The 71,569-nt window shown below is 44.1% G+C and overlaps 4 protein-coding genes and 1 pseudogene across 5 annotated transcripts; 1 reads left to right on the top strand and 4 right to left on the bottom strand.

Moving 5' to 3' along the window:
- The first annotated feature begins 5,380 nt into the window (after positions 1–5,380).
- On the top strand, positions 5,381–12,652 carry LOC123447339 (pinin). 2 transcript variants are annotated; one of them, XM_045123933.1, is made up of 11 exons: positions 5,381–5,470; positions 5,581–5,688; positions 5,776–5,835; positions 5,939–6,073; positions 6,193–6,309; positions 8,205–8,276; positions 8,936–9,019; positions 9,124–9,224; positions 9,541–9,625; positions 10,717–11,114; positions 12,493–12,652. In XM_045123933.1, exons 1-10 carry the CDS (start codon positions 5,396–5,398, stop codon positions 11,095–11,097), a joined length of 1,218 nt encoding a protein of 405 aa, XP_044979868.1. In that variant the 5' UTR covers positions 5,381–5,395; the 3' UTR covers positions 11,098–11,114; positions 12,493–12,652. The 2 variants fall into 2 exon arrangements, with proteins under 2 accessions (XP_044979868.1, XP_044979867.1); XM_045123932.1 differs by lacking the exon at positions 12,493–12,652 and having other exon boundaries at positions 10,717–11,268.
- A 267-nt stretch (positions 12,653–12,919) lies between these two features.
- LOC123447338 (senescence-specific cysteine protease SAG39-like) lies at positions 12,920–14,025 on the bottom strand. The gene is made up of 2 exons (XM_045123931.1): positions 13,593–14,025; positions 12,920–13,512 (listed from the first exon to the last, which is right to left on the bottom strand). Exons 1-2 carry the CDS (start codon positions 14,023–14,025, stop codon positions 12,920–12,922), a joined length of 1,026 nt encoding a protein of 341 aa, XP_044979866.1.
- A 7,731-nt stretch (positions 14,026–21,756) lies between these two features.
- Positions 21,757–22,862, bottom strand: LOC123446315 (annotated as a pseudogene).
- Positions 22,863–23,702: 840 nt separating this feature from the next.
- LOC123451037 (carotenoid 9,10(9',10')-cleavage dioxygenase-like) lies at positions 23,703–29,055 on the bottom strand. The gene is made up of 14 exons (XM_045128053.1): positions 28,700–29,055; positions 27,216–27,286; positions 27,106–27,120; positions 26,810–26,921; positions 26,406–26,505; positions 26,239–26,301; positions 25,985–26,095; positions 25,720–25,904; positions 25,355–25,493; positions 24,902–25,019; positions 24,723–24,824; positions 24,296–24,565; positions 24,068–24,179; positions 23,703–23,932 (listed from the first exon to the last, which is right to left on the bottom strand). Exons 1-14 carry the CDS (start codon positions 28,937–28,939, stop codon positions 23,903–23,905), a joined length of 1,668 nt encoding a protein of 555 aa, XP_044983988.1. The 5' UTR covers positions 28,940–29,055; the 3' UTR covers positions 23,703–23,902.
- A 25,316-nt stretch (positions 29,056–54,371) lies between these two features.
- Positions 54,372–55,481, bottom strand: LOC123451163 (senescence-specific cysteine protease SAG39-like). The gene is made up of 2 exons (XM_045128174.1): positions 55,043–55,481; positions 54,372–54,964 (listed from the first exon to the last, which is right to left on the bottom strand). Exons 1-2 carry the CDS (start codon positions 55,479–55,481, stop codon positions 54,372–54,374), a joined length of 1,032 nt encoding a protein of 343 aa, XP_044984109.1.
- Positions 55,482–71,569: the final 16,088 nt, after the last annotated feature.

Raw genomic sequence — 71,569 nt, 5'->3', positions numbered from 1 at the left:
ACCTGTAACGCATGCATTCAATCGCCACTACTCCACCCTTGAATCAGAACGGTTGTGGAGGGCAGCGCACTCTATATAAGCCGCCCTCCCCCACTGGTAAAAGGGTTAGAAAAACATTGTACTCCATATTACACTCGGTAACAAGCTCCAAGAGCACTGAGACGTAGGGCTATTACCTCCACCGTAGAGGGGCCTGAACTCATACAACCTTGCCGTAGCTAGGACTCTGCCCATCTCATTCGTACCCTACACATCTACTGTCAGGCTTATACCCACGGCACCGGACATGGCTGGTCCAGGATGGGGTTATTGAACTGCTTCTTCTTGGGGGTGAACTGAGCCTTCCCTTTGCCCTTGAACTTGGCATTGGTTACGGCTGCGGCTTCTGCGTGCGGAGCAGTCGGAGCTTTCTGCTTCTGCTTCCGAGTGTTGCTTCCATCTCCGTCGCCGACTGTCTTGTGCTTGCCGCTTCGGATGCGGTCCTCTTCTTCGCCATTTGCGTAGCGAGCTGCTATCTCCATCATCTTGCTCATGGAGATGTCACCTGTTCGGCCGAACTTTAGGTACAGATCCCTGTACCGCACGCCTGCCTTGAAGGCGCAGACTGCTTGATGCTCGGTGACGTTCTCCACCGTGTGGTAGAGAGTTGTCCAACGCTGAATGAAGTCGCGCAGGGGCTCATTCTGCTTCTGGACGAAATGCTGGAGCTCCACGAGGCCTGCAGGGTGCTTGCACGTCCCTTTGAAGGTCTTGATGAACACTCGGGCCAGATCTGCCCAACTGTAGATGCTCGAGGGGGCCAACTGATTCAGCCACGCTCGCGCCGAGCCGTCGAGCATCAGAGGGAGGTGCTTCATGGCGACATGGTCGTCCCCTCCTCCGATCTGGACCGCCACTCGGTAGTCATCTAGCCATGTTTCCGGCTTGGACTCTCCTGTAAACTTGCTGATTCCCGTCGCCAATCGGAAGTTGGGCGGGATGTCAGCCGAGCGGATGGCTCGACTAAAACACTCGGGACCAGACACGATGGTCCTGCTTCCACTTGGACGGTCCATATCGTGACCCTCGCGGTGGGCTCGGCCCCTACGCCCTCTTGCGTCAGGCCTTGGGTCGTAAGTGTCACCGACTGAACGCCGATCATCATGATGTCGGGGCCCGTAGGGCCCACCCCGTGGAGGGGTGCGTGAACGGCGGCGATCTTCGTGATTTATGGAACGGCTGCCTCCTCTGTGCCGCTGATGGGAACCAGGGCTGTGAACCGACCGATGCGTATTCGCATGAACAGAACTATTATGAATCATGTTATGCGACTGGGAGACTACCAAATTCTGCTGCTGCGCCGTGTGCAACAGGGCTCGGATCTGCTCGATTCCCCTACCAGCCTCTGAATCAGTCGGCTGGAGGGAATCGGCTATCTTGGCAGCTGCAGCCAAGTTGAGGAGGGGTGTGCGGAACAACTCCACGTTGCTCCGCCGAGTGTGTCGACTGGCAGAACGGCGAGGCGGACGACGCGCGCCGGACGTTTCGCCGATCTCGTGCTCGTTCCGGCCAGCTTGACGGGGATCTTCATGGGAGTTGGCCATGTGTACTTCTGCTGCAGGCCCGCGACCCGTGTATTCGGAAGGAAACTCAGTCAGAACCGAGTCTGAGTGCTGGGACTGCGGGGCAACCACAACAGACTCTAGAACTGCCACTTGTGAAGACGCATTCTAGCGCGCCTGGGCGTGTTGCACCCAACGCTGAAGTCGCGGACGGCGGGACCGCTTGCTGCGGCGCGTGACGGTGGTGTAGGTCGACATCGGAGCCGATTGTTGGAGAAGAAGAATGCCGCGGGTGCCGGCACGAAAGTGCATAGCCCCACGACGGGGAAGTGCCTCGACGTCGAGAGGAGCATCCCGAAGCCACGCCGAATCGTCGATGATGAAGGAGAGAGCGCCGAAGAAGATCTGGTGACCCATGCTCGAACCCCCACCGGACGACATGACGAAAGGAAGTAGTCGCAAACTCGCCGGAAGTCGCTTAGACGCCTGCCCCACGGTGGGCGCCAACTGTCGTGGGTATAAGCCTGACAGTAGATGTGTAGGGTACGAAAAGGATGGGCAGAGCCTTAGCTACGGCGAGGTTGTATGAGTTCAGGCCCCTCTGCGGTGGAGGTAATAGCCCTACGTCTCAGTGCTCAGGGAGCTTGTTGTCGAGTGGAAATATAGAATATAATGAGTTGCTAACCCCTCTACCAGCGGGGGAGGGTGGCTTATATAGAGTGCGCTGCCCTCCACAACGGTTCCGGTACAAGGGTGGAGTAGTGGCGATTGAATGCGTACGTTACAGGTAACGTACGCCCTAAATGCTATTAAATGCACCTGGAAACGTACGACCGTTTCCCTCCAGGGGGGTTACGATGTACCGAGTGGTATCCAGTCGGTTAGCTTGATATCCTCCGAATGCTAGTCTCCGACTGGATGATCGAGGACCTGTTACCGACTGGATGATGGGGACTCCTTAATTCAGTCGGAGCTGACTAAGGGCCTTGTCCTTTGTGAGGGGTAGTCCTTGGGTAGGACCTACAGGGCAGGCCTATGACCCTACCCTAGGACTATAACCCCATCACCCTTAGTTTCCGGCTACCGGTGTTATGTTCCATAATTGAGCGCTCCTAACACGATCGGGGTTGTTATGGGGACCCCCTTGATAATTCGTTTTAGATTAAAGCTGGTCTGGCAAGGCCCAGCATTGGTACTACATTTGCCTAATCACCTAATAAAATTGCATAGGGACTTTCCGGACCCCGAGGATAATTTAATCAACCCCCGGGCCAGTGCTCCTCATGAGTGTTGGTCCAAAACAGAGCACCGTGCAGGTCCACCGCGAGGAAACTCGAGGTTTGGCACTCGTACGCTTCGCTTATCCATCGTGTCTTGAGAACGAGATACGCGACTCCTATCGGGATCGTCGACACGCCAGGCGGCCTTGCTGCATTAGTTTTACCTTTGACGAGATATCTTGTGTATCGGGATTCCGGTGATGCTTTGGGTAATCTCAGAGTTGAGGTTTTCCACTAGGGAATCCGACGAGATCGCGAGCTTCGTGATTGAGGATTTCTATGCGGCTTGTGGTAATTTGTGATGGACTAGTTGGAGCACCCCTGCAGGGTTAAATCTTTTCGGAAAGACGTGCCCGCGGTTATGTGGCAACGTGGAAGCTTTGTTTAACACTGGTTCTAGATAACTTAAAGTTAACTTAATTAAAATATGCCAACTGTGTGAGTAACCGTGACTGTCTCTTTCGTGAGTTCCTTCTCCGACTGAGGACACGGTGGGGTTATGTCTGACGTAGGTAGGTGTTCAGGATCATTCATTTGATCATCAGTAGTTCACGTCCGTTATGCGTAGATCTTCCCCCTCTTATTTCTTGTACTCGTAAGTTTAGCCACCAAATATATGCTTAGCCGCTGCAGCAACCTCACCACTTAACCATGTCTCACCCATTAAGCTTTGCTAGTCTTGATACCTTTGGAAATGAGATTGCTGAGTCCCCTGTGGCTCACAGATTACTACAACACCAGTTGCAGGTACAGGTAAAGGTTACTTGACGCGAGCGCGTTGATTGTACATTTGGAGTTGCTTTTTCTTCTTCTTCTTCATCGATCTAGGATGGGTTCCAGGCCGACAGCCTGGGATAGCAAGGATGGACGTCGTTCTTATTTTTCTCGTTTGTTTTTCGTCCGTAGTCGGACCCTGCTCTTACTCTTGATGATTATGTAATGTACTGATGTGACTCTGATGTAGCATGTGGCGAGTGTAAGCCAATTCTTTATATATATATCTCTTCTTCTCAGTACATGTACTTGTAACGATATCCATTCTTGCGACACGACGAGATGCGCTTCTATCCCTGATGAGGCCCTCGTGCCAAATTGAGGATAGGGTCGCATCTTGGGCGTGACACTAAGCCCGGCGTTATACGACGACGGCTGGGTCGACTTCCTCTCGTCAGACTACGGGAGCTCGGGGGTGGGGAGTCTCGACCCGCTTCTTCCGCACCGGCAATGGATCCATCAATGGCTTTGGCTGCGTCGTCGACGGGCCTATGGGCTTTTTTCTCAGGTGTGACGACTCCTTGGCAGTGCCGCTGGCAGGTGGTAGCCGTGGCGGCTTCGTCAACGGGGGCCTGGTCTCGACCCGGATGCTCTTGTCCGACGAGTCGGGGCAGCCCCCCCGCTTGCCTTGTGGAACACGTCCCTAGGTGGGTCGATGGCGTGCTGGCCTTGGTGGCTCCTTCTTGTCACCATGGGGGTGGGATGCCAGATCCGGCCTGATCTGGACTGCCGACGTTTTCTTGTCTGACGAGAAGGTGTGGTGCTTGGTGGCTCTGTGGTGCTGCGGGAGCGGTGGCTCTGCAAGAGGTGGGCGGGTCAGCGGAAGTGTAATGCGCGAGGGTGCTAGTGGTGTTGGGTATGCTCCAGGGCGAAAGCTTGCAGTGTCTTGCCGGTCGTCGACGTCAGTGTTTGTGGGTGTCGTTTAACCAATCTTGCTCTTCGGGTGAAAGCCTAAGGCTCGACCGGGTCGGGCGATGGCGTTGACGTGTCACTTCCCTTTTTTTTGGGGGGGGGGGCATCACCTTGAAGAGCTTTGAATCCCGTTTGCGCGCTCCACGAGACGAATGCTCACGACATTGCAATCGATAGATGCCTCTCTCGCAATGCGGATGTTTGCGCGGATTTGTGCAGAGTCAGGTTTGTTGATGGTTCTTGGTAGTCGGTCTCTTCTGACGTGTTTGAGGAGTCGTCGTGCCTCGTTTTGTCTTCTTGAACTCAAAGCTGGTGAGGATGGGCCGTTGCGGTGACGATGACACAAGACGAGCGGTCGACTCTGACGCATGCTCGACGCAATCCCAACACTTTTCTCCTGCAGTGCTGCCTGGTCACCGACGCATGTGGCTAACTATTTGACACATGGCGGTTTGCGATGAGGGTTCCTTTGGTGGTTGTCGATGTTGGAGTCGGAGTCATCCTCGCGGAGGCATGATGACGATGACGCGAAGATGCATCTTCGACAACGCTTTTCTCCTCGGAAGCGTGTGTGTTTTTATGTGGCTTGTCAGGTCGTTCGTTATGCCTTGTTTAGATTCTCTTCTACCTTTTTAAAACTACTTATAACTTTGGTCGCACCTATTGTGCATCGATCTGACCCGACGGCAACAACCGACCTGGCTGGTCAAGCGACCACGGCCCAACCGCAACGGAGACGGCACTCCCCAAGATCCAACGGCCGAGATCGCTCCCAGCCAGGCACCACATCACTCTCCTAGGCATCCAAACCCTCCCGAACGCATCCACCCCCACCCTCCCTCGCGCAGCCAAACCCTCCCTCCCCCCCTCTCTCCATCGCCGACGACGATGGCCGCCGCGGCGGAGAAGACGGCCGAGGAGATCCGCCGCGAGCTCCAAGAGCTCCAGCGCCAGCACCGCGAGGTCCCTCTCCCCCTCCCCCGCCCCCTACCCTCCCACGGCCCTTCCGTGACCGTCGACCCGTCTCCCCTGACCCGTTTGTTCGTCCTCGTGTCCTCCTCCCCCCATCGCAGATCAGCGAGCGCCTGCGCGACCCCCGAGGCCTTCGACGCGGCGCTCCCGCCGCCGGCCTCGGCCCGGGCCCCGGAGGCCCCCGCCCGCTCCGCGGCTTCGCCAGACCCGTGCGCGCCTCTCGCTTCGCGTCCCCTTCTCGTCCCTGCCTCTGCTTCCCGTGCGTGATTTTTTCTCCCCGCGTGTTTCTGATGCAGGCCCCGGAGCCGGCGGACCAGCCCGAGCCCAAGCGCCGGCTTCTGTCTGCCGTGGTTAAAGTACGATCCCTCGTTTTGTAACTTGTTTTCGTCAATCCTGTTGGGCTTTGTTGGTTTGTCAAGTACCCTAACATCTTCTCTGTGTTTGCGGCGACGTACGGAGGTGGATGGCTCTGGAACTAATGAGGATGACGCAGAGGGGCGAGGGGATGAGCCAACTGCCGCTCAAGGTGGCGAGAGGAGGGGAGCCAGTAATGGTGGGTTCAGGAGGGATGGAAGCCAGTGGGTATCCAGGAGGGTGAGTACGGGGAATGGAATTTGGAGGAGATAGTGTGTGCGCGTGCTCTTGTGTATGGGTTCCCCATACTTTTGGTACTTTTGGTGGAAGATCTCTCATATGGTATTATTTGTTTGCAGGAGCTTGATAATCAGCTGCCAGAGCCTCTCCCGAGGCCGGCTCCCAAGGAAGAGGACCAGAGCTTGGTGAGGAGGAACAAGAGAATGCTGGGGAAGCTTCTTGTTGGCACGCTAGAGGTAACAAATTCATCCAATGTATGATGAGATGATCCATGTGCTAAGAAATCGTGATGATTCCTTCGTGTTTCAGTATTTCTTGATTGCTTTGGATTGGTTTTTGTGTAATTGAACATGGTAAATTAACCCGCCGTTCGGTATTAGTAGAAGTACAAAGGGCAAGTGAGTTTTTTAATCCTCAAGGTTTTTATTTTTGTCTTTGAAGCTTCTTGTTGGCACACTAGAGGTAACAAATTCATCTGATGTATAACGAGATGATCCATGTGCTTAGAAATCGTGATAATTCCTTTTTGTTTCAGTATTTCTTGATTGCTTTGGACTGGGTATTGTGTAACTTAACATGGTAAATTAACCTGCCACTCAGTAAGAATATACTAATTTAGTAGAAGTAGAAAAGGCAAGTGAAATTTTGAATCCTCAAGGTTTTTATTTTTGTCCTGCAACTTTTGGCATGAAGCAGAAGATATTTTGCCAATCTGGCTACAACTGGGTTCTTGCTTCTTTCATCAACTTAGCAGTTTTCTCAATCAGTTTGTGGTCTTCCAACACCAAATCCTCATTTCTTTTATGCCATAACTATTGACAATTTATTAACTGGTCCGGTAAACAGATCATTCCTAGTTTTGCTTACTAGGTTAGGCATGGCTCTATTTGACTGCATAGTTTATAAACAATGTATTCAAATATCTTAGAGAACGTTAAATTCCTTATTCCCCAGATATGTTACGGGTGGTGCATTTATAACTAATTTCTGCTTGTTTCATCCAGAGTATTAACTTATTCAAGTTATTAGTACTGAACACCATTAAATCTTCAAGATCCTTCTAATCGATTTCCCGTACTTGTTTTGTCTGGTACTCTGGTTTGTGTTTCCAGAATGCTGAACTTCATTGCCCTCAAATATCAGTCTGTGCCGTGGAAAATCAGCCCCTTTAGTTTCTGGCAATCTTTTGGAATTTCCATTACTTTCAGTAACACTGTCTGCTTATAGTTTTTCCTTAATCATGTGAAGTCTGTTCATTGTTTTCCAAAAGGTGCTACTGCAAGAAATTTTCTTCATAAGCTTGTCATTTTTGTGTTTGTTGGAAGTTGCCATATGCAATTTGCTCTGCAGGAACTTTTGTATTGCACCCCTTGTTTTCAACTTTACCAATAAGTTCGTTGTACCTACTCCCAGATACACAAAATCACGAGAGCGCCCTTACTGAATGAAGAAAAGAAGTCTGCTGAATAAACTTTTAGATCACTTGTGGGCGAGGTTTCAGGGCAGATAATTCATTGTGGATTTAATGTCTACCTATAGGTGTGGCAAAGTTTCTTCTAGAGGCCTGATGTGAAGCTATGTGACCTGATATCTGCAAATACAGTGTTAAAGTCATGTCACTTTGCACTGATAATAGCAAATGCTTTGTGTTTGCAAGCTATATGGTCAATAAGCACTAGTTTGTCTGCTGGCTAAAGTTAACGAGCAGAACTACCATACATTTAATGGAAACACAACTTCTATGATTACCTAATATGAATGAACACTCTTCAAGTCAAATCAGACACCGAGAGAGGTGTAGACTATGAGTAGCTTGGCGTCGAGGGAGTTTGACATGTACTCCCTCCGTTCCGAAATATAAGTCTTTTTAGAGATTTCTCTAATGGACTACATACGGATGTATATAGACATACTTTAGAATATATATTCACTCATTTTGCTTTGTATGTAGACGTTTAGTGAAATTTCTTAAAAGACTTATATTTAGGAACGGAGGGAGTATTATGCATGCCTCATTTCGTTGAATGTGTTTAGTCCAATTTAGAGGAATGCAGCTGATTTCAGAACCCATTTTGTTCACCTTTGTGAATATTTCAGTTTATATGATTCTTCCTCATGCTTGCCAATGCAGAAATTTCAGCAAGAGAACAAAAAACTTTCCAACTCAGAGGCTTTTATGCGTAGATCAGAGGCTCAGCAGAAGGTACTTATCTATATTTATACATTTTGTTACTTGTGTTCATCATTAGCCATTCAAATAATACACAGGATGCTATGAACTAAATAGTTTATGTTATTCTCATACATGGTTCTCATATTGAAAATTGCGTGGTGTGTCTATGGGCCAGGCACTATATGGAAGGCTCTAGGCTTGTATTACAGTAATGTCAATTAACTCAGGTGGCTTGCATTTGTTTTTTGAGGTCTTAACATTAACCCTTTATCACTTCAAAGTTTTTTTTTAACTTAAATGTTTATTGTTACTTGTCTTGTGTCTAGATGTTTTCTCCCCTCTGTGTACTGTTTGCTTATTTGGTTTTACATGTGTGGTTGCATCATGTATTTTTCAAACATGGGGAAGGAGATGTGCATAGAAGATTCGAATAAATATAAAATATTTAGCATGGGTGTCAGTTGCCACTCTAGCAATTCTTGAACTATTCTTAACTGAACTTTAGAGCTGAGGGAGATCAGTGATCTTTTCCAACTTTGAGGAGTTCAATATCTTTTCCTGAGGGAACATAATTTAGTGTGTTCTCTTGGAAGTTTACATGCCTCGCAGATGATCATATTGCTTTTTTTTATATTCTCAATATTAGCTTTAACATGTCGGGACATACTGAAATGATCGGTTGAATGTAGGCTGATCAAAAGGCTCGTGAGGACAGTGAAAGATTGCGGCAGCAAGTGCGGGAGCAAGCAGCTGAGAAGCGTAGGCGTGATATGGTAATCTCCCGCTCACTTTTCTGTGACATGCATCTGTTTTAAGTCATTTTAAATTGTGTGTGTTTGTATGCCAAATGATTTAATCCTGATATGCTCTTATTTAGACGCTTCGTGCTCGAGTAGCTGCTAAGTCAGAAGAAAAGAGGTTGGAGCTATTGTACATTCAGTGGTCTGAGCATCACAAAAAGCTGTCCAGTTTCTTAAGGTAACTTCACTGCTTTACATCATTCTTCATTCTTCACTTTGACTTTGATAAATGATCAGTATCCCTTTTCCTTCCATTGTGCTGCTTATTTGCGTAGTTGGATTCTACTTGCTTTTTGATGCGCCTGTTCTTTTTTTTGTGCATGCTGCAGGTTATTTTTATTCCTGGTCCAAAAGTATCCATATTGACAATTAAATTGAGGGAAGATGCGTTTCTGATTGTACGCAAATCTTGATGTTTGATGTCTATAGGGGTTTCCATATCCACTCATTATACTATATGTTTGTTCCTTGTTTGATTCCATTTGTATTTTCAGGACAAAAGCTGAACCAGCTATTTATTACATGCCGGCTAAACCAATAGTTGATGATCCGCTTATTGTTGAGCAAAACAAGGAAAAGGTATTTTCTTATAAGTTAATAAAAAACTTCCGTTGTATCTTGAAAAAATATTAAAAGCCCCCTGCGTGGTCTGCACATGTTTGAAGGATGATTTCCCTTTCTAGTTATTCTATATCTTTTAGTACATATTTGGAAGTTGAAACACTTCAGCTATGCATGGCGTGAAAATGGCAGCAGTAAATTCAATATCGTCTTTTGCTGCTGTGCTGTTCATGTCTACCTTTTAGATTATCTACCAGTTAAACCACTAGAGTGCAGCCTTTGTATCTTGTGGTGAATACTAAGCAGATCAATGCGTTGCCAAAAAAATTCTGTTATGAAATACTTCCTCCGTCCCAAAATAAGTGCCTCAACTTTAGTACAACTTAGTAAAAAGTTGAGACACTTATTTTAGGACAGAGGGAGTATTGATGAAAACGGAAAGTACAAACACCAGTCTGGATTTGTGAGGGTTCCCTGTTCACTCAAGAACCTGGTAACTCGTGGGAATTACGATAACTCGCTTGTGGCTGGTCTTCATAGCACAGAGAGGATGTTGTGGTATTTACATATTTTTATGATAATGCTAATTACATTGCACAGTATGAAGTCACCTATAATGGTCTCAATTGCAAAATTATGCTGTAGTGCATCATCATACCATGAATTCCAAAATTTACTGGGAAACTTTCTGGCGTGTTGCCAACTTTCAGTTCATCAGTTGCACATGTGATAATTCACTTTGTTCGGGAGCAGCTTTGTGATTTCTTTTGATGAATACACATCCGAAGTGAAGGGACATGGTGGCTCATAGTGACCTTACCAGCATCTTTTTTGCCAAATGCAATAATGGATTGAGAACTTCACATAATATTGTAGTAGTCCCATTTCCAGCATCTGTTTGCATGTTTTCCTGGGGGCCACCTTTAATATTACTTGACAAAATTATTTACACCCTTATTAATTGTTGCAGCTTTAGTACAACTTCAGTGCAAAATTGTACGAAAGCTGCAAAAATTAATATGGATTGTAGGGAGTATGTTCTTTTAAATCACAAGTTGTCGTCTGATTCCGTCAATCCAGACTAACCTAACTCACATAAATTCTTGCAGGCATTTGAAGAATGGAAATCTGTGCGCAGAACGGAGCTCACACAGTTTCAAAAGCAAGTTGAGGAGCAGTATCTGTCTAACGTTGAGAGGCAGCTGGAAAGAATTCAGAATGCCCGGAATGCTCGGAGGGGGAACGTGCCTGCTAACATGCAGGAAATGGACAAGGAGCTGGACACACACAGGGCGGAGCATGGCCCCAAGGCTCGGCGGATCCCCGACGGTGGCAACGACGAGGATGATGATGTGGACGTGGACGACATGGCCGCGGAGGACGACCTGATGGATGAAGTGCTTGGCGTTAATGAGGCGATCAACGAGGACCCGACCAAGCCATCTGAAGAGGCTACCGATGTTGCCCCTGTACCCGAGGAGGCACAGTAGGCAAAGTTATTTGCAAGGTAGGCACTTACGCATTATGATTCTATATCGTTGTAGTTGCCCTCTTCTGTTGTGACTGTATTGTTGTTGGGTTTTTGTCTTTGGGAATGTTGTGAGCTGTGTTTGCTGTTGAGGCCATATCCATACTTTTCATTATTGTTATTGTCATTCGTACGTACTCTGCGTCTGCTCTTTTACGATCAAGTGTCAACCTGCGAAAACAATCATCATGCGATCAACCTGTTCTTCACCTGCGCCGTTAGCGTACAGGTGTTGCGGTACTGTTGATGACCTCTATCACTGTACGTTCAAGTTGTATGCTTTGGCAAAACCAGTTTAATCGTGCCAATAGTTCTATTTCCTTCTAGCACTGTATTTTCCTTGCTAGTTTATCTGAAAATTCTAATGAGTGGAAATGACCGCTTGCTGATCTCTTTGACTCTCCCTTTAGGAAAATGATCTCTTTGACTCTCCCTTTAGGAAAAGTGTGATGAAAGTTTCTGTTAATAATATCACCCCTTTGTTAGGTTTCCATTTTCTATACGTTAATAGCGGCACCCAAACGTGATTTTGGAAGGACGCGTATGTAGTTGGAGGACTTGCCCCTCAGTGAATAATATAATTTTCGTCATCAAATTGCCCAACCACAACATGGAACTGTGGCGGATGTCATGATCATTGCACCGCTAAATGTTAGCTTTAGGCGAGCTCTCACAGGTCCAAAATGGGTGCGGTGGACTCAATTAGTGGAATGTTTGCGTATCATCGATGTGGTTAGGTGGAGCCTCCATCCGTTTGGGTCTTCCTCTGCCAATTCATGTCTGCCGACCAGATAAATACAAACAGTCAATTGGCGTGAAACATATCTAGAAACTCAAAGGTGACATTTAAGATTAAGACCTTCATATACTACTCCCTCCGTTTCTAAATATAAGTCTTTCTACGAGTTTCACTAATGGACCACATACGGATGTATATAGACATACTTTAGAGTATAGATTCATTCATTTTGCTTCGTATGTAGACACATAGTGAAATATCTTAAAAGACTTATATTTAGGTACGGAGGGAGTAGTACTTATGATGGGGACTATTCTTACAAAAGAAAATCTCGCAAAGAGGAACTGGAAAATCAGCTAAAAGTGTTGCCATTGCAACGAATAAGAACAATAAAGATCTTGTTTTCTTCAGTGCAGTTTTGCCCCCTGTGTGATGAGTAGTTTATGCGCCTTTCGACCTTCCACCATATCTTAGTATTTCTAATATGTTTGGGAAATAGTTTTCAGGGTTATAGACAACTTATGGCAATTTGTGCTTTATGTTGGGCTCTATGGATATTGTTTTTAACAATGAGTTTTCTAATCTTTTTACTGGACACGTACTTGGTGCTTACTGCAGCACGGGAAATCGAAGGTACTCTAGACTCTAAGTGCAGCCCATTGAAGACGACAACTCAAGCTTTGTTCAACCGATATGTGATGCCTGAGTTGGAACAATCGGCGTTCCTTTCTTGATACTTATGTAATAAGTTACTTTAATAAAGACGGTTTTGTGCATTGATCGATGGAAAGGCCAGAGGTACTCCCTCATTTTCAGGAAAAAATGTGTTCAAGTGAAAAGTGGATTCAAACAAGATGGATTTTGGTGTAGACATCACCATATAACACTTAAGCTCGAGGTCATATATCTTCTGTTATGTATATTCAAGGAGCATTCATGACTTTACAAACAAGAACTAGGTAGTGTAAAGGAAGATACATACATGAATATAAAATACATATATTTATGCAATATTTGTAGAGATATAGGTGGCAATGTATATCTCCTACTCGGTGGGGTAGGAAGGCTGCATGGCCAAGCCACACATACCACTCTTGTCAGAAATATCCTTCTCCATTCTGAGGTAACCATTCTCGCCCCATGTGGTGCCCCATGAGTTCTTCAGTAGCCAATACTTAGTTCCATCACTCGTCATGCCATAGCCAATCGCCGCTATCCCATGGTCCAAATCAGTTCCACAAGAGCCGGTCATCACCCCGCCCGAGTAGTGTTGAAATATGACATCCCCTCCGTCCACAGCTACGGAGACAGGCTGGTTAGCAACGGCTTTCATAAGAGAGGATTCGTCGTTGGCCGGCACATCCTCGTAGCTCTTGATGGTTGCAACACTATCGCTTGCAATGCTAGTCTTGCACTGTCCATCTTGTGCCGTGTATGGGTAGTTGGCCTCGGTGGTGAGGCCACCATTCTTGATGATGAACTTGAAGGCGTCGTCCATCTCGCCACCTTCGCAACCCTGATCCACATCATGGACGTCGCAGTCAACCAGCTCTTGCTCCGACAACGAGATGAGCTTCCCTGTGCTCAACTTCACAATGCCTTCGGTTGCCGCCACAGCCGAAAAGGCCCAGCAACAGCCTGCAATAGTGTTGTGCTTAGCGTAATTTCAATTATATTATATGGAAACATGCTATATGCTACTACTTAAATCCACTTACCACATTGGCCTTGGTCTTTGATAGGAGTGACAGCACCCTTGGTCCTCCAGTCAACAGCTGTTGGAAGTGCATCGGCGCTGACATTGCTGTACCTGAACCCAGTTGGAGCCCTACCGCCGCTCCTTTTCAAGCCCTTGTTGGTCTTGGTCGCCCTGAACTCGTCGTTGGTGAGGTCGGTGAACTGGTTGACGCCGAGCCAAAACTTATGGTTTCCGGCGTTGAACGACGCGATGAAGGCAACGTTGGCTTTGAACACCTCGAATCGCCGTGCCTTCTCGGCGCCGTCCTTGTAAACACGGTTGTACTTCACCATCCACTGCTCGTGCCTCTCCACCATGGACGCGTCGCCAAGCTCGCGTGCTGACAGAACAGTGCTGCTGCATAAGCAGATGCAGCCTAGGATGGCAAGAAGCAAAGCCTTGGGGATGGCCATGGTCTGCTCGATCAGTGCTTAGTTACTGGTAGCTTTGGTGGTGGTGCTTTGGTCTGTCAACAATGGGTGGAATGGATGTGTTTATATAGCTGTAGTCATACATATGTACGTAGCAGATACGGTGTGGAGATCGATGGACAACAGCGTGGCGGCGAAGTTAATTACCAGTTGGAATAAACAATCTTATGGTTGTGGATGGTACATTAGCTTAGTCCAACTCTGGGCCTTGTAATCAATGGTTGCGTTCAGTAAAAAAAATACGAGCGGAAGTATGTTGCAGTTACGGAAGTATTTTAAAATAGTGAGAATAAAGGACTGACCCTAGTCCATGCCAGGTGAATAAAAAATTACAAGTATTGCAAACACGGAGGTATATATTTTAAAACTGTCCAAACAGAGCAAAGATAAAAGAGAGTTTAAAGACGCACGACGATGGCAACAATAATAACGAAATAACAAAGCAACATAACCATTTAGACCTTTCTTAGGATGGTCATCCTAGAGCATCTACAATTAGACGTCTCAAATGACCCCTCATACATCCACAGACGCGTTCGATTAATGATTGGACAAGAGATAAGTGATCCAACCGAACCTTCGTATCATCCCATATGACTGGGCTGTTCCGAACCCTTATATCCATCTTAAATATAGGAAGGATATGAGGACCCACGGATACGCCCGGGGCGCACCCGATCAATCCGTCACGTAGGACGCGACCTCATCCCGGATCATTTTTTTTCTTTTCCGTATTCATTATTTTTTCTCTTTCTTCTCCATCAATCACGTGCAAGTGACCGGATATATGCGGAAGAAAATAAGAAGTATGGCTCCGCAGACGGGCAAATAGGGGACACGCCCGATCACTGACCGGGCGCGTCCGCATGTGTTTAGCGGGTCATATTTGCTATGTCCGGCTAAGAAGTGTGGCTGTACGAACGGATAAATAGGAGACATGTCCGGTCACTAACCGGACGTGTCCGCAGGCATTTAGGGGGTCTTATTTGATATGTCGGCCGTAGTTGCTCTTACCCACCGATTTTTTTGCGCAAGGAGTACAATGTGCCTTGGTTCACAAAATCTTCAGGAAATAGAAATTATACCCTGCATATTGCTGTTGAAATTGGTTTCAATTATTTCAGTAATATCAGTGTATGAAACAGTAAGTATATGAATTAATAATATAATAATCAGAACTAAGATGCATATAAATTTATTGCATCTGATTATTGTATAGTTGTAGGATCTTTATTGAACATAAGTAGCATGAATGGTGCATGTTAAGGTTAGCCTTTTCTCATACATAGTGACATTGAGTTGGTATAGTTGCATGCCAAAAGATTTAGAGATGATGACGATCAACCATGTAGGTATATATGATATGGGGAGAAGTCAATGATGGACCAACATGTGGTAGTTCAATCGAATGTTGTCAGTGGACAACTATTTGGAGGAATATATAAGGACCTTCTCATAGTCTGTTTACATGCATGAGGTAGCAACAGGGAGCTATACTACATGTGCACCACACTCGTACACTCACAACATCGGGAATTTTTTGTTTTTGCCACTCTAGCTTCTGCTATTTTTTTTATGTCACTCTAGATTTTGACATCTTGCCACTCTTAACTTTTCACAATTATCACAATTGCCATTGTGTGGCAAAAGAAAAATAATTTCATTTCACTTTTGCCACGCTTAGCTTTTGATAATGCACTAGTAGAAAACAGGGCATTGAGCCAACAACATTTGACCCGGATTGGATATAAACCGGTTCTAAAGGGTCTGTCCGTTGGGCCCCCTCCCTGCAGCAAATGGCCGCAAGGCCTTTAGGACCGGTCTGTAACACAAACCGGTCCTAAAGGTTTTTGGACCGTTTGCTGCAGGGAGGGGGGGCCCAGTGGACAGACCCTTTAGAACCGGTTTGTATCACAAACCGGTTCTAAAGGTTTTCTCATTTTTGCAGCAACTGCAGGGCCCCGCTGTCAGACCCTTTAGCACCGGTTTTTGACACAAACCGGTCCTAAAGCCCTCCTCTCCTTCCTCCCTGAGCACCCTATATTCCACCCCATTTTTTCTAGCTCGAGCTCAACTCCATTTTTGCTCTCTCCTTCCTCTTGGGAGCTCTAATCCATCCCCATTTTTCTCCACCATTTGTCAAGATTGTTGGCACCCATCGGTCCTACGGTTAGCATCAACATTCCCTCTTCCGGCATTGCAAGTTTTGCTCGTTTTCTTGCTCATTTCATTTTTGTTGTGCTAGCTAGGTGTTTGATGAAATGCCTAAGCTAGAGAGAGTTCATCATTTGTTATGTATACATATGCAATTTGAGCTCAAATTTAATTATGATTTGTGGTTTTTTTAGTGTCGCGCGCCTTGTCCCCTTCCTCACCGCCGTCGATCGCCCCGTCACCGACACAACCTTGGTGAGCCTATTGTTTTTATTTACCAAAACAAATTTTGATTTGTATGATTTACATATTTACTTGTATATAATTTTCTTATTGTGTAAGATTTTTTTTATATGTATAGCGTCATGGTTTTGATATCCGTCCCCGTTGGCCCTCGTCCAGTCTATGATTCAGATGTGGTATATTATCTTTTGTAACTACATATATTCATTTTCTGATTATATGACAATTAATTACGCCGACCAACTTGACATAGATATTTTTATCTAGGAGGTAGTGGAACCGGAAATGCCAATCGACCCTATTGGTGAGAAGTTACACTTAGTTGAACAAGAAAATGTTGGCCTGAAAGAAAGATTGAAAAAAACTGAAGAAAGGTTGGAAAAAACTGAAAGAGAGAAGATGACCTTGGAAAAGGTTCTTGCCGGTGTCGTCGATGGTCACAAGAGCGAGATGGACGCAATGCGTCTGAAGATTAGAAAGATTAGAGAATATGCAATTAGTAAAGAGGCTTGGTATCATTATGCCGTCGGGTCAATTGTTACCTTTGTTGCGATTTTGATCGCATTTGTTGTTGTTTTTAAATGCATTAATTAGAGAGAGTTTTTATGGTTGGTTTCAGTGTGTGTTTTTATGAGAACTATATATGTATGGTCACTACGCTACTTTGGTTTTAACGTGTGATGAACTTTTTGTATTAATTAATTAATTTAGTCATGATGATTTAGCATAATGGTTTTTGATAAGTTTATATAATGCAGATGAACCGGCAATGGATGTACAGTGATCGACGTCGTCCCGAATTCCTTAATGGCATGCATAGTTTTCTCAATGTGGCTGAGAAAAACAGGCAGAATGGATTTATTTTTTGTCCATGTAAAAAATGCCAGAATAAGAGGAATTTCCCTAACTCAAGAACCATACACACCCACCTGTTGCAAGAAGGCTTCATGCCCAGTTATTTTTATTGGACCAAGCACGGAGAAAGAGGGGTTGTAATGGAAGACAATGAAGAAGAAGAGGATAATGATAACTATCCTATGTTCGGTGAACACGGTGATACTGAAATGGGGGAAGACGAGCCTGAACTTGAGGACATTGTTGATGAGTCTGATGATGATCTTCGTCAGGTCATTCGTGAAGAACAGATAAACTGCGGAAGTGAAAACGAGAGGTTGAAGTTGGAGCGCATGTTAGAAGATCACAAAAAATTGTTGTACCCAAATTGCGAAGATGGCCAGAAAAAGCTGGGCACCACCCTGGAATTGCTGCAATGGAAGGCAGAGAATGGAATATCTGACAAGGGATTTGAAAAGCTGCTGAAAATAATGAAGAAGATGCTTCCAAGAGATAACGTGCTGCCCTGCAGTACGTACGAAGCAAAGAAGGTTGTCTGCCCTCTAGGATTGGAAGTGCATAAGATACATGCATGCATCAATGACTGCATCCTCTACCGCGGTCAGCACGAGAATTTAAATGCCTGCCCGGTATGCGGTGCATTTCGGTATAAGATCAGGCGAGATGACCCTGGTGATGTTGAGGGCGACGACCGCCCCAGGAATAGGGTTCCTGCCAAGGTGATGTGGCATGCTCCTATAATACCACGGTTGAAACGTTTGTTCCGAAACAAAGAGCATTCCAAGTTGCTGCGATGGCACAAAGAAGACCGTAAGGAAGACGATATGCTGAGACAACCCGCTGATGGGTCGCAGTGGAGAAACATCGACGATAAGTACGAGGACTGGATGTGGCATGACGATATGCTTCAGTGTCCGGTCCACGCATGGGCGACGTAGGTTACGCTATTGCTGATGTGGTATATAAATATAAGCCCGAGCAGCCTCTGGTCGAAAATCCTAGTGCTCTAACAACCCAACTATGGAATTTACATGGTTGGTACTTGGAGGCCGCAAGGCAAAAGAGAGACTGTATCATGGCGGCAGTTCAGGATCAACACTACTTCGGAGAGTACGGTGTGGAGGTTGGGTTCGATGATTTTTTCCAGATGTACAATCGACGTGCCCTCGACAAAGCTATCGTCAGCTGCTACTGTTTGTAAGTGATTTATTTGTGTAATTTAATTATTTAGTTAAGCTCGCGTTCATTGCCCGTATAATTATCACTCACGAGACATTCTTTTTGTACGCTACTATGCAGAATGAAGATTCGTGAATGCAGGCTGGCAGGAATCTGGGACTTTGGGTTCATTGACCCGTATTCGTTTCATCAAGAGACAATAGAAAAGTTCAACAAGGATACACCGGATGATTTGCTAAGGTTTTTGAAGCGACAAAGTACCAAAAAAGAAATACTTTGGCCCTACGCATTCAAGTGAGTGTTACTGTCTTGTACACATTCCATTTTGCTTACCTGATGTTAAGTGTAATTGATGAGTATGCATGACTGCGTGTGTACACGTGCGCAGGTCCCACTTCATATTGTTCATCATTAGAACCGATCAAGGAGTGGTTGAAGTCCGGGACCCGTTAACCTGGGACGCTGACAAATGGAAGAGCGCGCGTCAGATGCTTCAAAGGTATATATATATCGGCCTCTTTCGTTCATCGGCCTCTTTTTCGTTCATTTCCTGATATCAAGTAAGTAATAATTAACTATTGTATTCATTTTTCTTTGTCGACCAGGGTTTGGCAAATGTTCATCAAGGAAGAACCCGGTACATGGGCAGACAAGCTCCACTTTCAGATTAACAAAGTAAGTAGTACTACGTACCCTGGTTTCAATACCATTACCATTCTCTTGATTATTATTAATTTGACTGAATTATGTTCTCGTATATAGGGCGTCCCGCAACAACCACAGGGCACTGATTATTGTGGATACTACGTTTGCGAGTACATTCACAGGATTATCAATGAGAAATCCCGTACTTCCAGAAATCTAGAGGTACGTAACCGGATCTTCATAACTTTATTTATGTTGCCATCAATTATGTTAGTTTTGTTCATAACTTAATTGTTTTCATCTACTTCTTTTAAAGCTGCAACGAAAGCGGGCGATGCTAAGACCAATCCAACGTTGCAAGGCAGTTGCAGAGGAATTGGCAGGATTTCTCCTCACGCAAGTCATAGATGAAGGCGGAGAATTTTTCCATCCTATGAACCAATAGCCAGCTCCCTTCTCTATGCAAGTATAGAGCTATATATAGGAAACGAACTTCAAATTATGTAATGATAATCGGTCCAGTACTTCGTGTTACATGTATATATGTACTTTTATTTGGTGCATCAACATTTAACCGCAAACAAGGAATCGGAGAAACACTTAACCGCAAACACGGAATTGGTGTTTCCGGATACGTGTTTCCGATTGCGTGTTCGTAAAAAACGGAACACGGACACACGGAATCGGAAACACGGAATCGGAAAGACGTAAAAGGAAATACGGAACCGGAAACACGTAAACGAAAACCCTGAAAATACGGAACACGGAAACACCGAAATACGGAATCGAAAACCCTGAAAAGAAAAGGAAAAAAAAAAGAAAAAAAAAGCATTAGGACCGGTTGGTGTTACCAACCGGTCCTAAAGGTCCTCCGCCTGCGCGCACTTTTCGGCGCCCACGTGGAGGCCTTTAGCACTGGTTTGTAAGAGACCGGTGCTAAAGTGGGGGGCCTTTAGTCCCGGATACGTAGCACCGGATGTGTATCCGGGTCCAAAGGCCCTTACCAACCGGTTCTAATACCCCTTTCTCCACTAGTGATGTATCATAATTGCCACTTTGAAATTTTTGTTTATGCCACGGAATGAAAATTGTGATAATTATCAGAAGCTAGGAGTGGCAAAATTGAAATGTCAAAATCTAGATCGGCAAAAGGAAAATTGACAAAAGTTAGAGTGGCAAAAATAAAATTCTCCCATCATCTAATCATGTTTCTTCTCCTCCGTGCTCTGCGGATCCTCTCCCTATTGCTCGGTTATACCGAAAATGTAGGTTCACTCAGTGTCCTCTCATGATAAGTTGATGCTATGAGTGCAAAGAGCTTGCATTTATGCCATACATTTCCTATTGATGCCATCCAGGTGTAAGGGTCGGGGGCTAGGGATCCTAGGCAAGGAGTGAGGGAGGTATCGAGCGAAAGCCCAACGCTTCTCGGTGCAGCCTGTCTCGGTGCCACCACCATGGACACATGTGGGTGCCATCATGGTTCTACTTCCACCCCCTGTTCATGCTCGACGAAAACCACGTCCTTTGCTAGACTCGATGATGACACATTGCATTCTTACCCTCTTGGGGGCGGCATCGTAGAGCTCATGTACCTTTGGTCACAGCTCAACGACATCTTCGGGCAATCTTGGATCTTGATGAAGCATTGTCCAAACTGCTCGTAGGAAGGGTTGAGCTCGGCAGAGGGCCCTCTCCATCGAAAATTCTACTGGAGGCGTTGCGATAATGTCCGGTGATTTCATCCGAGACGTGGGTTTGCTTTTCGTATGCTTCCCGGTGTTTTTTGTTGTGGTCGTGCTACTCAAGCGCTTCTACTCGGGGGGCTCGTAGTGCGTTTCTTGTACAGTTTTAGCCTAGTTTTCTCTCACTTGCTTTGTAAGGGGTTACCTCAACACATTGTATCATTTGGCCATCTGGGTTTATCTATAAAGTGGGACAAAATACTATTTTGTGAGCTCTCACATGTCCAAAATAGATGGGGAGGACTTAATTAGTGCAATGTTTTTTCTAGAGTGTAAAATGCATAAGAAGTCTAAAACAAATTCTTGGTGTGTCAGCTAGGTCCTATAAGTATCAAAATGCACTGGTCCAACTCAGGTTCGACCTACCCGCGTGGCGTCTTGACTAATGCAACTCCGGCCATATTTTACAGGAAAAATGCCCACAAAGGTTACATCTTCTAATTTATTTTGGTTATCATATGTGCTTTACTGCAGTGTGTGAAAATCGGAGGGTACTCTAGAATCTAGGTGCAACCACTTCGTATGTTAACAGAGTCCCGAGTTGTGCGAATTATTGCCTATTGTTGTGCCTATTTTCATATGAGTGGAATACTAGCTATGTAATAAACTTATTTAATAAGATGGACATGTGGATTGATAGATGAAATATCAAGGGTCCTCTCTTATTTAAAAAAAAATCTTATTCCAGCCAATGTGTGGATTCAAATAAGATTGATTTTAGTGTAAACATCACCATTGACAAGCTCAAAGTCATCTATCTTCTTTATATATATAGACGAAGCATTTTTATTTTACAAGAAAGAAATAATGTAGTGCACTGCAAGGTACATATATATAGATAAAAATGCATGTATTTATGTATAACTGTAGATCTACATGGCAATGTATTTCCCTACTCGGTGGGGTAGGAAGGTTGCATGGCCAAGCCACACATACCACTCTTGCCGGAAATATCCTTATCCATTCTGAGGTACCCGCTCTCGCCCCATGTCGTGCCCCATGAGTTTTTGAGCAGCCAATACTTTGTTCCGTCACTCGTCATGCCATATCCAATCGCCGCTATCCCATGGTCCAAATCAGTTCCGCACGAGCCGGTCATTACCCTGCCGAAGTAGTGTTGAAATATGACATCCGCTCCGTCCACACTACTGATACAGGCTGGTTAGCCACGACTTTCATAAGAAAAGATTCATCGTTGGTGGGTACATCCTCGTAGCCCTTGATGGTTTCCATGCTGTTGCTTGCAATGTTGGTCTTGCACTGTCCGTCTTGTGCCGTGTAGGGATAGTTGGCTTCGGAGGTGAGGCCGCCATTCTTGATGATAAACTTGAAGGCGTCGTCCATCTCACCACCCTCACAACCCTGATCAACACCATGGACATCACAATCAACTAACTCTTGTTCCAACATCGAGACAAGCTTCCCGGTGCTCAACTTTACAATGCCTCGGTTGTGGCCACAACTGAAAAGGCCCAACAACAGCCTGCAATAATAGTGTTGCACTTAATGTGATTTCAGTTACCATGGAAAAATGATATATATACATACTACTCTAAATTTTCTTACCACATTGCCCTTTCTCCTTGATAGGAGTGACATCACCCTTTGCCCTCCAATCAACGGCTGTTGGAACTGCGTCGACGCTAACATTGTGGTACTTGAACCTAGTCGGAGCCCTGCTACCACTCTTCTTGAGGCCCTTGTTGGTCTTGGTTGCCTTGAACTCGTCGTTGGTAAGGTCGGTAAACTAATTGACATCGAGCCAAAACTTGTGGTTTCCGACATTGAATGACTTGATGAAGGCAACGTGGCCTTGAACACCTCAAACCGTTGTGCTTTCTCCGTGCCGTCCTTGTAAATGCGGTTGTACTTTGCCATTCAGTGCCCGTGCCTCTCCACCATGGCCGCGTCGCCAACCTCACGAGCTGACAGAACAGTGTTACTGCATAAGCAGATGCAGCCTAGGATGACAAGTAGCAAAGCCTTGGGGATGGCCATGATGTGCTCGACTAGTGCTTTGCTTATTGGTACTTCTATTGTAAGCACTTTGGTGGTGCTTTGGCTTGTCAAGAAGGGGTGGAAGGGGTGTGTTTATGCAACGGTAGTCATGTGCATGTACGCAGCAAACACGGTCTCGGATGATGTGTGAAGATCGATTTACAACAACGCATCGGTGAAGTTAATTACCAGATAATCAATAATCTTTGTGAGCGTAGATCGTACGTTAGCTTAACCCCTAGTTTGTGCCAGGTGAACCAAATGAATAAAGGAAACACAATGATAAAAAGGAACTGCGGGACGGGCATGTATTGTAGCTAATATATTAAAACGGTCCAACAAGACCAAAGTACAAGAAAGGTCAAAGATGCACGACAGTGACGACAATAAAGCAATAAAATCATTACTTTTCTTCGAAATCAGTAGTTAAGGGTTATCCCTTGTAAAGTCACTTTTCATATTCTCTAATGCTTGGTGCTGACAAATTTCATATTCTCTAATGCTTGGTGCTGACAATTGTCTCATGTTCGAATCCTCGTGTCAAGCTGCCTCGATTTTTGCTATTTTTCTCGCCCCGTGGTACAGCTTGATGGGCCAGCCCAGTAGTGCTATCTCCTCTGCGGGGCGCCGCCAATTTGACGCAAAGAGCATCAAGTAGGGGCTCCCTGCAAAGCCATCTGGATGATTCATCCAGGTTTATCAGGGTTCTATATCAAATTTACTAGCTTGTTCGTTGTGTTGGTTGATCCAAACACCATACAAGTATTTGACTAACAATTACTCTTATTATGAATGTATATTTATGTTACTTTCCTTTATTTCTATGACATGGTAGAACATGGTACTTCCTTTATATATTTTCTTAACAAGGCAAAATACCTGCCATTTTCATTAATGAAGAAGAAGATATTTGCCCAGTTAATTGACGAAAAACCAAGTGAAACCCCTCACAACCAGCTGATCTGGCACATAGAAAGATACTGCATCACACACATCATTACAAAAAAAATCTTCATCTAATGCTTCCTTCTTATCACTCTTCACCGCTCTACTTGATGTCCTAGTTGTTCCTGGCAAAAGAACACAAACATGATTTCTTCTTTCATCAACACAAGGCAGCCACCAATTGCAAAAAGCAATATATCTCCTGGCGTTTACACAATCATAAAATAAAATAAGGAAACACATTTCAAGCTGAAAAGTACCTCGTTGACAAAGAAGGCATGGAATCCGTAAGGAACCCGATTTGGCAACTCAATAACTGCAACTGGATCACCAGACATCGTCTTCGCATCAATCACATTTACTTCAGATTTCCTGCACCCATGGTACACATAAAAAGAACAACAAAATTAATCACATTAACTTCAGATTCCATGCATCCATGTAACAGTAGCATCTTCCCTTAGTGATGTATGAAATAAAAGGAGTACCCTGTATTTTCATCGTGGACAAAGAATATCAAGTACCCATCATCTTCTTCGTGTGAAACACCAGGCTCCTTGGGCACGAAGACTGCCTCTGAACAAAATCTACTAGGCCCCAGGTAATATATGCCCCTCACATTCCCCCCAACTTCAAGCTGCTCCTTGCTGCTCTCTGGCTCGGCGTGTAGGTCGAATTTTATGATGCCGGTCATTTTCAAGATGCCACTCACCTTCACGGTGCTGTCAAGTATCGTGCAATAGATGTATTGTTGCTTTCTGCGTTTCAACAAAAGTAACTTATGAGAGGAAGTTTGATAGTTCCAGGTAGGAATCTTACTTGAAAATGTAAGGTTTGTCATGTGTTAATACTTTTTAATGGTATATGCATCATAGAAGAAAACAAACTTTAAAGTGAGATCTCGAGTATAAGTACCTGCCAGTATAACTCTCATTGATTCGAGGAAAGTCTATGGCAGAGACAGACAATTGCTTCTGCGAAGCATCACCAGTTTTCATGTTGAATCGCATCTCGTACCTGAAAGATATAAAATAAGGGCAAGCATTGGGTTGGATGGAATTAAAATAAAAGGTCGATACTGTGGGTATCCATACAGCTCATTCCCGGGGTCCTCAAGTTTGTCGCTTTGGTTACCATTCACCTGGTCCAAATCTAGGTTGTTGAGACGACACGTGATCAAAATAACTTCATCGCCCTCTTCCCATGCGTTAGCTGCGAGAAGAGATACTTCTTATTCATATTGTCATATGATTGTTTTCAGGTTGATTTTTAATAAAAGATCTCCCCCAAAACTATCTTTTTCTGTTTTGCATGCACATTGCTAAAAATCACTTGAGGAACTGATATTGTAGTTAATTCATCCTCTTGAACATGCTTATTTCAGTTTTAGTTTTAATTATGCTACACTACCACACAAATTTTTGGGAAGATAAAGAATTGCATTTACATTTTTATATACATCCTTTCCCTATCTATGTTGAATTAATGACAAATGATATAGACATATTACACATTCAGAGCCAAGAGAAATATTGGAGATGGCGTACCATTGTGGAATATGAAGCAATTGGGGAGCTCAAACCACCTGATGTTTTTTTCGTCCTTTTCATAGCGTTGGAGTATACCAAAACGAGCTTTCTTTGTAGGATCAAACTTGTAAATAAATTCACTATTCTTCACCATTTCCTTTATACAAGAACACAAAAGGGTACAATCAGACAAGATTATGAAAAGGAGTATTAACCATTTATGAACTGTTGATTCGAACATATATCAATCCCATGCAACTAAGAAAAAAAATGTTAACTATGGCATCCTTCAACATGATGATAAGACATGGTACATGGGGGAAATCTATGGAAGACATTTATTATCGATGTATTTACCATTATGTACATAAATCATCATGTACCTTTGGTCGAAAAAACATTGGCAAGTCCATAAATATGGAGTAGTTCTCTGTAATGGCGAAGTCATGCATCATTACAGATTCCGGTATTGTTATTGGCACGGGGTCAAGCATAATTCCATCCTTGGTGATGACTCGGTATGTACAATAAGGAGGTTCATGTGAGTACCCAAAGGTGAACATTTCATCTGAAAGAAGGATAAAAACATCATTCAACCCAATTTTCCTGAATGGAATTAAGAAATAGTAAGTTTTCACTGTAGTGTACCTGTAAATGGATCAACCTTCGGATGAGCGGTGAAAGGGTGTTTCAACCTTTTGTCATAATCCAACAACCCAAGAGTTTGCAAGTCTCCATCTTCAAGGATCTTAATAACATCTGAAAACAGAAATAGAAACTCATGCTCCGAATTTGGTATGTGCTCTTTATCATGCAGAGTATATGGGATTATTATGCCCACAACAATGTGCGGGTCATGATCGAGTATAGAAAGAAATTGTGCTAATAGAATGATAACTTACAAGGTTTATCTGATTCTGACAGGGCCATGAGTTTGCCATGATGGTATATAAGAGCAGTATTAGCTGTAAAAGAAGTGAGCAAATCAACAAATTGCCACTAAAATAAAATGCCCATGAAACATATGTAGATATACACCATTCAATGGCTACTTAAGGTAAATAAGTACCTGTTCCAATTCCATAAGTAGCATCTAAGACTTTGAGTTTCTTCCTAAGTTCTTGCGTTAGAACCATAAACAACCCCAAAACACCCTTCAGGTCTCCAATCTGTAAAGATTGAGGGAAAAACTCATGTATGCGCACAACCGGTTTCTTATATAGCCATCACTAAACCCACATGGATGGGAGAGATGAGGTTTTAGTAATGGATTAAGTCATACATATGTACGGTGTATATAAGATTCTTAGTCAAGAGAGTATTTTTTTTTGCAAGAATGAATACGAAAACCGGAGCATTTCCCGCAGGAAAAGGGAGCATAGTTGGGGATCACAACAATCAAGTGTTACATAATAAGTAATTGATTAACTGCTGAGAAGATTCAGGTTTTCTAGTTGAAAACACGTAGCTTACCTTGGTAAACTTTGGTCCACCAAAATACTCTTCTTGCTCAAGGCGAGAAGTCTTCACGTATCTTGATATGTATGTAGCTTTTCCGTCCTTAATACGCATTGCATGGATCATTCTGTAAGAAACAATGTACAAGTCGATGCAACCATGAAGCCAAAGTTTGAATGACAGATTGAGGCTTGACTATCAGGAAATCGTGAGCGGTAGAACTGTACTAGAAACAGGAGAAAATGAATGTGCACGCAACCGGTACAATTAGATATACAATATTCCAAACAGAAAGGGATTGTGTCACATACCCATCCCCATCAAACCTGCAAAAAAGGAAAACACAAACACCAATACAAATTAGAATGAGCCTCACTTATTGGAAGGAAAATTATTGTCGTGAACAAGTAAGAAGCAATACCAATGATACCCTGCAATGGGGGTAAACTTGGGGTTAGGCCCCACCCTGACAAATTCTCCATTCAAACACTTCTGAACATAACAGAAAGGAATTAATACCATGACGAAAAGGAAGGATAATCTTTTTTTTTGACATAGAAAATATTTGATTGTCTAGTGGGCTCAACGAAAAATATAGCACCCTACAAAATATAGCGAGGCTCTTCTCCAAATACTACACAAGTTATAGCGCGTTAATAGAATGCTATATTTCAAAATAACATTTGCAAAAAAATACCAATATATCAAGAAATAAAATATCGCAGCAACTAAATCTTTCCCAGGAAAAAAAAGAAATGCTTGTTTATCCTATCATGGCACAATAGATAATACAAGCTTAAGTTTAGCACAACGTATAATTACAAAGAAAAGAAAAATAAATAAATTTGTTTGATGTTACTCGTGGCATAATAAATAACAATGCTTCAGTTCAGTACAGAGTATAATTACTGGGAGTACAAAGTATAAACACAAGCTTCAGTTTGGTACCGAATACAAGACAAACTACACTTTACAAAGAGAAGGAAGAATAAAAAATATACGGTACTCCCTGCATGTTTTCCATCTATATACAATTACAAATTCAGAACAAACTTGTTGCGGGACAAGTCAGCTACAAGGAAATATGCATAATTACTTAGTCAAACCATAAACTAGGGATGAAATAGTGTTGCGTCCTTGTCATGCAAGAACTTGAAAAAGAGAGTAAGAATGGTGTGGTTGAGGGGTGGTTTTGGACTTTCAGGTTTGTTGAGTTGTGGTTTTCTTATTTTTACGTCATGTGCATGCTATAACGTTACAAGTTACAATGTTACAGCAAGACGTACCGTGCTAATTGCGCGTTTAAAGCTGAAGCCATCGAATTTACCAAAACGTAACATCTCCTTCTCTAATACGCTATAACCGTGTTATAACCAGGTCTTTTTTTCTCGCCCGAGATTTTTAAAAACCGGACTTTCCGCTACCCACTGAGAAAACTATATCTCGTATGATTTTTTTTCTTTCAAATTTTGAATTTAAACTGTAAAAATGATCATATAGGTTTTGTATGACACAAGATCATATAGCAGTCTCTGTCCCAGTGGTATCCCGCAACGGGTTAATAAAAGCAAAAAAGAACAGTTGCTGAGGTTATGCTGCTTCCTACCACTACGACAAGCTCTTGTCCCTGTGCATAATTTCTTAAAGAATATTTATTTTAATACTATTTGACTTTCAATTCAAAATTCATTTGAATATTTCGGATGAAATAATTTGAAAATTTCGATATATTTCGGTAACCGGGTATTCCGGCCCCTACCGAGAAAAAAAGGGATGGAGAACAAAAATCTTGGTTATAACGGCGAAATAGCGCGTTTCGTTGAGCGGGCTGTATGGCTTCAAGAAAATTTTCAGCAAATTACCGTCGAAAATGCGGGAGGCAAGGATGAAGAGAGGGATGCTGACCGGAAGGTGTCCGCGGACGGTGAGGCCGGCGGCGGGCGGGGTCTCGTCCGGCACGGGGGCGAAGTTGCCGGAGAGCCAGGGGACCGGCTCGGCCTTCTTGCCATGGCTGAGGCGGACGGCGAGCCGCTCCAGCATGTCGACCGCCCAGGACGCCACCCCCTTGCGCGGCCGCGGCGCCGGCACCACCACCGCCAACCCCTTCCTCTGGGCATCTTCCATGGCCGCTGCTGCTTCTCCCATGATCACCGGCTAGCTGGCTCCCTGGGCTTGTATTGTATAGATGATGCTCGGCAGGCAGAGAGTCCGCGTTGGCTCGGACTTGGGTTGGGAGAGTAGAAGAGGGAGGGACGGCACGGCAATGGCAACAGCGACAGCCGACCGGCCTCCATATGTCATGTCAGCGGTGGCGCGGTTGGCCGGCCGCGCGCCGAGGATCACATCGAACCGGCCTCGCCTCTCTAGCTCCTCCGTGGATTGATTCCATCGCCCAGATCGCCCGTCTTTTCTTGTCTCTCTGGATGGATGTGGAATGAATATATACTCCATCCATCTGGCTGATCAAATCCTCTGTGCAAACTGTGCTTGACGAATGAATTCTATTACTATATTGATACTGGTACAGCAGCAGCAGCAGCTTGTCATGGTAATCGTCGACGACGGCGACGGCTGTTCATAGAGTTCATCGATCAGCTGTTGATGTCCTGAGAGTGAAGTCTATTTTAAAGCCTGAAATTGTAGAATACTCCCTCCGTTCCTAAATATAAGTCTTTAAAGAGGTTTCATTAGTGGATTACATACGGATGTATGTAGACATACTTTAGAATGTAGATTCACTCATTTTGTTTCGTATGTAGACTCCTAGTGAAATCTCTTAAATGACTTATATTTAGGAACGGAGGGAGTAGATCGCAAACGAACCTTAAATTTTAAATTCCTGAAATTGATACCCTAACCTTGTCAATCCCGGTCTAAATGAACCTTTAGGCCTTGTTCGGTTGCAACGGGTTTGAAGGGGATTGAAATGGATTGGGGAGGATTAAATCCCCTGTAAGTCAAAATCTACCTCAATCCCCTCCAATCCTCTTCAATCCCCGGGATTAACCGAACAAGGCCTTAGCCAGTTTAAGAAGTGGATTTGATGAGCTCGCGCTCGACCACTGCCCCACACACGCACGGCTCGCCGCCGCTGGTGAGGACACCACAGCACTGATGCTTTCTTCTCCTTCCTCCTCCTTCTCCCTTCTCCCTTCCCCGGAGCACGCGCAGCGCATGCACGCCGACGACCGCCTTACCGGCCGCCCATCCAGCTGCTTCAAACCCGCATGCCACCTCGCTGTTGACTGTTGTTGCTTCTCCATGCCTGCACGGCACCGTGGGGCCGCTAGTGGAGCACTCGCCGGTGACTAAGGTGACTCGAGAACCGAAGGACGTCGGTACTTGGCGGATCAGCGGCTACACCAGATCGATCAAGGATCATCGGCTCGTAGTTTGCTATACCTGCATTGCTAGCTAACTGGCAAAAACGATTGATTAACTAGCTAGTCTCAAGATCGATACAGTAGGCTTTGGTAGCCAGTTTGTTATGTACGTGAGTGTTGTCTCCTGGAAGAATCGATCAACCATGGCTTGTGTACTTGTGCGTCTCGCCGGAAAGCAATCCGCAGGTCATCCTACTTAGCCCAGCATACATACGCATTCGGCCGACGGAAAGTAGTCACCGTGGAGCGATCGGGGACTAGACAACAATGACATCAGGACATGCACGGGTAGCCGCGCTCAGGCACGTCTCCATGATCCCCATCGCCACCTGTTCCATACGCCGCCACAGCAAGGTCCGGCGATGCAAACTCGCTGACTGTGGGCTTGCACAGCTGACGGTGCCGGCTGTGGGGTACTATGGGCGTGGGGCTTAACGATACAGGAGAGGTGTGCGCATGAACCAGCATAGCAAATGCATCCTAGTCTTGATTAAAAAAACTCATCCTGGTCTTTTCTGTTTGGATACGGCCTAAAGGTCAAAAACGATCGGGATTGAAGAAGTGAGGGTATCAATTTCAGGGATTTGAATGTTGAACCCATTTGCGACATGTTCTACAATCTCAGGGTTCAAAATAGACTTAGCCATTGTCACGCTCATGCCTAACCGTATTCTTTTTAAAAAAACTTTTGTCCAGCTTTATAAATAAACCCGATACAAACGCACGTCATCACAACACACACATCCAAAACATGATACATATGTGCTGAGCGCAGCAACACCATCCCTAGCACCCCGCGACGCACGCCTCCAGCGCATGGAAGGAAATCGCCCTGCCACCGCCTACGCCACACTGCCTTTGGCCGGCGACGTCATCGACGGCTGCGAGGGAAGGGAAGCCGGGACGGGGGTCGAGAGGTGGTGGTGGTAGGGTTGGCTCCTGGAGTCACCCGTGGGATTGACTCGTGAACGACTCGTCTCTTTCCAACCTCTCCAACCGTACTCTCTTTTGGTAGTGTTTGAGGCTATGACGTGGATCCTTTGGACTACGACCGATGGAGTAATAACGACTCTGGATAGTATCGGTGGTCCCAGAGCACCGTGTATGGACGGCCTACCGACGCTTTTCTATAAGTATTACTAGCAGTTGATTGGCGATGATGCAGTACATGAGGTTTTGCAAGTGCTACAAGCACTAGTAGAAAAAGAGGCTTTTCGGCCGGAGCACAAAACCACATTAGCCCTGGGTCAAAGTAAAACCGAGACCATTGCCAGGCATTGGTCCCGGTTCAGTTTGCCAGGGCATTGGTCCCAGTTCGGTTCATCTCATTAGTCCCGGTTCGGGACAAAAACCGGGACTAAAGATCCAGCGACTGCCACGTGGCGTGCCGTGAAGCATTAGTCCCGGTTCGAGACAAAAACCGGGACTAAATGATAGGCTGTTAGTCTCGGTTTTAGACAAAAAAACGGGACTAAAGTTTTGCCTATATATACCCTCGCCCCTGCCCACCCTCTCCTCTGTTTTTTGACTCTTGAGGTGTGCTTGTCATGCTCTTTGCCATCCTTCTATGCATGCACATGAGGTGTTCGATGAAATGTCCGAGCCACACTACTTAAGCTTTCTCCTCTCCAAGCTCCATTTTCCTCAATATTTGTCTAGGTTTGGCCGTGCACCAACTACACAAGTGTTCTAAAAGGTTAGCTACTTCATCCTTTCATCTCTCAGTGCTAATTTAGCTCATTTCAAATGCTCTAGAAGTAGAATGGTTTGTGGGTTTTAGTGTATGAGTGTATATGGGAGTTATTTTGATTTAGATGCAAAATGTGAGCTCAAATTAACTTCTTAGAGTCTGCATATATTTAGGGTGCCGTCCCATGCCCGTCCTCACCGTTGTCGATCGCACGCGCCGATCTCGTCGAGAGCACCACCGTGGTGAGCCTCTTGTTCTTATCTTCTTTCTAAAAGAATTTTTTTCTTACTTGTATGATTTAGATAAATACTTGTATAAATTACTTACTTTCATTATTTTCTGTTATTATATAGTGCGATGGTTTTGGTATCCACATCCGTCGGCCCTCGTCCTGTCTATGATTCGGATGTGGTATATATTATCTTTTATAACTATTTGTTTATTTAGTGTTTATGACAATTATGACGACCAACATGACATATATTTTTTAGTCTAGGAGATATGTGAACCAGAAATTCCAACCCACATAGAATTTTTTGTCGAGAAGTTAAATTTGGTTGAAAAAGAAAACAATTACTTGAAGAAAAAAATTGAAAATAATTGAGGAGAAGAATATGGAACTGGAGTTGCATGTTGCCGATGTCGTCGATGATCGCAAGATGAAGATGGATGCAATGCGGTTGATGATGGATGCAATGCGTTTGAAGATGGATGAAATGCGCTTGAAGATTAGGAATATTAGAAAATATGCCATTGATAAAGAGGCTTGATATCATTATGTTGTTGGGTCAATTGTTACCTTAATTGCGATTTTGATTGCATTTGTTTTTGCATTTAAATGTTTTACATAGTTGTATGTTGTTTTATGAGAGAACTTTATGTAATTATTTTTGCAATAATAACATTTGATCACTACTGTGCTTTGGTTTTAATGTGATGATGAACTTGTATTAATTTGGTCATTTCTCTATTCATGAGTTCTGCAATGGTTATTTGATATACTTAATTTCATAATACAGATGAACCGCCAATGGATGTACAGTGACCGACGCACTTCGACTAATGCCCGAGTCACACTTACGTTCACACAAAATGATATCCTCGGCCGAGGTTAGCAACCTTATCCTTTTCATCTGTAATTGATACAAAAATACTGCATGTGTCCATGTATACGTGTGTACCTAAGGCCATTAGTTGATGAAATTTTGCAGTTGTGGGCCAAATCAGGTGTACGTGTGTGGGATGAGCACAAACAGCGGGAATTTGACTTATGAGTATTGCTGTTCGTAACCATCAATGATTGACCTGCTCTTAGTAACATTTTAGGACAGTCAAACAAGGGATACAATGCATGCAGGCACTGTTTAGATAAGACTAAAGGTACATATTTGAAAAAAATCTAAGAAGGTTGTCTACCTAGGGTGTCGTCAATTTCTTCCGACCAATCATCCCGTAAGAAAGAAAGACAAGCATTTCAACGGTGGGGCAGATCACCGGAAGAAGCCTAACCTCCCTACTGAGGGTGCCGGCCCCCGAGGGGTAGGTACGTCGCCGTGTCAGGGAGGAGGACGAGCACGTCCGCCGCCCAAGAGCCAGAGTTCCCGGTCACCCCAAAAGATCACGCCGCGTGCGTGAAAATGCTGAAAACCCTTGCAGATCCCCCTCCACCGTTGCCAGCAGACTATGAACGCTCTATTCTCAAGTCGGCTCAGGCAAAAAAGCAGCGGTTGTAGAGTAGTACGTCCAACGCGAAATCAGTTGCCCAGCTCGGACAACAGAAAAAACCAATCGTGCCCCCCGCTCAAAGTGTATTCCGATACAAAGGTGTGCTCGAACGGATCTGCGATCGAGCAAAGGAATGATGAAACAGCCAGTATCGATCCGAGTTTGTTGTAATATACGGAGAAGCTACCAAGGCTGCTGTCATGTCTATTGATGAGTACTTAAACCATATGCAACAATTCGCTGACATGACATACGTGTACCGGTACGGGGCTCCTCTCGTCAAACCTGAGTTAGTCAACGAGCTACCAACAAAAATGCGAAGATTGCATGACTGGTACATGCGAGCATGTGCTGAACAACAAAGCTGGATCTACTGTGCATATGAAAACGAGCATTTTGGGCATGGAGATAGCGTGCTAATGATTGAATTCGACGAATTATTTCAGTTATACAAACAAGACGCCCTCGACAAATCTATCATCAGTGCCTATTGTTTGTAAGTATTATCAATTTATGTCATTATGTCTTACTCAGCTCGTTCTTGCATGTATAATCTTACTCATCACTATATTAATTTTGCAGAATGAAGATTCTCGAATTCAAAAGAGGACAAATCTATGACATTGGGTTCATTGACCCATATTTCATTCATCACCAAAGTCTCGCAACGAATTCCCGTGAGACAGAGAATAACTTGGTACAAGGGTTAAGGTTTTCCTGTACCAAAAGGGAAATATTATTTTCCTTACAACTTCAAGTGAGTGTTACTACACACATTCTATTTTCGCTTACTCGATGTTATTGTAAGTGCATAATTGACTCATTATGCGTGCGCATGTTCCACTTTATTCTGTTAATCATTGTACCTGACGAGGCTTGGTAAAAGTCATGGACCCGAAACACACACCCCTCGCTGAATGGGCGAACATGCAGGAATGCCTCGAGAGGTAATTTCAATCATTATGGTACTATATCGAAAACTTTTCGTTCATTTCCTGATAGCAATGAATTAATATAGAACTCATTTATCTATTTCCTTTTCTTGGCAGGGCTTGGAAACGATTCACCGCCAAGGCTCGAGGTGTTTGGATGTGAGAGCTTACATTTAGACAATTGGATGTAAGTAACTACTAACTAGATCTGCGCATCTCTTTATTCTAGTTTCAATATCATTATCATTCTTGATTATGTTTTTGATTGAACTATGTTCTGGTAAAGTGCTTGAGGCAGGAACAAGGGAACAATTTATGTGGATACTATGTTTGCGAGTTCATTCGCCAGACGACCCATGAGACGGTCAAAAAACGAACATAAAAAAATTGAAGTACGATAAAAAATACTCACAACTTTATTTTATTACCGTCAATTTTGTTCGGTTTCATTGATATATATATATTGACCCCTTCTTTAAATTAGATCGAACGGTTGCGAGACGGTCTTCTACCACAGGAACGTGTACGAGCAATTCAAGAAGAAATTGCCGGATTCTTAGATGGAGAGGTCCTAGATGTGAATGGAGAATTTCCCGTCGATGCAATTCAGATGAAATGTTAAAGTGTAAAAGAGATGCATATGTGCATGTGTAACTCGTGTCTACATTTTATTATATGTTTGACAAAGCACGACGGATGAGATGGTGTAATATATTCGTGACGATGATGTGCAATATAGTTGTTCCTTTATTGTTGTGTATGTACCATCAAATTTAATGCAAAACAAGAATTAAAAAATGCCTAAAACAAATAAATGGGAAAATATGGGGCAACAAAATAGCCCCATCCAATTTAGTGCAAACCCTAAACTCTAAAAAATGCTAAAAAACAGCAAAGAATGCCCCCCCTCGCTCCAAGCCCCGCCACGTGAAGGACCATTAGCCCCGGTTCGGAGCTGAACCGGGGCTAGCATTAGTTCCGATTCGTGAACCGGGACTAATGACCCAACCGAACCGGAGCTATAGGTCTTTTTTCTACTAGTGAAGGTGGTAGATTAGCATCATATTGCAGCTAGAGGGATGAAACGACACAATAGTGATGCCGAACCCAAAGGTCATTATTACACGGAAAGTACCATTGTGAGTGCATTCGCAATGAAAGTACTTGGTCGTCAGCAAGCGCGGATGACCGATGTGGTGACACTGGTCCCCAGCAAGCACGGGTAGCGACAGGGCATCCAGCAAGCTTGTATGGAGCTGGCAATGCGCGCACGCTCACTTGTTCGGGACCTCCTACCGCATTCTGCGGCACGGAGTCCCTCGGTCACACAGGGCGATCGTCCGACTGGGCCGGCCCAGTTCTTTTTTTGTTTCTTTTTTTCCTTTTCTGCTTATGTCCTTTTTTTGATTCATTTTTCTTTCTTTTTTTATTTTTGTCATTTTTTATGAAAACGAACTAAAACTGAATTTTCCAATCATTTTTTGGAAACATGGACATTTTTTAAACTGTGAATAATTTTAAAAAATGCGAACAAATTTGGAAGCTTTTTTAATATTGTTGAAACATTTTTCAGTTATAAACATTTTTCTGAAAACTTGTTTGAAAAACCAGATCCTTTACTGAAAAACCAAAAACATTTTCCAAATTTGTAGAACGTTTTTTGAAAATCCAGAACAGTTTTTGAAAAAGAAACAGAACATTTTAAAAATTCCGGAACATTTTTTTAAATTTCGAAGCATTTTCTAAAATTCCGGCAAAAAATTAAATTTAGTTGTCAAATTCAGATACAGTTTACAAATTTCGAAACATTTTAAATAATTCCGGGTCACTTTTTCAAATTCCGGGACATTTATTCCGGGACATTTTTTCTAATTCCAGAGTAATTTATCACATTTCAGAACATTTTTACCTATTCCGAAACTTTTTGAAATTCCGGAACATTTGTTCAAACTCCGACAAATTCTGGAACATTTTTTGAAAATCCAGAATATTTTCCAAACTGAAAGAGAATAAAGAACAAAATAAAATAAAGAAAAAAGGAAATAAAAAAACCGGTTCAAGGAATCTTCTATAAAGTTCAAAAATCGGAAAACACTTGCTAAAAACCTCTAGAAGGTTCTTAAAACCGGGATCGGCGGAAATGTTAACGGGCTGGCTCAAACCCCGTCGCTCGCTTGCACCTTCTGTGCCAAACGACGACTACTTACCGTAATGAGCGGCGTATAGGAAGTTCCCACTTTTTCCAGTCCGATTTTTCATGTGTGTATCGATTTGTTGGGTACGACGTTTTTCCATTTGACGGTTGAAATAGGCTTTAACTCATACATACCGTGGGGATTGGCCCAAAATAGGGTATCGCCCGCCCAAAATAATACCTCCGACATGTTAAAGGTAGGTGAAGGAGAATTCGATATTTATAGCGAAACTGATGATAGAAATATGTGGAGTCATAGACTGAACGGACATTCTAGTTGGGCGGCACCGACAGAAACCCTAGCCGCCGTCGCTATCGACCGACAACCTCCTCCTTCTCCATTCTCCTTGCCAAGGTACCACTAGCCATGCTTGCTTAGATGGCGATGGGGTTCAAGATCACCCGCTCTTGGTTGTATCTTCAATATCTCTGAAGCCGAGCCAATGTACTCTTTTCGTGTTGTGGTGTTTGTATGGTATCTTGTTGTTAATGTTCTCGTACGTCGTCTCCACTTCTTCATGGGAGAAATTGAGATAATTGTGCCACTTGTGAGCTTTGTAAAATCCTCTCATCCTCTTCATAAAGGTATTAAAATAGGCAATAGTGACGAGTCGACGACTCATTTTAGCAACGGTAGTGGTCCGTGGACCTCCGAGCATGTTTATTATGTTTGATGTGCTTTGCGTTTTCGGTGAATTTTTTTAATAGATTTGATCCTTTTCCTAAAAAGGGAAAAAAATGCAACATTGTATCTTTTAGAAATAAAAAATAGCCTAAAATGTCGAATGGTGGATGCACTTTTTTGAATTAATTATTCATTGTAAAAATGTGTGTGGTGGGCCTTTGGCATCTCCGTCCCGGAAATATCCTATTTGACGCTAACTGCAAGTCTGCAACAAACTGTCGTTGAAACTCACACGGAACAGGCGCGAGCGAGCGACATAGGCTGGCCTACTACTGGTGGATTACCCCCAGCTACAGGACCCGGGTTTCCCAAGCCGGGTTTTACTAGTTTTTCGACTTTTCAATTTTTTTCTATTTATGTTTCTTTTCTTTTCATCTTTCTTCCTTTGCAAGTTTTATTTTCCTTTTTTTGTTTTTTTTTCTATACATTTCTGTTATATTTTTCTTTTTTTTTTGGAAAAAGTTTGTATTTGGAATTTTACAAATATTCCTCGTTTGTTTGCATTAAAAAATTTTTGGTATTTAAAAAATTGTTCGCATTTTGCAGAAAATGTTCATAGTTTCAACAAAATGTTAAGGTTTTCAAAAAAGTGGTTGATTCATTAAAAAATGTTCACGTTTCTAAAGTTGTTCAAATTTTTGAAATTGTTTTGCGTTTCAAAAAACTTCCTAAATTTAGAAATTGTTTGTGCTTTAAGAAACTTGTTCTATTTATCAAATTTTGATCAGAAATTTAAAAATTGAATAATGTTAAAAAATGTTATGAAAATTCAAATTTTGAACAAATTATTTATAACTTCAAACGACGTTCCATTTTCTTAATGTGCAAATAAAATAGGAAAACAGGAACTTTTTTGATTATGCGAACAATTCTCGAAAAACTTGGTCAATTTTGAAATTCTCAAACATTTTTGAATTTGGGAAAAACAATTGAAAACACAAACATTTTTTGAAACTATGAACGACTTTTTCAAAATGCAAACATTGTCTGTGAACACTTATTGAATTTGCTAACAAAATGCAAACATTGTCTGTGAACATTTATTGAATTTGCTTACAAAATTCGAAAACACAAACATTTTTTGAATATGTGAACAAATTCGGAAAAGCTGGAACATTTTTTGAATATGCGAATTTGTTTTTGAAAAAAGAATATCTTTTGAGACTTGTGAATGTTTTTTGTAAACAAGAGCATTTTGTTCTGCAAAGTTTGTAAAAAACATTCTGAACATTTTTTGACAAACGAGAATTTTTATAAAAAATGGGAGCAATTTTAGAATTAATGAATATTTTTTGGAAACATAGACGTATTACAAGAGAACGAACATTTTTTTAGGTTCGGAACGATTTCCAAAATATAAACTTTCTTAAAAGAAAAATAACCTTGAGAAAAAATCAGTAAAGGAATAGAAAAGAAAAATAAATAAATAAAATAATTAAATGGAAAGGAAAAAACGAATAACCATGAAAAATCATAAGGAAACAAGAAAATACCTGTTCAGTGAAACTTTTAGAAGGTGTGCAATACGAGAAAAAACCAGTTAGAAAACTTTAGTAGGATCATAAAATCGAAAACGGTTCAACGTATTGTATTAATAGGCCGGCCTAAGTCATCGCTTGATCTCCAGCTGTGTGTGAAAGGTGTTGAAATTTGGAGGTGGGCCTTAGGCCCATTAGAGAATTTCAGAAAATGTACAAGGGCCCATGTAGGTGGTGGCATGACAAGGTGGTGGGAGTTTAGTCCCACCCCGCTAGTGGAGGAGAGTTTGGACCCCTTTATAAGGGTCTCTCTTCCACATGCTATTGGAGAGTGAGAAGAGAAGGTGCCCTCGCGCACTCCTCCTCCGCCGCCCACCGCGGGAATGAGTGCACGCGATTGCCTACCCTAGCCGTCATGAGAATCAGATCACATCTGCCTCACGTGTTCGTTCCTTTTGCTGCCGCCGGCGACTCCGTCCCGTTTACCGCGTACACGGTCGACGGGAGAGCAGGCCTCCGAAACCTCGGCTCTCCGGTTCCTGTACGGGAGAGGGGCGATTAGGTTTTTGGGGAGCGATCACGCGACTGCTCGCCTCCGTCCGTCTGCTTCGTCTACGTCCGCATCGCCCTCATCATCGCCATGTCTTCTCCAACCGAAGCTGACCGTCTCCGCGAGGAAGCCGAGAAGAAGACGGCAGAGGATACTGCCGCCGCCGCCGCTGCCGCTACGGCCAACTGGCCGATTGGAGGGTATGATTCGTTTATCCTCATGTTCGTATTTATCCTAGCAGTACTACTTGTTTGCATAGATGTATCCACTATATGCGTAGTATGTGCTAGGTTAGCTCAAGATCAGTATGTCATTAGTCTAGTCAATGCCATGCTAGTTATTATTTCGTGGATTAATATACTCGGAAAATTGCCTATTTACTCAACAATCCAAAAACCTAATGTCTGTAGGAATTTTTCGAGTAATGGTTTTGCTGCTGCACTGAAACCGGATAAGTTTACCGGTACTTTTTTCAAGCGTTGGCAAACGAGAACCACCTTATGGCTCACGGCTATGAACGTGTTCTGGGTAGCCGGTGTCACTCCTACGGAAACTATCACTCCTGAACAGGAGAAGATGTTTAAGGAGGCCACCGTCCTATTCCTTGGAGCAGTCATTAGCGTGATCGGAGATAAGCTGGTTGATGCATATTTACATATGCATATTGCCAAGGACTTGTGGGAGGCGCTCGAATCTAAATTCGGGGCCACCGATGCTGGGAGTGAGATGTATGTTATGGAGCAGTTCCACGATTACAAGATGGTTGACAACCGTTCTGTATTGGAACAAGCTCATGAGATAATATGCATAGCTAAGGAACTTGAGGTTCTTAAGTGCAATTTGCCGGGCAAGTTTGTCGCGGGCTGTATAATTGCTAAGCTCCCTAATTCCTGGAGGAACTTTGCTACTACTCTGAAACATCAGAGGCGTGAGTTCTCAGTAGAGGACATCATCGGCCATCTGAGTGTTGAGCAGAAATCGAGAGCAAAGGACTCCAATGGAAAAGCGGTGGAAAGCTCTTCTACTGCCAACATGGTACATCAGAGGAACTTCAATTCTCACAAGCCCAAGGGAAAGAACTCTGTCCAACAGAATACCTACTTCAAGAAGAAGGGGAAGAAGCCCTTCAAGAAGAATAAGAAGGGAGATGGCTGCTATACTTGTGGTTCAGAGGAACATTGGGCGAACAAATGCCCAAACAAGTACAAGAAGCCGGCGCAGGACTCCAAGTCTGCAAACATGATTGTGGGCAACAATGAAAGTGGTGCATCTGGGTACGGTAATTTACTTACTGTATTTACAGTTTGTCAGTCCACCGATTGGTGGGTGGACACGGGTGCAAATATTCATGTGTGTGCTGACTTATCATTGTTCTCTTCTTATCAGGCCACCGGTCGCGGGTCCGTATTGATGGGGAATGGCGCGAGTGCTTCTGTTCTTGGTGTTGGCACGGTCGATCTGAAGTTTACTTCGGGAAGGATCGTGCAGCTGAAGAACGTGCAGCATGTCCCCGCCATCAAGAAGAATCTCGTTAGTGGCTCCCTTCTGTGTAGAGAAGGGTTTAAGTTGGTGTTCGAGTCTAATAAAGTAGTAGTTATGAAATATGGACTTTTCGTTGGAAAAGGTTATGAATGCGGAGGTCTGTTCCGCCTTTCTCTAGCAGATTTTTGTAATAAAGTCGTGAACAATATTCATTCGAGTGTTAATGAATCTGAAGTTTGGCATTCACGTCTTTGTCACATAAGTTTCGGTGTTATGTCGCGGCTAGCAAAACTGAATTTAATCCCAACTTTCACTTTAGCCAAAGGTTCTAAGTGCCACTCGTGTGTGCAAGCAAAGCAACCTCGCAAGCCTCACAAGGCTGCAGAGGAGAGACACTTGGCACCATTAGAACTCATACATTCTGATCTTTGTGAGATGAATGGTGTGTTGACTAAAGGTGGAAATAAATACTTCATGACATTGATAGATGATTCCACTAGATTTTGCTATGTGTATCTGTTAAATACTAAAGATGAGGCTCTACACTACTTTAAAATCTATAAGGCAGAAGTTGAGAATCAACTTGAATATAAAATTAAACGAGTCCGGTCTGATCGTGGTGGAGAGTACTTCTCAAACGATTTTGATTCATTTTGTGCGGAACACGGCATTATTCATGAGAGGACGCCTCCCTATTCACCCCAGTCAAACGGGGTTGCCGAGCGGAAAAACCGTACTCTAACTGATTTGGTTAACGCCATGTTAGATACATCGGGTTTATCCAAGGCATGGTGGGGGGAGGCTATATTGACCGCGTGTCATGTCCTGAATAAAGTTCCTACAAAAGATAATGAGGTCACTCCCTACGAGGAGTGGTCGAAGAGAAGGACGACACTCTTGTACTTACGTACTTGGGGCTGCTTGGCGAAAGTCAATGTACCGATCCCCAAGAAACGTAAGCTTGGACCAAAGACTGTGGATTGCGTTAATTTGGGATACGCTAAGAATAGCGTAGGCTATAGATTTCTAGTAGTGAAATCTGAGGTACCTGACGTGAAGGTCGGTACAATAATGGAGTCGAGGGATGCTACATTCTTTGAGGATATATTTCCCATGAGAGATATGCAAAGCACTTCTAGACAGGAATCTGAGATAACTCCTGAGCCTGCCATTCCTATGGAATATTATGAACAAACACATGATGAAAATCCTGAGGAGGATGACGAGGAAGCCCGTGGTAGGGGCAAGAGACAAAGGACTGCAAAGACCTTTGGTGATGATTTCTTCGTATACCTCGTGGATGATAATCCCACTTCTATTTCAGAAGCGTATGCTTCTCCAGATGCTGATTACTGGAAAGCCGCGGTCCGTAGCGAGATGGACTCCATCATGGCTAACGGGACATGGGAAATCACTGATCGTCCCTATGGTTGCAAACCATTGGGATGCAAGTGGGTGTTCAAAAATAAGCTTAGGCCCGATGGTACGATTGAAAAGTACAAGGCTAGGCTTGTGGCCAAGGGCTATGCCCAGAAAGAAGAGGAAGATTTCTTCGATACTTATTCACCTGTGGCTAGACTGACCACCATTAGAGTACTACTCTCATTGGCGGCCTCTCATGGTCTTCTCGTTCATCAAATGGACGTTAAGACGGCTTTCCTGAATGGAGAGCTAAATGAGGAAATCTATATGCAACAGCCAGATGGCTTTGTGATAGAAGGTCAGGAAGGAAAGGTGTGTAAGTTGCTGAAATCTTTATATGGTCTGAGACAAGCACCTAAGCAATGGCATGAGAAGTTTAATACAACTCTGACATCTGTTGGCTTCGTTGTTAATGAAGCTGACAAATGTGTATACTATCGCCATGGTGGGGGCGAAGGAGTTATATTGTGCTTGTATGTTGATGACATACTGATATTTGGAACCAACCTCAAAGTAATTGAGGAGGTTAAGTCTTTTCTGTCTCAAAACTTTGAGATGAAGGACCTTGGGGTGGCTGATGTTATCTTGAACATCAAGCTGTTGAGAGATGATGAGGGTGGGATTACACTTCTGCAATCCCACTATGTTGATAAGATTTTGAGTCGCTTTGGATATTCAGACTGCAAAATTTGTCAAACACCATATGATCCTAGTGTGCTTATTCGAAAGTTTAAAGGCACAACTATAGATCAATTGAGATTCTCTCAAATTATCGGTTCACTTATGTACCTAGCTAGCGCAACGAGGCCTGACATCGCGTTTGCTATGAGCAAACTTAGCCGGTTTGTTGCAAACCCGGGCGATGTTCATTGGCGTGCTGTTGAAAGAATTATGCGCTACTTGAAAGGTACTGTCAACCACGGGCTTCACTATACGGGATTCCCATCGGTACTTGAAGGGTATAGTGATGCGAATTGGATCTCTGATGCTGATGAGATGAAGGCCACCACTGGGTATATGTTTACTCTTGGGGGTGGTGCTGTTTCCTGGAAGTCTTGCAAGAAAACGATCTTAACAAGATCGACAATGGAAGCAGAATTAACAGCATTAGACACATCTGGTGTCGAAGCAGAATTTCTTCGAGATCTTTTGATGGACTTACCTGTGGTTGAGAAGCCGGTTCCGGCTATCCTTATGAACTGCGATAATCATACGGTTATTGTTAAAGTGAAGAGTTCAAAGGACAATATGAAGTCCAACAAACATATAAGAATGAGATTGAAGTCTGTCAGACGTTTGAGAAACTCCGGAGTGATAGCGTTGGATTATATCCAAACGGCTAAGAATCTGGCAGATCCCTTTACTAAAGGGCTATCACGTGTTGTGATAGATAGTGCATCGAGGAAGATGGGTATGAGACCCACATGAGTTGCCATGGTAGTAACCCAACCTATATGATCGGAGATCCCGTGAAGTAGGACCTGGGAAAACAAGCCAGTGGTGAACTGAGGAGAGTAACTTTACTAACCCACTCCGTTGGAGATGCAATACTCTCAGATACTGTATGGTAGGATGACTACTGTCTTAATGTGTTCTAAAGCTTATATGTAAGCAAGATGCTGTCCTACAGAGCGATCTTTGGAGGAACACACCTATATGAGCTTGACTGCTGGTCACAGTCTATGAGGTTTGGGTGATCTCTAGTAAACTCATGAATAGGCCAGGAGTGTGACTAATATGCTCCACCCGAGGGGTCACCTTCGGCAGTCTAGTACTAGTAAGACTTGTGGTGAAGCTCCTTTACGCCAAGCTAACAATTCAAGGCATAGTCCATTGTTCAGTTGTAAAGGAGTGTAGCTACTTGTTCTAGGTGAAGCTCAACCTAATAGGTCTTCACTGAAATGCTGGTATATTAAAACAGTGATTGGAACGAGGGAACACGATGTGCCCTTGAGATCTGGTGGGGGATTGCTGAAATTTGGAGGTGGGCCTTAGGCCCATTAGAGAATTTCAGAAAATCTACAAGGGCCCATGTAGGTGGTGGCATGACAAGGTGGTGGGAGTTTAGTCCCACCCCGCTAGTGGAGGAGAGTTTGGACCCCTTTATAAGGGTCTCTCTTCCACATGCTATTGGAGAGTGAGAAGAGAAGGTGCCCTCGCGCACTCCTCCTCCGCCGCCCGCCTCGCCACGCCACGCCTCGTCACGACGCGTCGCGGGTTGCGGGAATGAGCCGAGCCGAGCTCATACCTACGCGCTTATTTTTGCCGGTCAGGAACGGAGAATACGTAACGGACAAGGCACGATCCGAGATGTCGGATCGTGGCCGTTACCGACTCGGACGTGGGTTCGGCCCACGTCTCTCCACCCAGCCGCCTTTATAAGCACGCGATTGCCTACCCTAGCCGTCACGAGAATCAGATCACATCTGCCTCACGCTTTCGTTCCTTTTGCTGCTGCTGCCGCCGGCGACTCCGTCCCGTTTACCGCGTACACGGTCGACGGGAGAGCAGGCCTCCGAAACCTCGCCTCTCCGGTTCCTGTACGGGAGAGGGGCGATTAGGTTTTTGGGGAGCGATCACACGACTGCTCGCCTCCGTCCGTCTGCTTCGTCTACGTCCGCGTCGCCCTCGTCATCGCCATGTCTTCTCCAACCGAAGCTGACCGTCTCCGCGAGGAAGCCGAGAAGAAGACGGCAGAGGATACTGCCACCGCCGCCGCTGCCGCTACGGCCAACTGGCCGATTGGAGGGTATGATTCGTTTATCCTCATGTTCGTATTTATCCTAGCAGTACTACTTGTTTGCATAGATGTATCCACTATATGCGTAGTATGTGCTAGGTTAGCTCAAGATCAGTATGTCATTAGTCTAGTCAATGCCATGCTAGTTATTATTTCGTGGATTAATATACTCGGAAAATTGCCTATTTACTCAACAAAAGGCGCTAGTTTCACATAGAATGCGTCAAATAGGACGTCCCCTTAAGCCGGGTCTATTCATCTATGAATTTATAAATGTTACAATTTCTTTGCTGCCTTTATTTACTTTTAACTTTGCAACTTTCAACCACACTACTTACTTGCTTGCAAATAACGAGACAAAGGGATTGACAACCCCTTGCCCACATTGGTTGCAAGTGTTTTGTTTCTTTTGTGTGCAGTTGCTGAATACGGGGGTTGGTTGTTACTCCTATTGGTTCAATAAACCTTGGTTATCTACTGAGGGAAATACTTACCTATATTATGCTGCATCACCCGTTCCTCTTCACGGAATACCCAACGCAGATCACAAGTATTACACGTCGCCTCCGTAGGGGTGGTTCCTGAGGGTGAGGACTCAATGGGATTCTCCTTAATGCAGGCTTGCTGATCTCGCTCCACCACAAGGGCCGTGCTGGCCGTGTGGGGGTGGCCACCAAGTACAACGACATGTGCTTGCGCGGACGCGGGGTGACCATAACGGGAGGGCTCATGAGGTATCTCTTGAGGTCCTCGAAAGCGGCATCGGCCTTGGGAGTCCACTTGAAGGGGCCTGATCTCTTCATGAGCTTGAAAAAAGGGAGAGCCTGCTCGCCGTACTTGGAAATGAAGCAGCCAAGGGAGGCCATGCATCCCGCCATGCGCTCCATCTCCTTCAGGTTGCGGGGCGGCCGCATCTGCTCGATGGCCTTGATCTTCTCTGGGTTAGCTTCGATGCCGCGATGGGATACCAAGAATCCTAGGAGCTTGTCGGAAGGAACACCAAAGAAGCACTTAGCGGGGTTGAGCTTGAGGTTGACCTTGTGAAGGTTAGCAAATGTCTTTTTCAGGTCCGTGAACAGGGTGCGCGCCTCACGTGTTTTGATGACGATGTCATTGACATACACTTCGGCGTTTCTCCCCATCTAGCTCCCCATGCAGATGAACATCGGCCTCTAGAAGTTGGCCCCGATTTCTTCAGGTCGAAGGACAAGCACACGCAGCAGAACACTCTGCAGGGGGTGATGAATGTGGTTTTCTCCTCATCCTCTTTTTCCACCTTGATTTGGTGGTAGCCCGAGAAGGCGTCCAAGAAGCAGAGCAGGTGGCACTCCATGGTAGAGTTCATGATCTGGTCGATCCGTGGTAGCGGAAAATGGTCCTTCTGGTAGGTCTTGTTGAGGTTGGTAAAATACGCACATACGCTTGTCGTCGTGTGGCTTGGTGACAACCACGGGGTTAACGACCCATTCCGTATGGATTACTTCTCGGATGACGCCGACACCTTGGAGTTTCTAGACCTCCTGAACCACAAAGGTGACGGGAAGGCACACCTGCCCCAAAGGCAGGGTGGCGTTGCTAGTGACACACACGAAGAGCTTGGTAGGAGCCATACGCTCATATGACACCTGGAACGCCTCGAAGACCTCTACCGAAAGCAAGTTAAGGCCCGCATCGCCATCAATGAGCGTCCTGGAGATCGCCACGCCACTGATGGTGGGAATGCATAGTAGCGCGAACGCGCCTACCGCCCGGGTGGACCGGGGATGGTCGTTGGAGTCGAAGGTGACGGGGGCCTCTGACCATCCGGGATGGCCCACCAGTCAGCGTGCTGTCTGGTCCGCGTTCGCCTCCCGCAACGAGTGTTTGAGGTGGCGTTGGGACGGAGGGGCCTGTGCGCCGCCAAGGATGTAGGCCACCCCACGTGGCGACTGGGAGCTCTCATGGGCAGCGACGCCCTTGGTTGGGGTCGTGCGGCTGCTGCTTGCGTCGCCTGCGCAACAATACAAAGGGGGAGAACAGGTGGTGCCTCCTGGCCGTCCGACGTGGAGCAAGGGAGTACCCGGCTGTCACAGGTGGTGGAGATGAGTTGGGGGCGCGCCCAGCGAGGCGTTGGCGCGACAGCCCCCGAGCCATGAGCTGCCCAGAGCGCGGAACAGGGTAACCGCGGCCCACCAGTGAAGGGGGGGGGGGGGGGGGCGCTTGGGGCGGCCTCGCCCATGTCGGCGCTGGTGTCGAGGTTGAGGACATGAAGGTGTCCTCAACCTCAACATCAAATAGGACGTCCCCTTGAAATCATCTACTCACAAAAACAGAATCGAGGGAGTTCTTATTTGGCACACAGTGCGCCGGGAGGAGGCGCAACGCGCACCGCCCGCTTCCCACCACCCTTTTAGGCCGGCCCATCCGCGGGGCACCCTGTCTTCTCATTTTATTTTATTTTCACATTTTTTTCTTTAAATAATTCAGTACTTTAGAATAGTTTCAAAATAAAAAATCTGGGATTTATAAATAAAACTTTCAAGGAATCATACAATGTTCGTCGTGTTAATAAAAATGTTTGTAATTTATAAATAAAACATATTGCATATTTAAATTTTTTTGGGAAATAAAAAAATATTATCGATTTGTAGAAAGTGTTCCAGCATTAACAAAAAATTTGTGAAGTTTGAAAATGTTCAAAAATTTGAAACAAAGTTCATGAATTTTAAAAAAAATGACAAAATTCCAAAAAGATTGCGAATTACAAAACAAAATCATCAGTTCAAAAAATTATTCGCTGATTTTAAAATGTTCATGCATTTCAAAAATGTTTATGAATTTGAAAAATGGATCCCCAAATTAGAAAAAAGTTTGTGGATTCAGAAAGTGTTGATTCAAAGAAGTGTTCACAGATTTAAAACCATGACAAGTATTAATGAAAATGTGTTGTGGTCCTTTGGTGTTGCGACTCTGTAGTAGCGAGTGAAAGGAACCCGATGGTCCTCTCTATACCGTTTGGAAAATCGAGACCTGTTTATGGAGGTATGTACCCAACTCGAAGCTGCGGGTTTTCTAAGAAAAATGAAAGGCTACAGCGAGAGATATTTTGACCAAACAGAGCGTTATACTGATTCTACATGTATATTTTTATTTTTTGATGGTGTGAGAAGACATTGTTTGCTGTGAGCATTATAGTTATGCAAAGCCTCGGTGTAATGCTTATAAATATTTTAAGTAATCTTTTCAAAATACTAATCAGGAGTACACCCTCCATTTCCTTATAAAAGGTCATTATGAAAAATACATTTTGCATCTATACAAGACCACCAACACTAATCAAGAAAAAAAATTAATGATGTTTTTTCATTTTAACAACTTATTTAATACTTGCATGCATGTACTCATAACGACACATAGCTATTTTCTTCTTATTCCTACCTTGCATGCATGCAGTGTATTAATGATGCCGGTTAATAAAAAGAAAAATTGTCTTGCAAAGTAGTCATTAAATTTTATCTTGATACCTGTAATTTGGAGTTTGTGACCTTGTAGAAGGGAATGTATAAAGGAATAGAGGGAATAATCAACATCGATGGATTCTAATCTTGAAGCAATCAAACAGATGATGATGATTCCAATCCCCACTTAATGGAATGTATAAGGGAATCAAACAAATTCTATTCTTGGAGTTTGTGACCTTGTATAACGGAATGTATAAGGGAATGTATAGGTATTACTTTCAATCTTGAAGCAATCAAACAAATGACGATGATTCCAATCCCCACTTAATTGCTTGCTCCGCTAATCTCGTCCATACCAAAGCATGACTGCAATCTCTCCTCGATCTCTTCCATCTCTGCCCTTCTTCTTTGCTTTTGCCTTTTGTATTTGGCCTTTGGCTTTGCTGATGCTAATGGTGTTGTTAATGGCCGCCACCTCGTGCTCCTGGCGACCTTAACCCCCCACTGAAGGAATCAGCACCACTTCTCTCTTCTACCTCCTGAGCATCTCTCTCTAATCAACTAACGGTGACGACAAAAAGTTGCATGTGTATCACTTATTGTAACATTAGAGTTCTTTCTATTTCTTACGTAGATTCTTTTTTAGAAACAATTTATCTGTTAAATCGTGTGTACAAAACTTGAAGCTTCAACGCTGGATCTCATGTCAAGATTTTTAGAACTAGATTTCATTTTAGTAACTACAGAAACAATCACCAGAAAATAAAAGAAAATCAAAAAAATGACAAAAAAGCCCAATTGAGTTTTTCACTTTTTTGGGAATCATAGGCTGTGTTTTCCCCTTTTATCAAGGAAGCACAATTGTGCTTCTCTTGTAAGCAAACACGTGCTTCTCGCAACAAGTTGTACTTTTCTCTTTTTTTGATGGAAGAAGTGTGTGCTTCTCAGGATGTTCTTTTCTGTTTTTGAAGCATGACTATGCTTATCGTGAAAAAAACTACTTCAAAGAAAAAAAATGAAATAACAGAAAGATTTCACCCAAACCTAGAAAAACCAAACAAAAACCAAAAAGCCAAAAAAATGCATGCAGAAAGAAAAATCTGAAATCCTGAGGGTGCGTCCAGAGCACGACACGTGGCCACATTTGGGTGCACCACTTGAAGCGCTCCACATGACAAAAAAGTGACCACTGTGGTTGCCCACGAAGGGGGAGACTAGTATGGGATCTCTGTTGGGGAACGTAGCATGAGAAACAAAAAAATTTCTACGCACATGAAAAACCTATCCATGGTGATGATCATCTACGAGAGAGGAGATCGGATCCACATACCCTTGTAGATGGCTAAGCGGGAAGCGTTAAGAAACACGGTTAATGTAGCCGAACATCTCCGCGATCCAAATCGCAAGTCGTCCCACGAACTCCGTACCGATCTAGCACCGAACTAACGACACCTCCGCGTTCAACACACGTGCATCTCGATGACGATCTCCGCCTTCTTGATCCAGCAAGAGAGACGAAGAGGTAGCTGAATTCTCCTGCAGCACGACGGCATGGCGGCGATGGTGGTGGAGCTACTCCAACAGGGCTTCATCGTACCGAACCGAACTAGCTATGGGGTGTCACGAAATGGTGGAGGGAGAGAGGGTTGCGCCAAAAGCCTCTCTCACCTCCACTATATATAGGTGGGAGGGAGGGGTGGCGCCCTAGGGAAAAATCCCTAGGGTTTCGGCCGGCTCAAGAGAGGAGGAGGAGTCCTCCTCCAACACAACTTGGAAGGTCGAGTCCTCCTTCCCCAATTCGGTTTGCCCCACCTCTCCTTTCCTTTCTCCTCCTTCGGTCGAATTGGCCCTTCTTAGGCTGGCCACCAGCCCACTAGGGGCTGGTGCGTCACCCTTGGGCCTCTTTGGTTCTCTCCCGGGTGGGTGGCCCCTTCCGGTGAAACTCCAGAACCCATTCGTCACTCCCGGTACTTTACCGGTAAAGCCCGAAAACCTTCCGAAAGCCAAATGGATACTTCCTATATATCAATCTTCGTCTCCGGACCATTTCTAAAACCCTCGTGACGTCCGGGATCTCATTCGAGACTCCGAACAACCTTCGGTTACCAACATCAATAATTCAATTATACCAAAACGTCAGCGAACCTTAAGTGTGCATACCCTGCAGGTTCGAGAACTATGTAGACATGAATGAGACACTCTTTGGTCAATATCCAATAGCGGGACCTGGATGCCCATGTTGGGGCCTACATATTCTACGAAGATCTTATCGGTTGAACCTCTATGTCAACGATTCAGTTAACCCCGTATAACATTTTCTTTGTCCTTCGGTATGTTACTTGCCCGAGATTCGATCGTCGGTATCTCCATACCTATTACAATCTCGTTACCAACAAGTCTCTTTACTCGTTCCGTAATACAAGATCCCGTGGCTAACTCTTTAGTCACATTGCTTGCAAGTCTAGTTTTGTGATGTTGTATTACCGAGTGGGCCCCGGGATACCTCTCCGTCATACGGAGTGACAAATCCAAGTCTTGGTCCATGCTAATATAACTCAAAGGACACCTTCGGAGATACCTGTAGAGCACCTTTATAGTCACCCAATTATGTTGCGACATTTTGTACACACAAGCTAGGCATTCCTCCGGTGTCAGTGAGTTACATGATCTCATGGTCATAGGAATGTATACTTGACATGCAGAAAACAATAGCAATAAAATAACACGATCACATGCTACGTTTATAGTTTGGGTCTTGTCCATCACATCATTCTCCTAATGACGTGATTTCGTTATCAAATGACAACACTTGTCTATGGCTAGAAAACCTTAACCGTCTTTGATCAACGAGCTAGTCAACTAGAGGCTCACTAGGGACATTGTTTTGTCTATATATCCACACATGTATTTGCGTTCCATTCAATACAATTTTAGCATGAATAATAAATGATTATCTTGAAACAGGATATATATTAATAACTATTTTATTATTGCCTCTAGCGCATATTTCCAACAATCTCACATTAGGTGAGATCAATGAGATCATTTTTTTTAAATGTACAAAATGTGTTCATGTATTCTCAATTTCTTTGTAGACACACATCAATATTTGATGCACAATGCCAAAAAGAATCATCTCCTAATTCAACCTACACAAATAGAAAAAAAAGACAAAATCTGATGTGAATAGTGTCAAAACTCACCCAAAGCTGCCACTATTCACATTCGAATATGTTTTTCTTGAATATTTCCACTTGTAGATCGAGTTTAGAGCTGGCTGTTTTTCGAGTTGTAGACACACCTCGTAGATATGTTGTCAAATAATTTCAGAATATTTCAGAATGTCCCAATATAAACTTTTGTGGTTGATCTCATTGATCTCACCTAATATGAGATCCTATACTAGTTGCTATTAGTTTCTTAGGATGGTCACCCTATCAACATATGTATGGGTGAGAATTATAGTGGCCCTTGGTCCATCAAAATTTCAGGAAATAGAAATGATACCCTGTGTGTATTGCTAGGGGGATTGGTTTTAATTATTTCAATGATATCTTGTTTTGTACGGAACAATAGTATTTGTATATATGAATTGAAATTTAAATGTATATAAATTATCATATCTAATTATTTTATAGTTATAGGATATTTGTTGGATATAAATAGCATGGACGATGCATATTAAGGTTTATATTTTCCCATACATGATGACTTGTTGAGTTGGTATAATTGCATGCTGAAGATTTGGAGATAACGATGATCAACTATTTAGGCATATGAAATGAATAGAAGTCGGTGATGAATCAACTCGTGATAATTTAGTCGCATGTTGTCAATGAAAAAAATATTTGGACCAATATATAAGGAGACTTGTCATAGTCTGATTTACATGAGATGGCAATGGGGAGCTATACTACATATACATCACATTCATAGTTCGCCCACCACATTCTTGCAAATTTCAAAAATGCATTTTCCCATATTCCTATTTGTGCATTTGATTACGGCGGCGAAGAATAAAAATCACACCTAATCATGTTTATCCCCCTCCCCTCTGCCAAACATCTCCCGGTTGTTTGGTTATCCCGATAACTAGGTTCACTTATAGTATCCTCCCACATAGTCCCACCATAAGTTGATGCTATGAGTGCATTTAGGCCATTAATTTCCCGTACATGTCATCCAAGCATAGGGGTTATGGGTCAAGGTTCAAAGGAGTGAGTGAGGTACCAAACAAAAGCCCAAGGCTTCTCGGGGGCACCGCCATCAGCACATGCAGGGTGCCACGTGTCATCGTGGTTCTACGTCTACCCCCTAGTTTGTGCTGGGGGAGGGGGAAAACGTGTCCGTTACTAAATTCGATGACGATGCATCTTTGGTCACAACATAGCGGTGTCTTTGTGCAGGCTTGGATAATGTGACAAAGCATCCTCGGCTCCAGTGCTTGGCGGTCTGGTTCGTATCCTCTCATACACGTGACTATGTCGTACCTTGGTCCAAACTGCTTGCTTGCAAGGTTAGCGTTCGATAGAGGGCCCTCTAGAACAACACTTCTAGTGGATGTGTGACAACAATGGCTGGTGATTTTATCCTGGATTTGCTTTTCATAGACTTTTGAACCCTTCTAGTTGTGCATTCATTGTGCAGCGTTAGCGCCGTTGTCTTATTTTAGCCTACCTTTCTTTGATCTTCTTTGTAAGGTGGTCACCGAGCATCTTTTATAATTCAATAGTTTAGGTTTATCTATAAAGTGGGACGACATATTATTTCATGAGCTCTCACATGTCCAAACTCGATGGGGGTAGACTCAGTTAGTGTAATGTTTTCCTTGAGAGTAAAATGCATCGGAAGCCCAAAAGTATTCTAGATGTGTCAGTTGATTGCTATAAGTATGAAAATGCAGAGGTCCTATGCAGGTTTGACCTGCCCACGTCGCACATTGACTTATGCCACTTCGCCCTATTTTGCAAGAAAAAATGCCCTCAAAAGTTATATCTTCTATTTTTTTTGGTTACCCTATGTACCGTGACATGTGAAAAGCATAGTGTACTCTAGACTCCGGGTGCAACTCCGTGTAAATGGTAGTTCGAGCTTTATTTTGACAATATGAGTGACGATCTCGCAATAGGATCCTTGCTTGTGTGAATTGCTACCTATTGTTATGCGGAGGTGATTTGTAGCACGCAGATGCGGGAGCACCCACCCCATCTTTTATGCCTTTTTTTGACTTTCATATTTGGAACTAATATATCTTTTGAATTGAAGTTCAATTAATGTTTCATTTGCCTATTTGTTCTTCTTGTGATGTCGGATTTCAAATAAATCACTTTTAAATTCATTTTAACTAAAAATGAAAACTTTATTAAGTTTCAACTGCTAAAACTTGATTGGGACGAATGGTAAATTCATCAAGTCTTGGAAACTAAAAATTGAGTCCACACGGAGAATCAAACAAGTTTGTCGATCGTAAGGCAATCACGCGGCCAGGCAGATGCATGCACGTGTGAATTTCTTTGTTGTTGTTCCTTTTTTTATGTAGCAGAATACTATATAATAAATTTCCTCAATAAGATTGATGTGTGCATTGATCGATGCAAAGATAAGGGGATTTCTCTCATTTTTGAAGAAAAATGTTCTTGTTCCAATGAATGAGTGGATTCAAACAAGATAAATGTAAGTGTAATCATCACCATAGAATTTGTAAGTTTGAAGTCATCTATCGTATTTATATATATTGACAAAACATTTACGGCTTTACAAACAAGAAACAATGTAGTGAAATGGAAGGTACATACATATAGACAAAAATACATGTATATACGTAATATTTGTAGACATATGTGGCAATGTATTTTCCTACTCTGTGGGGTAAGAAGGTTGCATGGCCAAGCCACACATACCACTCTTGTCGGAAATATCCTTCTCCATTCTCAGGTACCCGCTCTCGCCCCATGTCGTGCCCCATGAGTTTTTCAGCAGCCAATACTTAGTTCCGTCACTCGTCATGCCATATCCAATTGCTGCTATCCCATGGTCCAAATCAGTTCCGCAAGAGCCGGTGATTACCCCGCCGGAGTAGTGTTGAAATATGACATCCCCTCCATCCACAGCTACTGATACAGGCTGGTTAGCAACGGCTTTCATAAGAGAAGATTCATCGTTGGTGGGTACATCCTCATAGCCCTTGATGGTTGCAACACTGTTGCTTGCAACGCTGGTCTTGCACTGTCCGTCTTGTGCCGTGTAGGGGTAGTTGGACTCTGTGGTGAGGCCGCCATTCTTGATGATGAACTTGAAGGCGTCGTCCATCTCGCCACCCTCACAACCCTGATCAACACCATGTATATCACAATCAACCAGTTCTTGCTCAGACAACGAGATGAGCTTCCCTGTGCTCAACTTCACAATGCCCTCAGTTGCGGCCACAGCTGAAAATGCCCAACAACATCCTGCATATTGACATACTTAGTGTAATTTCAGTTATCATAGCAATATAATATACATACATACTGCATAAATTTGCTTACCACATTGGCCTTGGTCTTTGATAGGCGTGACAACGCCCTTGGTCCTCCAATCAACGGCCTCTGGAAGTGCACCAGTGCTGATATTGTTATACTTAAACCCAGTAGGAGCCCTATGGCCAATCCTGTTGAGGCCCTTGTTGGTCTTGCTTGCCTTGAACTCGTCGTTGGTGAGGTCGGTGAATTGGTTGACACCGAGCCAAAACTTGTGATTTCCAGCGTTGAACGACTCAATGAAGGCAACATTCGCCTTGAACACCTGAAACCGCTGCGCTTTCTCGGCACCGTCCTTATAAACACGGTTGTACTGCACCATCCACTGCTCGTGCTTCTCCACCATGGCCGCCGCATGGTCGCCGAGCTCACGAGCTGACAGCAAAGTGCTGCTGCATAAGCAGATGCAGCCGAGGATGGCAAGAAGCAAAGCCTTTGGGATGGCCATGATCTGCTCAAATAGTACTTGTACTACAATTAGCTTGGTGGTGCTTTGATCTATCAACTACGGATGGAAGGGGTGTGCTTATATAGCTGTAATCTTGAACATGTACGTAGAACACACGTTGTGCTCTAGGATGATGTGTGAATATTGATGGACAACGGCGTGGCCGTGAAGTTAATTACCAGATATGATAAATAACCTTGTGATTGTAGATAGTATGTTAGCTTAATCCAACTCTGCTCCCCGGAGTCAATGGTTGTGTTCAGTAAAAATATGAGCGGAAGTATGTTGCAGCTAGGGACCCTGTTTCCTTCTATCTAGGTGGGCAGGTGAATACAAAACAATGAGAAAAGGAACAGCCGGCCGTGCAAGTATTTGCAGCTACGGAATATACTAAAATGGTCCAACAGAAGCAAAGATAAAACCAAGTTCAAAGATGCACGACGATGAGGCAATAAAGAAACAACAGAGCATCAAAACCATTCGAAGTTTTCTTAGGATGGTCACCCTACCCACAATTTTTTAGTAATCTCTACCCACCGATGTATGTGTAAGAATTATAGTGGGCCTTGGTCCATCAAAATTTCAGGAAATAGAAATGATACCATGTGCACGTCACTGCAGGGATTGGTTTCCAATTATTTCAATGATATTGGGCTGTATGAAAAAATATTATTTGAGTTAATAATATAATAACTGAAACTAAAATGCATATAAATTCATTGTACCCGATTATTTTATAGTTGTAGGATATTTAAATATAAGTAGCATGAATGATGCATGTTAAGGTTGGTCTCTTCTCATTCATAGTGACATGTTAAGTTGACATAGTTATATGCCAAGAGATTTAGAGGTTGTCAGATGGAAGCGTTCCTACTCCCTCGAGAGGAGCCGCGCTGTTTATTTATATTGGGTAAAACCCTTGCCTTGGTTTACAAGAAAAGGAATACCACCCCTTGTAGGATTCGGTAGTTTAAGGGAGAGATAGAAAGAGATAGAGGTAGGTTGAGATTACAACAATAAGATATCTCTAAGTCTAACACCCTCCCTTAATCTTAACTATCCTATATTAAGATTCCTCTTGAATTCCTCGAATGGTTTGACTCGCAAGGCTTTAGTGAATCCATCTGCAACTTGATCTCTGGAAGGAATAAACCGTATGTCCAACTTCTTCTCTACAACCCTTTCTCTGACAAAATGAAAGTCAATTTCTATATGCTTTGTCCTGCCATGAAACACTGGATTTGCAGAGAGATATGTGGATCCTAGATTGTCACACCACAAACATGACACACGATACTGTTTAACTCCCAGTTCATTTAACAGTGATTCAAGCCAAATAATTTCAGCAGTTGCATTTGGTAATGATTTATACTCAGCTTCAGTACTTGACCTGGATACTGTGGCTTGTTTTCTGGCACTCCAAGATATAAGATTAGAACCAAAGAACACTGCAAAACCTCCAGTTGATCTCCTATCATCACTGCATCCTGCCCAGTCAGCATCAGAGAAGGCACTAACAAGAGTGGATTTAGAGTGTTTAACTTGGAGACCCAAGCTCACAGAATACTTTATGTACCGTACAATTCTTTTGACAACAGTCCAATGTATACTAGTAGGTGCATGAAGATACTGACAAACCTTATTAACAACAAATGAAATATCAGGTCTTGTCAGTGTCAAGTACTGCAGTGCTCCTACTGCACTCCTATATTTTGTGATCTCTTCTTCCTTTAGTGGTTCACCTTCAAAAGCTGATAGTTTTTCTGAAGATGACAAAGGTGTGGGTGAAGGCTTACAATTCTTCATTCCCATTCGAACCAGAAGTTCAGTGGCATATTTTTCTTGATTCAACACTATGCCATCTTGAATTTTCTTTACCTCAATACCCAAGAAGAAATGTAGATCACTAAGATCCTTTAATGCAAACTCTGAACTCAAATCATGCAAGAGGGCATTAGTGGCACTTTGTGAGGAGCTTGCAACTATGATATCATCAACATATACTAGCACAAATATAGTTGTATTTGCCTTGTTGTAAATAAACAGAGAAGTGTCAGCTTTGGATGCAACAAAGCCTAAATGTTTCAACTGTGAACTTAACCTTGAGTACCATGCCCTTGGTGCTTGTTTCAGACCATAGAGTGCTTTGTCAAGCTTGCACACATAATGAGGTACCCTTTTGTCAACATACCCAGGTGGTTGTCTTATGTAAACCTCCTCTTCCAGAACACCATGTAAAAACGCATTCTGAACATCTAGCTGTCTCAAGCTCCATCCCCTGGATACAAATATAGCTAACACAAGTCTAATAGTTGCAGCTTTAACCACATGACTGAAAGTATCCTCATAGTCCAAACCATACCGCTGCTTAAAACCTTTTGCAACTAAACGAGCTTTATACCTGTCAATGGAGCCATCTGCTTTCCTTTTGATTCTGTAAACCCACTTACAATCAATGACATTTTCACCTCTCTTTTCTGGCACAAGATGCCAAGTCTTGTTTCTCATGAGTGCTGAATACTCTTCATCCATTGCATGTTTCCATTTTGGATCTCTAAGTGCATCATCCAAGTTTGCTGGTTCTCCTGCTACACACAACATGCCATATGGAATAGTGCCATCAGTTCGAACCTTTGGATTTTTATACCTCTTTGTGACCGAGTTGTGACACAAGAAGTTGCAGCTGGTTGGATTTTGCTTCTTCGTGTTGGTTCTGGTTGTGGCACAGGAAGTGACGCATCCGTCTCGGTTGCAGAGGATCCTGAGCCTCTCTCGAACTCGCTGTTCACAGGGGATCCCGAGGCCGCCTGTGTTGCCTGTGGTGTGGCTGACGTCCCTGAAGAAACCGCCGCAGAAGATCCTTCGTTGCCAACCGCGTGCATGCATGCATGGGAGAAAGATCCCGACGCGGGTCCCACCAAATCTGCAGTCGCTGTCGTACCTGGCGCGGTCGGTTCTGTCATGGGTCCCGCCGGTGTGGCTGCTGTCGGCCCGCGCGTGGGACGCGGTGCAGAGGGCCCCGCCAACGCGGCTGCTGTCGGCCCGCGCATGGGACGCGGTGCGTTCCCGCCTAACGTGGAGCTGGCTGATTGGTGCGGGGCGAGGGCGGCGCTGACCGACGTACGGGATTGCGCGCGCACAGGAGTTTCAGGTGCTGTCGCCGCCGCCAGATCTTCCTTGTGTTCCGCGTCGCCTTCGTCTTCTTCTGCTGCATGCAATATAGGTGGCAAATCTCCAAAGTTTTGATCATTTTCTTCACCATTTTCTGCACCGATTGCTGCTGTAGATTCTTGCACACACGGAGGTAATTCTCTGGTAATACAATCATCAGTTGGGTTAGTACAATTGTCGCCCCCATGATCGGAAGTTTGGAGATGTGGTGGAAGGAGAAGAATGGCTTGTTTGAGAAGTGCTCCTGCATTGGGATGAAGGGTTTCGAAGGGAAAAAGTGACTCATCAAAGCCACATCACGTGAGATATAGACTCGGCCAGTAGAAACATCTAGGCATTTGACTCCTTTATGAATGTGACTATATCCAAGGAAGACACATTTTTTTGAACGAAACACAAGTTTGCTTGTATGGCCTAAGGTTGGGCCAACAGGCACAACCAAAAACGCGGAGTGACTTGTAGTCAGGAGAGATGCCAAAAAGGCGAGTGATGGGTGTCTCAAAGTTGATGACTTTGCTGGGTAGCAGATTTATCAGGTAAGTGGCGGTTAAAAAGGCTTCATCCCAGAATTTTAGTGGCATAGATGAATTTGCAAGAAGAGCTAGTCCAACTTCAACAACATGGCGATGCTTCCTTTCGGCCGAGCCATTCTGTTGATGTGCATGGGGACATGCAACATGATGTGAGATACCAAGCTCTTGGAAAAATAGATTTAGCTTTCTGTATTCACCTCCCCAATCTGTTTGCATGGCAATGATTTTGGTGTTTAGTTTGCGCTCAACAAGATTTTGAAAATTCTTAAAGACTTGAAATACTTCAGATCATTTCTTGAGGAGATAGATCCATGTGAATTTGCTAAAATCATCAATAAAGCTAACATAATATGAGTGTTTGCCGACAGAGGTGGGGGCTGCCCCTCACACATCTGAAAACACAAGTTGTAAAGGAGCAGTGAAATACTGGTAGATGTAGGGTATGGTAGCTGATGACTTTTAGCTTGCTGATATGGATCACAAACAGACTCAACACTGGACTCATGAGAATAAGGAAGATTGTTCTTGCTAAGAACAAATTTGACAATAAGTGAGGAGGGATGACCTAGTCTACTATGCCACTTTGATGAAGAAGGCTTGACAACAACAAAAGCTTGTTTATTAGATGATGTTGATGAAGATATGAGCGGGTAGAGACCTCCCACGCATTTGCCCCTAAGAAGTATTTTCCTCGTGTCCAAGTCCTTGACCAAAAAGAAATATGGATAGAACTCAATGAGAACACGATTATCAAGAGTAAACCTATGAACAGAAAGAAGGTTTTTTGATGTTGTGGGCACATATATGACTTTTTTAAGGTGTAGGTTTTTCATGGGGGTTTTAACAATTGAACTTCCAACATGAGTAATTTTCATACCAGATCCGCCTACGGTGTGCACTTGATCATGGACACGGTATTTGTCTATGACCATCAGCTTGTCAAGTTCGCCTGTGATATGGTTGGTGGCACCGGAGTCGGCATACCGGTTGGTGTCGATGCCGTAGGAGTCGAAGGCGATATTGGCCTCCTTGTCTTCATATTCATCTTCCTCATAGCGATCCCAACATTCACGGGCACCCCCGCGATGATGTTTGAGACAAATCTGGCACTCGGGGTAGTCCCGGTGCAGTGGGCGCTGCTGCTGTTGTTGCTGAGACCGACCACCTCTCCTGTTGTTGCCGTTTGGAGAAGGGGACGAGGGTGAGCGTCTCCCTCGACCACGGCCTCTGCTGCCGCGCCCTCATCCTCTGCCGCGGTACTGGCCACGCCCCCTGTACGCCATGTTTGCAGAGGTATTGTAGCCAGCTTCTGGTCCGTCGCCGAGCATCTGCACCCGTTGATCGAAGGCGGAGATTTGAGCGAAGAGCTCGTCGACGGTGATGGAGGTTTTGACAGCACCGATTGCTGCCACAACCGGGTCATAGTCTCGATCTAGACCGGCAAGGACATAGTCCACCATCTCTGGATCAGAGACGGGCCGGCCTACAACAGCGAGTTCATCACCTAGGCTCTTCATCCGGGCGATGTAGGAGGTGCTCGACATGGAGCCCTTCTTGGTGGTGGCGATGGCAATTCTCAAATTTGTAATTTGAGATTGGGACTGCGAAGCAAACATGGTGATGATGGCAGTCCACAAATCAAAGGTGTTTTCTTTACTCACAACTTGGGCGAGGATTTCCTTTGATAAGAAATTGAGGAGATGGGAGAGAACTTGTTGATCTCTCGACAACCACGGTGCATAAAGGGGATTAGGCACCGTGATCATCTCTTGTCCGCGTGCTGCTGCTCCACTGTTTCCGCGGGTGCTGCATCGGATCCATCCAGGAGGCCGGTGACCCGCGCTCCTCGCAGGCCTGGCATTACCTGGGCTTTCCATAGGAGGAAATTCCCCTTGGTCAGCTTCTCGGCGGGCGGCGCTCCAAGGTTGAGGGCGACGGTGGCCGATGAAGAAGACATGGCGATCGGTTCTGTCGATCGATGGACTTTTGGTTTGGCTAGATAGATGGGAAGAGGTTGGCTCTGTATACCATGTCAGATGGAAGCGTTCCTGCTCCCTCGAGAGGATCCGCGATGTTTATTTATATTGGGCAAAACCCTTGCCTTGGTTTACAAGAAAAGGAATACCGGCCCTTGTAGGATTCGGTAGTTTAAGGGAGAGATAGAAAGAGATAGAGGTAGATTGAGATTACAACAATAAGATATCTCTAAGTCTAATAGAGATAATGAGGATCAACTATTTAATGGATATAAGTCAATGATGAAACAACACATTGTAGTTAGTCGCATGTTATGGCTGCATGCATCGATTGATGCAGAGGCCGGGGGCTTGATCCTCCTTTTAATAAAAAAAGTTAGTCGCATGCTGTCAATGGACAAAGATTTGGACGAATGTATAACGGGAACTCTCATAGTCCGTATACATGAGATGGCAATGGGGAGCTATACTACATGTACACCACGCTCACATGCTCACATCTAATCTTGTTTAGTCTCCTCCATGTTCCGCCTATCCTAGTTATGTTGTTTGGTTATCCTGAAAACTAGGTTCACTCCGTGTCCTCTCACCACAAGTTGATGCTATGAGTACAAAAACTTGCATTTAGGCTATCCATTTCCTACTGATGCCATTCGGGCATAAGAGCCACGGGCCACGGGTTCCTATGCAAGGAGTGGGGGAGGTACCGAGCGAAAGCCCAACACTTCGTGGCGGTGCCACCGCCACCGCTTGCAGGTGGTGTGTTTCTTCTAGGGGTGCTGTCGTGGTTTTACCTCCACCTCTTGTCCATTTTTTTGGGTGGGGGGATCATGTCCATTGGTAGATTCGATGATGGTGCGTTGCATCATTACCCTCTTGGGGGCGTTATTGTAGGCTTGGATACTGAGATGATGCATCTCCGGATCCATCATTTGGCGGCCTTGTATGTGTCCTCTCATACTGTTGGAAATATGCCCTAGAGGCAATAATAAATTAGTTATTATTATATTTCTTTGTTCATGATAATCGTTTATTATCCATGCTATAATTGTATTGATTGGAAACACAGTGCATGTGTGGATACATAGACAAAACACTGTCCCTAGTAGGCCTCTAGTTGACTAGCTCGTTGATCAAAGATGGTCAAGGTTTCCTGACCATAGGCAAGTGTTATCACTTGATAACGGGATCACATCATTAGCAGAATCATGTGATGGACTAGACCCAAACTAATAGACGTAGCATATTGATCGTGTCATTTTGTTGCTACTGTTTTCTGCGTGTTAAGTATTTGTTCCTATGACCATGAGATCATATAACTCACTGACACCGGAGGAATGCTTTGTGTGTATCAAACGTCGCAACGTAATTGGGTGACTATAAAGATGCTCTACACGTATCTCCAAAGGTGTTTGTTGAGTTAGTATGGATCGACACTGGGATTTGTCACTCCGTGTGACGGAGAGGTATCTCGGGGCCCACTCGGTAATACAACATCACACACAAGCCTTGCAAGCAATGTGACTTAGTGTAAGTTGCGGGATCTTGTATTACGGAACAAGTAAAGAGACTTGCCGGTAAATGAGATTGAAATAGGTATGCGGATACTGACGATCGAATCTCGGGCAAGTAACATACCGAAGGACAAAGGGAATGACATACGGGATTATATGAATCCTTGATACTGAGGTTCAACCGATAAGATCTTCGGAGAATACGTAGGATCCAATATGGGCATCCAGGTCCCGCTATTGGATATTGACCGAGGAGTCACTCGGGTCATGTCTACATAGTTCTCGAACCCGCAGGGTCTGCACACTTAAGGTTCGATGTTGTTTTATGCGTATTTGAGTTATATGGTTGGTTACCGAATGTTGTTCGGAGTCCCGGATGAGATCCAGGACGCCATGAGGAGCTCCGGAATGGTCCGGAGGTAAAGATTGATATATCGGAAGTCCTGTTTTGGTCATCGGAAAAGTTTCGGGCTCATCGGTAGTGTACCGGGAGTGCCGGGAGGGGTGCCGGGGACCATCGGGAGGGGTGTCACGCCCCAAGGGGTCTCATGGGCTATGGGAAGAGATAAACCAGCCCCTAGTGGGCTGGAATAAGTTCCCACTAAGGCCCATAAGGTTTGAGAAGGAAAAAACACAAGGTGGAAAGAGTTTCCAAGTGGGAAGGTGGAATCCTACTCCAAGTAGGATTAGAGTAGGACTCCTCCACCTCCAATTTCGGACAAACCTTGAGGGTTTGAGGCTGACTCTTCCCTCCCCCTCCCTCCTATATATACTGAGGTATTAGGGCTGATTTGAGACAACTTTTGCCACGGCAGCCTGACCACATACCTCCACGGTTTTTCCTCTAGATCGCGTTTCTGCGGAGCTCGGGCGGAGCCCTGCTGAGATCAGATCACCACCAATCTCCGGAGCGCCGTCACGCTGTCGGAGAACTCATCTACCTCTCCGTCTCTCTTGCTGGATCAAGAAGGCCGAGATCATCGTCGAGCTGTACGTGTGCTGAACGCGGAGGTGCCGTCCGTTCGGCACTAGATCGGAGCGGATCGTGGGACGAATCGCGGGACGGTTCGTGGGACGGTTCGCGGGGCGGATCGAGGGACGTGAGGACGTTCCACTACATCAATCGCGTTTCTTAACGCTTCTGCTGTGCGATCTACAAGGGTACGTAGATCAGAAATCCCCTCTCATAGATGGACATCACCATGATAGGTCTTCGTGCGCGTAGGAAATTTTTTGTTTCCCATGCGACGTTCCCCAACAGTGGCATCATGAGCTAGGTTCATGCGTAGATGTCTTCTCGAGTAGAACACAAAAGTTTTTGTGGGCGGTGATGTGCGTTTTGCTGCCCTCCTTAGTCTTTTCTTGATTCCGCGGTATTGTTGGATCGAAGCGGCTCGGACCGACAATACTCGTACGCTTACGAGAGACTAGTTTCATCGCTACGAGTAACTCCGTTGCTCAAAGATGACCGGCGAGTGTCGGTTTCTCCAACTTTAGTTGAATCGGATTTGACCGAGGAGGTCCTTGGATGAGGTTAAATAGCAATTCATATATCTCCGCTGTGGTGTTTGCGTAAGTAAGATGCGATCCTACTAGATACCCATGGTCACCACGTAAAACATGCAACAACAATTAGAGGACGTCTAACTTGTTTTTGCAGGGTATGCTTGTGATGTGATATGGCCAACGATGTGATATATTGGATGTATGAGATGATCATGTTGTAATAGTTAATATCGACTTGCACGTCGATGGTACGGCAACCGGCAGGAGCCATAGGGTTGTCTTTAAACTAACGTTTGTGCTTGCAGATGCGTTTACTATATTGCTAGGACGTAGCTTTAGTAGTAATAGCATGAGTAGCACGACAACCCCGATGGCGACACGTTGATGGAGATCATGATGATGGAGATCATGATGTGACGCCGGTGACAAGAAGATCGTGCCGGTGCTTTGGTGATGGAGATCAAGAAGCACATGATGATGGCCATATCATGTCACTTATGAATTGCATGTGATGTTAATCCTTTATGCACCTTATCTTGCTTAGAACGACGGTAGCATTATGAGGTGATCTCTCACTAAAATTTCAAGACGAAATTGTGTTCTCCCCGACTGTCCACCGTTGCGACAATTCTTCGTTTCGAGACACCACGTGATGATCGGGTGTGATAGACTCAACGTTCACATACAACGGGTGCAAAACAGTTGCACACGCGGAACACTCGGGTTAAGCTTGACGAGCCTAGCATGTGCAGACATGGCCTCGGAACACATGAGACCGAAAGGTCGAGCATGAATCGTATAGTTGATATGATTAGCATAGAGATGCTTACCACTTAAACTATTCTCGACTCACGTGATGATCGGACTTGAGATAGTGGATTTGGATCATGTACCACTCAAATGACTAGAGAGATGTACTTTTTGAGTGGGAGTTCTTAAGTAATATGATTAATTGAACTAATTGTCATGAACATAGTCTAATGGTCTTTGCGAATTACGATGTAGCTTGCGCTATAGTTCTACTGTATTTATATGTTCCTAGAGAAAATTTAGTTGAAAGTTGATAGTAGCAAACTTTGCAGACTGAGTCTGTAAAGCCGAGGATTGTCCTCGTTGCCGCGCAGAAGGCTTATGTCCTTAATGCACCACTCGGTGTGCTGCCCCTCGAGCGTCGTCTGTAGATGTTGTGAACATCCGACATACACGTTTCTGATGACTACACGATAGTTCAGTACAAAATACTTAATGGCTCAGAAGCAAGGCGCCGAAGACGTTTTGAAACGTCACAGAACATGAGTGATGTTCTAAAGAGATGAAATTGTGATTTCATGCTTGTGCCCTTGTTAAGAGGTAAGATACCTCCGATAAGATTCTTTGTCCATGAAGTAAAGGAGAAAAACTCAATCGTTGAGCGTGTGCTCAGATTGTCTGAGTACGACAATCGCTTGAATCAAGTGGGAGTTAATCTTCCAGATGAGATAGTGATGATTCTCCAAAGTCACTGCCACCAAGCTGTGAGAGCTTCGTGATGAACTATAACATATCAAGGATAGATACAATGATCCTTGAGAGATTCGTGATGTATGACACTGCAAAAGTAGAAATCAAGAAGGAGCATCAATGGTTGATGGTTAGTAAAACCACTAAGTTTCATGAAAGGCAAGGGATAGAAGGGATACTTCGTGAAACAGCAAAACAGTTGCTGCACTAATGAAGAGACCCAAGTCTAAACCCAAACCCGAGACTAAGTGCTTCTGTTATGAGGGGAACGGTCACTGAGGCGGAGCTACCCTAGATGCTTGGTAGATAAGTAGGCTGGCAAAGTCGAAAGTAGTATATTTGATATACATGATGTTGATGTGTGCTTTACTAGTACTCCTAGTAGCGCGAGGGTATTGGATACCGGTTCAGTTGCTAAGTGATTGGTAACACGAAATGAAAGCTACGGAATAAACGGAGACTAGCTAAAGGCGAGGTGACGATACGTGTTGGAAGTGTTTCCAAGGTTGATATGATCAAACGTCGCACGCTCCCTCTATCATCGGGATTGGTGGTGAAACCCAAATAATCGTTATTTGGTGTTTGCGTTGAGCATGAACATGATTGGATCGTGTTTGTTGCAATACAATTATTAATTTAAAAGAATAATAGTTATTCTATTTGCTTGAATAATTACCCTCAATGGTTTATTAAATCTCGATCGTAGTGTTACACATGTTCATAATATTAGTGCCAAAAGTTAAAAAGTAATAATGATAGTACCACTTAGTTGTGGCACTGCCACTTGAGTCATGTTGGTGTAAAATGCATGAAGAAGCTCCATGTTGATGGATCGTTTGGACTCACTTGATTTTGAATCACTTGAGACATGCAAAACATGCCACATGAAACAAGTAGAGTAACTTGTTGGGAGTAATGCATTTTTGATGTGTGCAGTCCAATAAGTGCTAAGGCACGCAGTGGATATCATTACGTTCTTACTTCACTCACGATTTGAGTAGATACAGGAGTATTTACTTGATGAATCACAAGTCTAAAATGTTGAAAAGTTCAAAGCTATTTTAGAGTGAAGATCGTCGTGACAAGAGGATAAACAGTCTACGATATGATCATAGAGATGAATACCTGAGTTACGAGTTTTGGTACGCAGTTAAGACAATGTGGAAATTGTTTCGCAGTTCATGCCACCTGGAACACCATAGTGTGATGATGTGTCTGAACGTCTTAGACACGCCCTATTTGATATGGTGCATACTATGATGTCTCTTATCGAATTACCACTATCGTTTATGGGTTATGCATTAGAGACAACCGCATTCACTTTAAATAGGGCACCGCGTATTTCCGTTGAGATGACACAGTATAGACTAAGGTTTAGAGAAATCTAAGCTGTCATTTCTTGAAAGTTTGGAGCTGCGATGCTTATGTGAAAAAGTTTCAGTTTGATAAGCTCGAACCCAAAGCGGGTAAATGCATCTTCATAAGATATCCAAAACAGTTGGATACATCTCCTATCTCAGATCCGGAAGCAAAGTGTTTGTTTCTAGAAACGAGTTCTTTCTTGAGGAAAGGTTTCTCTCGAAATAATTGAGTGGGAGGGTGATAGAACTTGATGAGGTTATTGAACCATCACTTTGACTAGTGTGTAGCAGGGCATAGGAAGTTGTTCCTGTGACGCCTACACCAATTGAAGTGGAAGCTGATGATGGTGATCATTGAGCTTCGGATCAAGTTACTACAAACCTCGTAGGTTGACAAGGTCGCGTACTACTACAGAGTGGTATGGTAACCATGTCTTGGAGGTCATGTTGTTGACCAATAATGAACCTACGAGCTATGGAGAAGCGATGGTGGGCCCGGATTCCGACAAAGGGTTGGAGGCCATGAAATCCGAGAGAGGATCCATGTATGAAAACAAAGTGTAGACTTTGGATGAACTACTTGATGGTCGTAGGACTATTGAGTAAAGATGGATCTTTAAAAGGAAGACAGACGATGATGGTGATAAGTCACTATTAAGAAAAGCTCGACTTGTCGCAAAGATGTTTCCAACAAGATCAAACAGTTGACTATGATGAGACTTTCTCACTCGTAGCGATGCTAAAAGTCTGTTAGAATTATGTTAGTAGTTGTTGCATTATTTTTGAAATATTGCACATAGTATGTCAAAACATTGTTTCCTCGACGGTTTCCTTGAGCAAACATTGTATGTGATACAACCAGAAGGTTTTGTCAATCCTAAAGATACAAACAAGTATGCAAGCTCCAGCAATCCTTCAATGGACTGGTGCAAGCATCTCGGAGTTGGAATATACACTTTGATGAGATGATCAAAGATTTTGGGTTTGTACAAGGTTTATGAGAAACTTGTATTTCCAAAGAAGTGAGTGGGAGCACTATAGAATTTCTGATAAGTATATGTGGTTGACATATTCTTGATCATAAGTAATGTAGAATTTCTGTGAAGCATAAAAGGTTGTTTGAAAGGAGTTTTTAAAAGGAATACCTGGATTGAGCTACTTGAACGTTGAGCATCAAGATCTATGGAGATGGATCAAAACGCTTAATAGAAGTTTCAACAAGATGCATGCCTTGACAAGTTTTTGAAGGAATTCGAAATAGATCAGCAAAGAAGGAGTTCTTGATTGTGTTGTAAGGTGTGAATTTGAGTAAGACTTAAAACCCGACCACGGCAGAATAAAGAGAATAGACGAAGGTCGTCTTCTATGCCTTAGTCGTAGACTCTAAAGTATGCCATGCTGAGTACCGCACCTGATGTGTGCCTTGCAGCAAGTCTGTTAAGAGGTACACAGAGTGATCCAGGATTGAATCACTAATCAGCGGTCAAAGTTATCCTTAGTAACTAAATAGACTAAGGAATTTTTCTCGATTATGGAGGTGGTTAAAGAGTTCGTCGTAAAGGGTTACGTTGATGCAAGCTTTGACACTAATCCGAATAACTATAAGTAGTGAAACGGATTCGTATAGTAGAGTAGATATTTGGAGCATTTCCGAATAGCACGTAGTAGGAGCATCTATAAGATGACATAAAGATTTGTAAAGAACACACGGATCTGAAAGTTTCAGAACCGTTGACTAAAACCTCTCTCACCAGCAAGACGTGATGAGACCCCATAACTATATGGGTGTTGGATTCGTTGGAATCACATGGTGATGTGAACTAGATTATTGACTCTAGTGCAAGTGGGAGACTGTTGGAAATATGCCCTAGAGGCAATAATAAATTAGTTATTATTATATTTCTTTGTTCATGATAATCGTTTATTATCCATGCTATAATTGTATTGATTGGAAACACAGTGCATGTGTGGATACATAGACAAAACACTGTCCCTAGTAGGCCTCTAGTTGACTAGCTCATTGATCAAAGATGGTCAAGGTTTCCTGACCATAGGCAAGTGTTATCACTTGATAATGGGATCACATCATTAGCAGAATCATGTGATGGACTAGACCCAAACTAATAGACGTAGCATATTGATCGTGTCATTTTGTTGCTACTGTTTTCTGCGTGTCAAGTATTTGTTCCTATGACCATGAGATCATATAACTCACTGACACCGGAGGAATGCTTTATGTGTATCAAACGTCGCAACGTAACTGGGTGACTATAAAGATGCTCTACAGGTATCTCCGAAGGTGTTTGTTGAGTTAGTATGGATCGAGACTGGGATTTGTCACTCCGTGTGATGGAGAGGTATCTCGGGGCCCACTCGGTAATACAACATAACACACAAGCCTTGCAAGCAATTTGTCTTAGTGTAAGTTGCGGGATCTTGTATTACGGAACAAGTAAAGAGACTTGCCGGTAAATGAGATTGAAATAGGTATGCGGATACTGACGATCGAATCTCGGGCAAGTAACATACCGAAGGACAAAGGGAATGACATACGGGATTATATGAATCCTTGACATTGAGGTTCAACCGATAAGATCTTCGGAGAATACGTATGATCCAATATGGGCATCCAGGTCCCGCTATTGGATATTGACCGAGGAGTCACTCGGGTCATGTCTACATAGTTCTCGAACCCGCAGGGTCTGCACACTTAAGGTTCGACGTTGTTTTATGTGTATTTGAGTTATATGGTTGGTTACCGAATGTTGTTCGGAGTCCCGGATGAGATCCAGGACGCCATGAGGAGCTCCGGAATGGTCCGGAGGTAAAGATTGATATATCGAAAGTCCTGTTTTGGTCATCGGAAAAGTTTCGGGCTCATCGGTAGTGTACCGGGAGTGCCGGGAGGGGTGCCGGGGACCATCGGGAGGGGTGTCACGCCCCAAGGGGTCTCATGGGCTATGGGAAGAGATAAACCAGCCCCTAGTGGGCTGGAATAAGTTCCCACTAAGGCCCATAAGGTTTGAGAAGGAAAAAACACAAGGTGGAAAGAGTTTCCAAGTGGGAAGGTGGAATCCTACTCCAAGTAGGATTGGAGTAGGACTCCTCCACCTCCAATTTCGGACAAACCTTGAGGGTTTGAGGCTGCCTCTTCCCTCCCCCTCCCTCCTATATATACTGAGGTATTAGGGCTGATTTGAGACAACTTTTGCCACGGCAGCCCGACCACATACCTCCACGGTTTTTCCTCTAGATCGCGTTTCTGCGGAGCTCGGGCGGAGCCCTGCTGAGATCAGATCACCACCAACCTCCGGAGCGCCGTCACGCTGTCGGAGAACTCATCTACCTCTCCGTCTCTCTTGCTGGATCAAGAAGGCCGAGATCATCGTCGAGCTGTACGTGTGCTGAACGCGGAGGTGCCGTCCGTTCGGCACTAGATCGGAGCGGATCGTGGGACGGATCGCGGGACGGTTCGTGGGACGGTTCGCGGGGCGGATCGAGGGACGTGAGGACGTTCCACTACATCAACCGCGTTTCTTAACGCTTCTGCTGTGCGATCTACAAGGGTACGTAGATCGGAAATCCCCTCTCATAGATGGACATCACCATGATAGGTCTTCGTGCGCGTAGGAAAATTTTTGTTTCTCATGCGACGTTCCCCAACACATACACGTGACTATATCGGCATCTACCTTGATCCAAGCTACTCTCCTACAGGGTTGGCACTCGGCAGAGGGTCCTCTCTAGCGACAGTTTTGTTGGAGGTTTTGCGATAAAGTCCAATGAATTTATCCAACATACATGGGTTTGCTTTCCGTAGTCTTCCACGCACTTCTAGTTGTCCTGCTACTCCCGTGCTTTTGCTCAGCGGCAAGTTGCCGACATCCAGTAGAGATCCCTTGTGCAGTGTTAGCACAATCATCTTATTTAGCCCAGCTTTCTTTGATCGACTTTGTAAGAGGGTTTCCACAGCATCTTCTATCATTCTATCGATTGAGTTTATCTATATAATGGGAGGCAACACAATTTCGTAAGTTCTCACGTGTAAAAAATGGATGCAGTGGACTCAATTAGGATATCATATGCGCTTTAAGATGCAAAAAAACGTAGGGTATTTTAGACTCCGGGTGCAACGGCTTGAAGGTGGTAGATCAAGCTTTATTTAGCCAATATGAGTGACAACATGGTAATAGAATCCTGAGTAGTACGAATTGTTGCCTATTCTTCTGCCTTTTATTTATGTCTAGCGGAATAGTATGTAATAAATCTTTTTAATAATATGTGTTGGAATCAAATGACGAACTAAGCGAGCTGTGGATGGATGAGCAGAGGTAGACGAAGAGAGGGGTTTTGCCTGCGCTGAACTGTCGCAGTTTTTCTAGTATCTTGATCCACCTTTTATGCATGATTACATCAACTAAAATCGGGGACTAAGCCACCGAACTAGGCGCCACTCTTGCCACAACGCTCGTGCCATCCCACGAGCAGGTCGGAGCGCGGGACTCGAACTAGATCGACGCCCTCACG

This window comes from Hordeum vulgare, chromosome 4H, assembly GCF_904849725.1.
Source record: "Hordeum vulgare subsp. vulgare chromosome 4H, MorexV3_pseudomolecules_assembly, whole genome shotgun sequence".
Taxonomy (NCBI): Eukaryota; Viridiplantae; Streptophyta; class Magnoliopsida; order Poales; family Poaceae; genus Hordeum; species Hordeum vulgare.
Note: the sequence above shows the minus strand (reverse complement) of the source record. Positions and strands in the feature narration are given on the sequence as shown.

Coding starts and splice junctions, on each gene's coding strand:
- LOC123447338 (XM_045123931.1), bottom strand. CDS start 14,025: ATGGCCATCCCCAAGGCTTTGCTTCTTGCCATCCTAGGCTGCATCTGC. Junction 13,513..13,592: donor CAAAGACCAAGGCCAATGTG/GTAAGTGGATTT, acceptor ACACTATTGCAG/GCTGTTGCTGGGCCTTTTCG.
- LOC123451037 (XM_045128053.1), bottom strand. CDS start 28,939: ATGGGAGAAGCAGCAGCGGCCATGGAAGATGCCCAGAGGAAGGGGTTG. Junction 26,506..26,809: donor GTGGACCAAAGTTTACCAAG/GTAAGCTACGTG, acceptor CAATCTTTACAG/ATTGGAGACCTGAAGGGTGT. Junction 25,905..25,984: donor GAAGGTTGATCCATTTACAG/GTACACTACAGT, acceptor TCCTTCTTTCAG/ATGAAATGTTCACCTTTGGG.
- LOC123447339 (XM_045123933.1), top strand. CDS start 5,396: ATGGCCGCCGCGGCGGAGAAGACGGCCGAGGAGATCCGCCGCGAGCTC. Junction 5,689..5,775: donor TCCGCGGCTTCGCCAGACCC/GTGCGCGCCTCT, acceptor TTTCTGATGCAG/GCCCCGGAGCCGGCGGACCA. Junction 6,074..6,192: donor GCCAGTGGGTATCCAGGAGG/GTGAGTACGGGG, acceptor ATTTGTTTGCAG/GAGCTTGATAATCAGCTGCC.
- LOC123451163 (XM_045128174.1), bottom strand. CDS start 55,481: ATGGCCATCCCAAAGGCTTTGCTTCTTGCCATCCTCGGCTGCATCTGC. Junction 54,965..55,042: donor CAAAGACCAAGGCCAATGTG/GTAAGCAAATTT, acceptor GTCAATATGCAG/GATGTTGTTGGGCATTTTCA.